This window comes from Trachypithecus francoisi, unplaced genomic scaffold (genome assembly GCF_009764315.1).
Source record: "Trachypithecus francoisi isolate TF-2019V2 unplaced genomic scaffold, Tfra_2.0 Lachesis_group6, whole genome shotgun sequence".
In the NCBI taxonomy this organism is placed as follows: Eukaryota; Metazoa; Chordata; class Mammalia; order Primates; family Cercopithecidae; genus Trachypithecus; species Trachypithecus francoisi.
This window is the reverse complement of record NW_022681471.1, coordinates 33,275,025-33,347,113: the sequence shown is the minus strand read 5'-3', so window position 1 is coordinate 33,347,113 and position 72,089 is coordinate 33,275,025. Positions and strand designations below refer to the sequence as shown.

Below are 72,089 nucleotides of genomic sequence, written 5' to 3'. Positions count from 1 at the left end.
GCAATCACAGAGTTGGGTTCATAACTAGCAACGGGGATGATGGGGCCTCTTCCATCCTGGAAGGGCCAGCAATTCATTCTCACAGGATGGACATTCATTCTGAATATGGTTTTGCCTTTCCTGCCCACAGAACCTCATCCAGCACCACCATACAGGGGTTAAGGAGTACCTGATCCACACCATGGAATCCAACACAGCACAGCATCCAAACAGGGAATTTATTTCATAGCAAAGGAAGTTTGGGAGTGTGCCTGTGACCATAGGATCCCCTAGGCATGTCACATTCCACACCATTCATAAGTAGCTGGCCTGACCGAGCAATGGAATGGCAAGGAGCAGCTGAAGCACCAGCTCAGAAGCAACATGCTGCAAAGATGTGGTAGCATCCTCCAGGATGCAGTGTAAGCACTAAATTAGAGACCGCTATATGGCACCATCTCACCAAGAGGAAAAATACATGGGTACAGGAACCAAGGGTTGAAAGCAGGAGTACCATCATTCTTTTTTTTTTTTTTTTTTTTTGAGACGGAGTCTTGCTCTGTCGCCCAGGCTGGAGTGCAGTGGCCGGATCTCAGCTCACTGCAAGCTCCGCCTCCGGGTTTAACGCCATTCTCCTGCCTCAGCCTCCGGAGTAGCTGGGACTACAGGCGCCCGCCACCTCGCCCGGCTAGTTTTTGTATTTTTAGTAGAGATGGGGTTTTACCGTGTTAGCCAGGATGGTCTCGATCTCCTGACCTTGTGATCCGCCCGCCTCGGCCTCCCAAAGTGCTGGGATTACAGGCTTGAGCCACCGCGCCCGGCCCAGGAGTACCATCATTCTCAATAACCTACTAGTAGCAAGACATTGTGCTTTCAGTCTCCACAATCTGGGGCTCTACAGTATAAGAGGCGGGCACACTCTTGCCAGGGGCATAGCAGGAGTCCCATTGAACTATACGCTACAGATGCCACCAGAGCATTTTGGAGGTCAGAGACATGGTAAGTAAGAATTAGAAATACTCTGTTATAAGGTGCCTGAACTACTCATGAAGCCTTATAGCGTTAGTTGAAGGCTGACTTACATTAGTTAAAAATGTATGTTATAGGCTGGGCATGGTAGCTCACGTCTGTAATCCTGACACTGGGAAGCTGAGGCAGGAGGATCGCTTGAGCTCAGGGGTTTGAGACCAGCCTGGCCAACATAGTGAAAACTTGTCTCTACAAAAAAACACAAAAATTAGCCAGGCACCATGGCACGCATCTGTAGTTCCAGCTACTTGGGGGGCTGAGGTAGGAGGATCACTTGAGTCCAGGAGGTCGAGGCTGCAGTGAGCCAAGATCGAGCCACTGCACTCCAGCCTGGGTGGCAAAGTGAGACCCGGTCTCAAAAATAAATTAATTAATTAAAATGTATATTATAAGCTATAGGGCAACCATTGCAACTGATACATTAGGAGAGGAGATAAAATGGAATCATACAAAAAGCTCAATTTAAACCAGGAAAGGCAGAAAAAGACGATGGGGAAAAAACAAAGAACAAGAGCAATAAATAGAAAACAGTTATAAAAATGGGCACAAATACACACTTAGAAGAAATAAGACCTGGTTTTCAATCATCAGCACAGTGACTAAAGTTAATGTGAATCAACTGTACATTCCAAAATACCTAGAAGAGGCTGGGTGCGGTGGCTCACGCCTGTAATCCCAGCACTTTGGGAGGCCGAGGCAGGTGGATCACCTGAGGTCAGGAGTTCAAGACCAGCCAGACCAATATGGTGAAACTCCATCTCTACTAAAAATACAAAAATTAGCCAGGTGTGGTGGCATATACCTGTAGTCCCAGCTACTCGGGAAGCTGAGACAGGAGAATTGCTTGAACCCGGGAGGCAGAGGTTGCAGTAAGCTGAGATTGCGCCACTGCACTCCAGCTAGGATGACAGAGCGACACTCCATCTCAAAAAGAGATGAAGAAAACCTAGACAATGCCATTCAGGACATAGACATGGGCAAGGACTTCATGTCTAAAACACTAAAAGCAATGGCAACAAAAGCCAAAACTGACAAATGGGATCTAATTAAACTAAAGAGCTTCTGCACAGCAAAAGAAACTACCATCAGAGTGAACAGGCAACCTACACAGTGGGAGAAAATTTTTGCAACCTACTCATCTGACAAAGGGCTGATATCCAGAACCTACAAAGAACTCAAACAAATTTACAAGAAAAAGCAAACAACCCCATCAAAAAGTGGGCGAAGGATATGAACAGACACTTCTCAAAAGAAGACATTTATGCAGCCAACAGACACATGAAAAAATGCTCATCATCACTCACCATCAGAGAAATGCAAACCAAAACCACAATGAGATACCATCTCACACCAGTTAGAATGGCAGTCATTAAAAAGTCAGGATACAACAGGCGCTGGAGAGGATGTGGAGAAATAGGAACATTTTTACACTGTTGGCGGGACTGTAAACTAGTTCAACCATTGTGGAAGACAGTGTGGAGATTCCTCAAGGATCTAGAACTAGAAATGCCATTTGACCCAGCCATCCCATTACTGGGTATATACCCAAAGATTATAAATCATGCTGCTATAAAGACACATGCACACGTATGTTTATTGTGGCACTATTCACAATAGCAAAGACTTGGAACCAACCCAAATGTCCATCAATGACAGACTGGATTAAGAAAATGTGGCACATATATACCATGGAGTACTATGCAGCCACAAAAAAGGATGAGTTCGTGTCCTGGAATCATCCAGCTGAGAATGCTGGAAACCATCATTCTCAGCAAACTATTGCAAGAACAGAAAACCAAATACTGCATGTTCTCACTCATAGGTGGGAATTGAACAATGAGATCACTTGGACACAGGAAGGGGAGCATCACACACCGGGTCCTATTGTGGGGAGTGGGGAGGGGGTAGGGATAGCATTAGGAGATATACCTAATGTAAATGATGAGTTAATGGGTGCAGCACACCAACATGGCACATGTATATATATGTAACAAACCTGCACATTGTGCACATGTACCCTAGAAATTAAAGTATTAAAAAAAAAAAAAAAAAAGGATCTGGAACTAGAAATGCCATTTGACCCAGCCATCCCATTACTGGGTATATACCCAAAGGATTATAAATCATGCTGCTATAAGACACATGCACACGTATATTATTGCAGCACTATTCACAATAGCAAAGACTTGGAAACAACCCAAATGTCCATCAATGACAGACTGGATTAAGAAAATGTGGCACATATACACCATGGAATACTATGCAGCCATAAAAAAGGATGAGTTCATGTCCTTTGTAGGGACATGGATGCAGCTGGAAACCATCATTCTCAGCAAACTATTGCAAGAACAGAAAACCAAACACCGCATGTTCTCACTCATAGGTGGGAACTGAACAATGAGAACACTTGGTCACAGGAAGGGGAACATCACACACTGGGGCCAGTTGTGGGGTGGGGGGAGGGGGAGGGATAGCATTAGGAGATATACCCAACGTAAATGATGAGTTAATGGGTGCCGCACACCAACACGGTCCATGTATACATATGTAACAAACCTGCACGTTGTACACTTGTACCCTAGAACTTAAAGTATAATAAAAATAATGACAATAAAAAAAGAAAATAGCTAGAGGAGAATAATTCAACAAAAAGATTTATGTTTAAGGTGATGGATATTCCAATTACCCTGATCCGATTATGTAAATGCATCAAATTATCACATGTATCCCAAAAATATGTACATCTAATATGTATCAATTTAAATAAATATACGAAAGAAAATAGTTATCAAAATGGTAGATATTAGTCTGAATATATCAAAGTCACTTTAAATGTGAATGGTTTAAATGCACCAATTAAAAGACAGAGATTGTCATAGTGGATAAGAAAATAAGACCCAATTACATACTGTTATAAGAAACCCACATTTAATATAAAGACAGAGACATATTAAAAGTCAAAGGTATGGTGGCTCACACCTGTAATCCCAGCTCTTTGAGAGCCTGAGGCGGGAGGACTGCTTGAGCCCATGAGTTTGAGACCAGCCTGGGCAACACAGTGAGACTCCATCTCTACAAAAAAATAAAAATAAAGTAAAAAGATAGCCACAGATATACAAAAAGAAAAAAAAAAAAAACACTAACCAAAAGAAAGTTGGGGTAGTTGTATTTCTATCAGATAAAGTAGGTTTCAGAACAAGGAATGTCATCAAGAATAAAATGGGGATCATGCTGCAACTGGCACTCCACAGGTCAGGTGGCTGCACAGTAGTGGCGGAGGTGACCATAGCCACATAATGTCCATGGTTCGTTCATCCATCCATGCCAAATGGATTGTGGGGAAGGTGACTTGGACAAAAATGCAAACGACTGCTAAAGTGAGAGTGACCAGGCTTGTTCTGGATCCCTATTTATTAAAGCATTGTAATAAGAGATAAACCTACTTTGCTCACAATGCCCTTCAGCAGTGCACAATTGGGGATATTGTGCTTCTCAAAGCTTTACCTGTTCCACGAACAAAGCATGTGAAACATGAACAGGCTGAGATAGTTTTCAACGTTGGAAAAGTCATAGATCCAGTGACAGGAAAACCCTGTGCAGGAACTACCTATCTGAAGAGTCCATTGAGTTCGGAAACCATCCAGCTAAGCAAAAATCTGGAAGAACTCAGTATCTCTTCAGCACAGGGAAGGAGGAATGGAAGAAGAAGCCAAAGGGAAAGACTTACATGCTTATTTTATGGAAAAAGAAATTTTTCTAAGTTTCATCATAAACTGTGTCCAATTTCTCTTGGTATTTATAAAATAGCTAAAAACAAATGAAGTAAAGGGCATATCATGGTTTTTCACAAAGGTTAATGGTCATGCTTCAAATTTTCTTTTCAGTGAATATACTTTCTTTTTTTTTTTTTTTTTTTTTTTGAGACGGTCTCGCTCTGTCGCCCAGGTTGGAGTGCAATGGCCGGATCTCAGCTCACTGCAAGCTCCGCCCCCCGGGTTTACGCCATTCTCCTGCCTCAGCCTCCAGAGTAGCTGGGACTACAGGCACCCGCCACCTCGCCCGGCTAGTTTTTTGTAATTTTTAGTAGAGACGGGGTTTCACCGTATTAGCCAGGATGGTCTCGATCTCCTGACCTCGTGCTCCGCCCGTCTCGGCCTCCCAAAGTGCTGGGATTACAGGCTTGAGCCACCGCGCCCGGCCTTCAGTGAATATACTTTCACGTTACCACTAAGTGTGTCTAGCAGTCTGTTGTATTTTGTAAGCTCACTGTTTTAGAAGGTTTTGTTTTTGTTTTTCGAGACAGGGTCTCACTTTGTCACCCAGGCTGGAGTGCAGTGGTGCAATCTGGCTTACTGCAGCCTCAACCTCCCTGGCTCCAGCAATCTTTCCACCCCAGCCTTCTGAGTAGCTGGGAGCACAGGAGCGTGCCACTACACCCGGCTAATTTTTTGTAAATTTTGTGGAGACAGGGTCTCCCTATGTTGCCCAGGCTGGTCTTGAACTCCTGGGAGTGAAACGCTCACATTGGCCTCCCAAAGTGCTGGGATTACAGGCCTCAGCCACTGTGCCTAGCTGGTTTTCTTTTTTTCATTCAAAGGAATCTTGAATTTATCTTAGAACCTTCATTTTGAGGGAAGAAAGCCTTTGAATATAAACAGATAAGGCCACATTAAGTGAATATTTTGGATGCCATATATTCAAAATAAATATTTTATTTTCTGACTTCACCAGTTCCAAAGGGAAATAATCACATGCTTATGGTCAGAATTTTTTCAATCAAGCTGTATTAATAAGAATGTTGACGTGTGGAAAATAAAATTTTACAATTCTGAAAAATAATAAAATAAAATGGGGCATTATGGGGGTCAAGTCTCAAGAAAACTACAATTTTAAAAAGTGTATGCACCTAACAACAAAGCATCAAAATAAATGAGACAAAAACTGATAGAACTGCAAGAAGAACTAGATACATCTACTATTATCATTGGAGATTTCAACACCCCTCTGTCAACAATGGATAGACTAAGCAGGCAGAACATCAGTACAAATATAGAATGGATTGTAGAGAAGGAAGAAAATGAAACCTAGTGGCAGCCCTGAGACCAACTGCAGCAAGATGAGCTGTAGTTCTTCCCACTAACCTCCTCTTCTAAGTCTTCCCTCAGGAAGACAGAGGTTCACAGGAATTCTGAACAGGAACTCTGAAGTTAATTCAGGCAACACCAAGGGTGGACTGTGGCAAGCATGGAGCTGCATAGCTCAGAGCTCCCATCAAGAAAGACTTTGCCATGAAACTATGAGGAGTGAAGTTAAGCTTACAGCCTCAGGTTGCAGGACCTTCCAAGACTGGCTGCAGTATTCTTGACAAAACCATGCTTTCCCTGGGCAGCCTCCAGTCAATAACTAAGAAAGGTGGCAGTTCTAGGGCCTGGCCACTTCTGCCCAATGTGAGACTCTTTTAAGAGGCAGTCTTTCCTCCAGAACTCCCCACTGGGTTGAGACCAAGACTTTGTCATATTTGCCTTAAAATCTAAGGCAACTCTGCCCAATTCTGTTTCCACCCTTTAACCTTTCACATGTGTCAGATAATGCATCGTAGTTTGAATGCCTTTCCTACCCAATCTTGCTCTCTGCCCTTTTATCTTTCACAGGTATTAGTCACAATCAACATCCTGCATTCCTAACTCCTTATTAGCATCTGCTTCCTAGAAGACCCAAATAGACACAATTAGTCACTCACCACTGCCATCCACGTTGGGGAAATTCTTTAGAATACACTTAATCAAGCATTTCAAGAGTCTCTTCATTATGATCAAAATGTTTTCAGCAAGTTCTTCAGTTTAATTCACAACCAGGAAAATCAGATAATGAAAACCATTTAATACCACAGCCTCACAATCTTCATCAAGGCATGTGTGCTGCCTGGCGCGGTGGCTCACGCCTGTAACCCCAGCACTTTGGGAGGATGAGGGGGGCGGATCACAAGGTCAGGAGATCGAGACCATCCTGGCTAACATGGTGAAACCCCGTCTCTACTAAAAATACAAAAAATTACCCAGGCATGGTGGTACGTGCCTGTAGTCCCAGCTACTCCGGAGGCTGAGGCAGGAGAATGGCGTGAACCCAGGAGGTGGAGGGTGCAGGGAGCCGAGATCGTGCCACTGTACTCCAGCCTGGGGGACAGAGCATGAGACTCCATCTCAAAAAAAAAAAAAAGGCATGTGTGCTGCAGCTACAGTTTTTGTAATCATTGCATTCAGTTTATCTGACAGGATAGAACACTGATGAAGCTTATCATAAGCATACATTTGGGCTGCGTAAAGTTAATCCTAATCATGCTTATGATCATTCAGATTAAGGGTTTTTGTTTCAGAAAGACACAAGATTTTTCTTGAAACTCAGTCAAGTGATGAATTTTCCTTAGGGAAGTCAGTGACTTCCTTGAGCAAAAGTAGTTATGTATGGTCATTACCCTAAGCTCATAACAAAGCTGGAAAAAAAAACTTTAACATAACTGTCAAGCATTAAGTGCTTCCCATAATCTTCATGTGTAGCTCAAGTAGAGGAGGCTTTCTTGTGGTCAACAGTGTGTAGATGTGTTAGTTAGTGCTACCATTTGGATGTTTGCTCCCCCAAAACTCATGTGGAAATTTGACCCCCAGTGTTGGAGATGGGGCCTATTAGGAGATCTTTGGGTAATGGGGCAAATCCCTCATGAATATATTAATGCCTAGGGAGGGAAGTGGTGAGTGAGTTCTCACTCTATTACTTCTCATGAAAGCTGGTTGTTATAAAGAGACTGATACCTCCCCCTTCTCTCCCTTGCTTCCTCTCTCTCCATGTGATCTCTGCACACACTGGCTCCCCTTTGCCTTCTGCCATGAGTGGAAGCAGCCTGAGGCTTTTACCAAGAGGCCCAACATTCCAGCCCGTGGAACCATGAGCCAAACAAACCTCTTTTCTTTATTAGCTCAGATATTTCTTTTTCTTTCTTTCCTTTCTCTTTTTTTTTTTTTTTTTTGTTTGTTTGTTTGACAGAGTCTCACTCTGTCACCCAGGCTGGAGTGCAGTGGCACAATCTCAACTCACTGCAATCAACCACTGCCTCCCAGACTCAAGCGATTCTTGTGCCTCAGTCTCCCGAGTAGCTGAGACTACAGGTGTGCACTACCACATCCAGCCAATTTTTTGTATTTTTAGTAGAGACGGGGTTTCGCCACGTTGGCCAGGCTGGTCTTTTTGTTTGTTTTTGTTTTTGTTTTTGAGACAGAGTCTGACTCTGTCACCCAGGCTGGAGTGCAGTGGCATGATCTTGGCTCACTGCAACCTCTGCCTCCTGGGCTCAGGTGATTCTTGTGCCTCAGACTCCCAAGTAGCTGGGACTACAGGCACACACCTGGCTAATTTTTTGTACTTTTAGTAGAGACAGGGTTTTACTATGTTGGCCAGGCTGGTCTCCAACTCTTGGCCTCAAGTGATCTGCCCGCCTTGGCCTCCCAAAGTTCTGGGATTACAGGCATGAGCTACTGCACCCAGTCAGATATTTCTGTATACCAACACAAACAGCGACAGTCAGGTAGACTAGAATCTGCTGCGGTAACAAAGAAACACTGAAATTTCATTGGCTTAACCAAAGGTTGATTTTCACTCACACAAAGTCTCATGAGATGGTTCCTGTATGAGCAACTGTCCAGGGTGGTTTTCCTCTGAGGGGAAACCCAAGGATACAGGTTCCTTGCATCGTGTTCCACCATTTCAGAGTCCTTTGCTTCCTGCTGTACAACAGCAAAGAGATTTATTAATAGCATGAAAAATCATGAAGGTATTACATGGGTCAGGCCTAGAAATGGCAGTTATCAATCCTACACATGTTCCCTCGCTAAAACAAAACCACATGGTTCCACTTAGGCAAAAAGAAAGCCTGGAAATGTAAGGGAGCATGTAGATATTGGTGGATAGTCTCTGGCATAATAGACTTTTCTTTTGATGTAACAGTTTGAAAACATGAAACAAGCTCTAAAGTTGGATTTACCTAAGCTTTTACTCTTTATAGTTTATCCTGACACATCACCTTCAGTCTAAGTTATTCACATAAAGTCATCAATAACCTTAAATTCCTTCTCTATCTCAATTAATTACATCACCATCCACCCATTTGCTCAAGTGCAAAACTTAAAAGTTATCTGTGTTTCTGCTACATAGAAACTGGATAAAAGAGCCAGGCGCGGTGGCTCACGCCTGTAATCCCATTACTTTGGGAGGCCGAGGCAGGCAGATCATCTGACGTCAGGAGTTCGAAACTAGTCTGACCAACATGGTAAAACCCTGTCTCTATGAAAAATACAAAAATTAGCTGGGCATGGTGGCGGGCGCCTGTAATCCCAGCTACTCGGGAGACTGAGACAGGAGAATCACTTGAACCCAGGAGGCAGAGGTTGCAGTGAGCCAAGATCCCACCAGCGCGCTCCAGCCTGGGCAACAAGAACAAAAACTCCATCTCAAAAAAAAAAAAAAAAAGAAACTGGATAAAAGAAAGCCAAAGAGCCCTGTGCAGGAGTGATCCCAGAGCAGCTTCTATGAATATTACAATTCTAATTGGAAGGAATATTCCTAAAGTGAAGATGGATTGGTAGAATTACCTGTGAAGATATGCTCACAATGTCAGGTCCATTTAAAAAAAGAAAATAAAATAGAACGACCTATGAAGAGTATTTTAATATTTCCCTTTGCTCTAAGGCTGTGTTTTATACTAACTTCTTATTGCAGTGTGATAGCCCCTTAAGACTTCCCTAAAGCGAAGAGGGTTCCCTGAATATCCTATGTGAGTATTCAGGTCTGCTTAACAGTTATAGTTCTCACTGTCAATTAATAAACAGACATTTTGGTTCATACATATCTGTATCTTATGAGTAAATCATTCATTCATTCATTCATTAATATATTTAATAAATATTTATTGAGTGCCTAGTAGGCTACAGTTTTAAATGCCAAAAATATGGAAGTATACCAGATAAAACCTCTGCCCTCATAGAGCTTACATCTTAGTAGGCTAAAGAGAGACAGATTTTGGCCCAGAGTGGTGGATCATGCCTGTAATCCCAGAACTTTGGGAGGGTGAGGTGGGCGGATGACTTGAGGTCAGGAGTTTGAGACCAGCCTGGACAATATGGTGAAACCCCATTTCTACTAAAAATACAAAAAATTAGCCAGATGTGGTTACAGGCGCATGCCTGTAATCCCAACTACTCAGGAGGCTGAGGCAAGAGAATCACTTGACCCCAGGAGGCAGAGGTTGCAGTGAGCCAAGATCGTGCCACTGCACTCCAGCCTGGGCAACAGAGCAAGACTCCATCTCAAAAAAAAAAAAAAAAGAGAGAGAAAGAGGTTTTTGAAGAAAAATATACAGTGTGTCAGATGGATAGTGGTAAATTCTATAGAGAACAAGAAAGCAGGGAAGGGGGACAGGATGTACCAAGGTGGGGGCTACAATTTTAAACAGAGTATTCAGGCCTCACTGAGAAGAAGACATTTGAGAAAATCTCTGAAGGGGGTGAAGAAAGTAGCCATTCAGATGGCTATGGAAAAACATTCCAGGCAGAAGAGACACCAAGTGCAGAGGCCTGAGGTAGGGAGTGCCTGGCTTGTTTATGGATCAGCAGAAAGGCCAGTGTGACTGAAGTGGAGTGAACGCAGGGGAGAGTAGTGGTGAGGGGTCAGAGAGATAATGTGGGGACAGTGGGAGAATGAGGAAAGATTGTGTAGGGCCTTGCAGAGCAATGTTAGGATTTTGGATTTTACTTTGAGATGCAGAGTCATCGGAGGGTTCCGAACAGTGAAGTGACACCATCTGACTTTCATGTTAAAAGGATCAGTTGGCCGTATGCGGTGGCTCACGCCTGTAATCCCAGCACTTTGGGCCGAAGTGGAAGGATCACGAGGTCAGGAGTGCGAGACCAGCCTGGCCAACATGGTGTAACCCCGTTTCTACTAAAAATACAAAAATTAGCTGGGCGTGGTGGTAGGTGCCTGTAATCCAGATACTCGGGAGGCTGAGGCAGGAGAATTGCTTTCAGGAGGTGGAGGTGGCAGTGAGCCAAGATCATGCCACTGCACTCCAGCCTGGGCCACAGAGTAAGACTCTGTCTTGATTAAAAAAAGAAAATTAAAAGGATCAATCATTCTAATTGCAGATTTGAGAATACAGTGTAAGAGGGCAATGGTGAAGCAGAAAGACCCATTAAGAGATAATCCCAATAGTGCAGGTGACGGATGATAGTTTTTAAAGAGAAAAAGGGGTGTCAACCATGACTACAAGAATGAAGCTTCCACCAGGTGCGGTGGCTCATGCCTGTAATTCCAGCAATTTGGGAGGCCGAGGTGGGTGGATCACCTGAGGTCAGGAGTTCGAGACCAGCCTGGTCAACATGGTGAAACCCTGTCTCTACTAATAATACAAAAATTTGTCAGGCATGGTGGCGCACACATGTAGTCCCAGCTACTCAGGAGGCTGAGGCACAAGAATTGCTTGTGCCCAGGAGGCAGAGTGTGCAGTGAGCCAAGATCGCACAACTGCACTCCAACCTGGGTGACAGAGTAAGACTGTGTCTCAAAAAAAAAAAAAAAAAAAAAAATGAGGTTTCCATTTGCCAAGATGGGGAAGGTTAGGGAGGTACAGATTGATGGGGAGATCAGGGGTCTCATTTGAGACACTTCATGATTGAGATGTGTATGAAATATAAAAGTGGAGCTATTAAGGGGGTATCCGGACATGGGAATCCAGAGTTTGGGAGAAGTCCAAACTGGAGATATAGTAGTCCTCTCTTATCTGCAGAACTATTCCAAGATCCCCAGTGGACGCCTGAAAACATGGATAGTATTGAACCCAACATATATACTGTTTTTCCACCTGATAACTGAGAGAGCTACTAAGAGACCAACAGGCAGGTATCATGGACAACTTGGGTACACTGAATAGAGGGATGATTCACATCCCAGGTGGGACAAAGCAAGATTTCATCACACAACTCAGAATGGTGCATAATTTAAAACTACGAATTGTTTATTTCTGGAATTTTCCATTTAATATTTGCAAACTGTAGTTCACCACAGGTAACTGAAACTGAGGAACATGAAACTTCAGATAAGGGAACACTACAGTATATATTTGGAGTCATCAGGACATAGATGACATTTAAACCCATGAGACTAGATGAGATCAGCATGGAAATCAGTTTAAATGGAGAAAAAGCTCAAGGAGTGAGCCTGGAGCACTTGAATATTTTAGAGGTCATGGAGATGAAGAAAAACCAACAAAGGAGAACAAGGAGTGACTGGTAGTTATTAAGAGTCAGCCTTCTGAGCCTGCTTGCTGCAGGGTACCCTGATAAAGCTGAATTTCTGGATCTGCAGAGCTAAGAAGTCAACAGCAGGGACTGCTGTCTGGTGAAGTCTAGCTAAGTAGTCAGTCAGCGTTTTCCTTTGACATCTTTTAAATGCAACAAAATCTCATGCAATTATATGCAAAAACAACAGGATGGCAATATTGTGGTAGATATGGCTAGTCTGTGGTTTAGGGACAGACATTAAACCCCAGAACCATGCATGCCACACTGGTAGGAGGAGCTCCACCCTGTGACCCTCCAACCAGGCCCTCGGGTCAACCTTGGAGAACACCCAGCAGAGACACTGAAAACCACTCCCAGTGAGGCAGAATAGGGACTGGAGTTATGGACCCTAAGGCCATTTCACGCTGACTTCCTAGAACTAAATTGAAAGGAAAACCCTAACTTTCCATGCCTAAGTAACAAAAGGACCAGAGGCTACTCCCTTTCCAATCCCCACCTTTTCTGGATGGCAGATGGGAAATTGAAAGTACCTCTCACTGGTTGCAAAAGGCAAAGGAGTGTAACTTTGTAACTTCACTTTAGCCTCTGATGGTTGCACCAATCAGATGTTTGCATAGGAGTATGACCTTTGTAACTTCACTTCAGCCTCTGATTGTGGGCCACCACTTCATTTACATGGGGCGAACACCAAGTGGCCAATGGGAACTCTCTAGGGGTTATTTGGACCCAAGAAGTTCTGTATCGGGGGTCTTGAGCCGCTGCTCTGCCGCTCCCACAGAGTGGAGTACACTTTCATTTTAAATAAATTCCTGCTTTCATTCTTTCGTTGCTTCATTCTTTCCTTGCTTTGCTGTGCATTTTGTCCAGTTACTTGTTCAAAACTTCAAGAATCTGGACAGCTTGCAGTCAAGACCCTCTACCGATAACACCAGTGCCCCAGTAGCAAAAGGCTAGTGACTCACTGCACCCCCTTTCATTGCTGCCACAAATACTAACTGACCTAGAAGTAAAAGAACACTTCACACTCCAACAGCTGGACCTTATCAGCAGGTTAGGTTGAGAGAGATTTTAGTTAAGGTTAGCACTCCAAGTCTATGATGGGTTAAATCCCAAAGCCTCAAATCTCTCAAGATATTCTTCCCCCATCCCTGCTGTAATTGAAACCTTGGCTGTCTGCTGACCCCTTTCAAGCCCAAGTTGTTTATTTTCTCATCCCCCCCGCAACAGCTAAATGCCTCAGGGAGTGCCAGGAGTTGGAGCTCCAGCTCTCCTCGCTCCCCAAGACCACTTTCTGATCTTCGTTCCTCCTCCCTCCTGAGAAATCTCTAGCTCTTCCTTGGCTCATGCTATCTACTTGTATCATCCTCTCTCATTCCTGGTGGCAGTCTTCTATCACCTTCCCAGTCACTACCCTCATTTGTGAAGAATTTAGTTCTGCACTCACAGTCTCTCTGTCCTCTTTGTTCCAACTTCCCTTGCCATTCTCAGTGATTTCAACATTCATGTGGCAATAACCCAGCATGCACACCTCATGTTTCCTGATCTGCCCATTGCAAATGACCACTGCCATTTGGGGACATACTTCACAACCCAGAGTAGCAAGATGGGGCCTTGTATCTTGAAGGTTCATATATTTCAATGCATTTTTTTCATTGGTACACCAGCACATGGTTTATAAAAGTTGACAACTCCTTAGTACAGGAAATAGGTAAAAGTGTGTATTATTTTTACTAGAACTTGGGCCTGTGCTTCATTCTTTCTGTTTTGTTTTCTGTTAAACTCACTGTGGGTCAGTGATTACAAATGGGATTTTATTTTATTTTTATTTTTACTTTTTAGAGATGAGGTCTTGCTCTGTCACTCAGGCTGGAGAGCATAGCTCACTAGGGCCTCAAACTCCTGGGATCAAGGGCGTCTCCCACCTCAGCCTGCACAATAGCGAGGGCTACAGGTGCACAACACCACACTCAGCTAATTTTTAAAATTCTTTGTAAAGACAACATCTCACTATGTTGCCCAGGCTGGTCTCAAACTCCTGGCCTCAAGTGATCCTCCTACCTTGGCCTCCCAAAGTGCTGGGATCATAGGCTGAGTCACCATGCCCAGCCTATAAATAGGATCCTATAAATAGGATAATAGTAGATGAAGATAAACCCCTAACAATCCAAAGATACATATGCACAAGGTCATTCATCACAACATTGCTTATAATTGCAAAATATTGGAAATAATATAAATGTCCATACATAGGTTTATAGTTGAATAAGCTATGGTACCTCCATACAATAGAATACTATGTGGCTGTAAAAAAAAAAAAAAAGTGAGAAAAGTCTCTACAAACTGAAGTGGAGTGACTTCTAAAATAAAGTTACAGTGAAAAAGCAAAGTGCCAAAGATATGTCTATAGAATGCTACTTTTTAGGTAGTAAATAAAAGGAAGCATTTTCATACAAACACCTGTACATGAATGTTCACAGCAGCATTATTCATAATAGCCAAAAACCAGAATCAGACCAAATGTCCATCAACAGATGAAGGGATGCTATCATTTGAATGTGTCCCCTCCAAAATAAAGGTGTTGCCAATGTGATGGCATCAAGAGGTGGTGCCTTTAACAGGTGATTAAGCCATTAGGGCTTCTCCTTCATTGAAGGGACTAAGGCCCTTCTAAAAGAGGCTTCAAGTTGCATTTGGTTAGTTTGCTATTCCACCTTTTGCCATGAGGTGGTGCAGCAAGAAGGACTCACCATACCAGATGCCAGCACCTTGGTTATGGACTTTCCAGCTTCCAGATCTGTAAGCAATACATTTTTGTTCTTTATAAGTTACCGAGTCACAGGTATTTTGTTGTAGCAGCACAAACTAAAACAATGGATAAACAAATTGTGGTACATCCATACTATGGAATACTACCCAGCAATCAAAAGGAAGAAACTATTGATGAACACAACATGGATAAATCTCAAAGGTATTATGCTGAGTAGAAAAAGCCAATCTCAAAAGGCTACATGCTATATGCTTCCATTTATATGACATTCTTAGAAGGCAACACGATAGGGATAGAGAACAAATCTGTGGTTGCCCAGGTGGGGGTTGGGGAGGGCTTGACTACAAAAGGACAGCACATGAGAAGTTGGGAACAGTTCTGGATCCTTATTGTGGTAGTGGTCACACCAGTCTATACATGTGCCCAAATTTCTAGGACTCTACAACAAAACATGGTGATTATGCTGTATATCAATTACACAAAGTATAGTGGTGGAATCTGTGTGGTAAAAATGTTACAACTTTAATTGTAGGTCTTCAGATAGTTATTAGAGATGTATCACTCCAACACTTGGACCATCTACTGGTGTAAAAAAAAAAAAAAATACTGGCCAGGCACGGTGGCTCATGCTTATAATCCCAGCACTTTGGGAGGCTGAGGTGGGCAGATCATCTGAGGTCAGGAGTTCGAGACTAGCCTGACCAACATGGAGAAATCCCATCTCTACTTAAAAAAAAAAAAAATTATCCAGGTGTGGTGGTGCATGCCTGTAATCCCAGCTACTCAGGAGGCTAAGGCAGGAGAATCGCTTGAACCCAGGAGGCAGAGGTTGCAGTGAGTCAAGATCACACCACTGCACTCCAGCCTGGGCAACAAGAGCAATACTCTGTCTCAAAAAAAAAAAAAAAAAAAACCAGGAGTGCCAGGCACAGTGGCTCATGCCTGAAATCCCAACATTTTGGGAGGCCAAGGCAGGAGGAGAATTGCTTGAGCCCAAGAGTTCAAGACCGGCCTGGGCAACACAGTGAGACCTCATCTCTACAAAAAAATTTTGAAAATTAGCTGGGCGTGGTGGCATATGCCTGTAGTCCTAGCTACTGCAGAGGCTGAGGTGGGAGTATCACTTAAACCCAGGAGTTGGAGGCTGCAGTGAGTTATGATCATGCCACTGCAGTCCGGCCTGGGTGACAGAGCGAGACCCTGTCTCTGAAAACAAAAATAAACAAACAAAACAGCAGCAAAGAAACCAAAAGTATCATGCAACTCCCATGAAAAATAACTGAAATTTGGATTACCATGGCCTGGTGTATTAGTTCATTTTCACACTGCTGATAAAGACATACCTGAGACTGCGCAACTTACAAAAGAAAGAGGTTTAATGGACTTACAATTCCACATGGCTGGGGAGGCCTCACGAGCGTGTTGGAAGGCAAGGAGGAGCAAGTCACATCTTACATGGATGGCAGCAGGCAAAGAGAGAGCTTGTGCAGGGAAACTCCCATTTTTAAAACCATCAGAACTTGTGAGACTTATCCACTATCACGAGAACAGCACAGGAAAGAGCCATCCCCATGATTCAATTACCTTCTAGTGGGTTCCTCCCACAACATGAGGGAATTTTTGGAGTTACAATTCAAGATGAGATTTGGGTGAGAACACAGCCAAACCATATCACCTGGTAATGAGAGAAAATTAAACTCCATTATGTGACATATGTATCACTTGCACAGTTCCTGATATAGAGTAAGTATTCAATAAACATTGCAGAATGAGTAAATGAATAAATGAGTGAATGAGAGAGTGAATAAATGAAAAGGCTCATATATTTTGATACAAAATCTTCCTGCTTCAAATATCATCAAAATTTTTGAAGCAGAATAGAAGGACATTTCATCATCACCTAAAGCTAAACACAACAGTCCAAAGGCCAAAGCTGTGGAAACCACATTTTATAAGGTTGTACTGAATTGCAAAGGTTAGACCTGCTGAATTCATTGTTCACACACTTACCAAAACTGCTGCCAAAGACAGAGTGAAAATGATGACTGGGAACAAAGCAAGTGTCTTTGTCAAATATCACAGTTCTTTTTAAAATTACAGATGTGGCTGGTAACTTAAAATAGCAAATATCCAACTTCTGAGGAGGTTGATATTATTTGCTGCAAATTGATGAGTCTATTGATCTTGTGAATTAAGCTAATATTTTGGTATTTATCATATTTAACTGAAACCATTTCATGAAGACATCATGTTCTGCCAATCTTTTGCAACTTGTACAACTGAAGAAGAGATTTCCTTCCCTCCCTCCCTCCCTCCCTCCCTTCCTTCCTTCCTTCCTTTCATCTAACTAATGATTGCTGGGCACTAATGTGCCAGCCACCATTCCAGGTAACAAGGACACTGCTGTGAACAAGAGACAAGATCCCTTCCCTCATGGATCTTACATTCTGGTAGGTGGAAACAGACAATAAAATGACGGGAAAGGAAAACAGCAGACAGGGATAAATGCTATACAGAGAATTGAAATGGGGCAATGTGGTAGACTGAATGAGGGCCCTGTAGATTGGGCAGTCAGGCAAAGCCCTCTGAGAGGAGGTAACATTTAAGTTGAGCTCTGAATGACAAAAAGAAATCAACTCTGCAAACTGGGAAAAGAACATTCCAATCAGAGGAAGCAGCTAGAGCAGTGGTTCTCAGCAAGAATAGCACCACCTCCTAGGAAGTATTTTGGAAATTTGCGGGGAAGAGTACCACAGTGATTGGGGTATTCTGCTGGCATTTACTGAAGAAAGGCCAGGGAAGCTGCACATCTGCAAGGCACAAGACAGTCCTGCATCCTTCATGGCTCTCAAAGATCCCATCAGACATTCATGCAGGTGGAAAACCTGTTTACAATTATCTGTGTCGAGAACTTAACTTTGCTTTACTCCTAAAGATAAAACATTTTTTGCACAGTATTTTTGTACATGGCATTTTCCAGGATCGCAAGTACCATGTAAATAGAAGGAAGGTTGTATCTTGCTTGTTTCTTCCGGAACTTCATCAAAAGTTGTTTGACATTTAAAAAAAAAAAAAAGGCCGGGCGCGGTGGCTCAAGCCTGTAATCCCAGCACTTTGGGAGGCCGAGACGGGCGGATCACGAGGTCAGGAGATCGAGACCATCCTGGCTAACACGGTGAAACCCCGTCTCTACTAAAAATACAAAAACTAGCTGGGCGAGGTGGCGGGCGCCTGTAGTCCCAGCTACTCGGGAGGCTGAGGCAGGAGAATGGCGTAAACCCGGGAGGCGGAGCTTGCAGTGAGCTGAGATCCGGCCACTGCACTCCAGTCCGGGAGACAGAGCGAGACTCCGCCTCAAAAAAAAAAAAAAAAAAAAAAAAAAAAAAAAAAAAAGTTGCCGGCCAGGCGCAGTGACTCACGCCTGTAATCCCAGCACTTTGGAAGGCCGAGGCAGGTGGATCACCTGAGATCAGGAGTTCAAGACCAGCCTGGCCTACATGATGAAAACCCATCTCTACTAAAAATACAAAAATTAGCCATTTGCCAGGTGTGGTGGCAGGCGCCTGTAACCCCAGCTACTCAGGAGGCTGAGGCAGGAGAATCGCTGGAACCCAGAAGGCGGAGGTTGCAATAAACCAAGATCGTGCCACTGCACTCCAGCCCACACAACAGAGTGAGACTCCATCTCAAAAAAAAAAAAAAAAATTGCCAAGGAAATAAGATGTGTCATTAAAAGGAAAAAAAAAAATCTCACCAATGGCAAGGCAATGTCACAGAAAACACTGCACCTTCAGAGAAAATTGATAGAGAAGAGAATTTTTAAAATTAATGATACATGGCCATGGCAAAAAAAAAAAAAAAAAAACAGGAGAAAAAGGCAAACAGTATAAAAAGGCACCCAGGCTTGGGTGCAGTGGCTCATGCCTATAATCCCGGTACCTTGGGAGGCTAAAGGGGGCAGATCACTTGAGGTCAGGAGTTTGAGACCACCTGGCCAACATGGTGAAATTCTGTCTCTACTAAAAATACAAAAATTAGATGGGTGAGGTGGTGGGTGCCTGTAGTCCCAGCTACTGGGGAGGCACGAGAATCGCTTGAACCTGGGAGACAGAGGTTGCAGTGAGCTGAGATAGTGCCACTGTACTCCAGCCTGGGTGACAGAGCGAGACTCTGTCTCAAAACTAACTAACTAAATAACTAAATAAATAAATAATAAAAGAAAATAAAAAGGCACACAGTCAAAATTCAATCTCCCTTCCACCTCTGTTCCCAAGTCTCCCAGTTTCCTTCCCCAAACATAACCTGATTATCAGTTTTTTGGCTATCCTTCCAGAGGAATTATTTCATTTCTGTTTCAAAGAAAGGAAAGAAGGAAGGTAAGAAGGAGGGAAGAGTGGAAAGGAGGAGAAAGCAACCCCATATAATATTTATTGGTCTGAGCATGAAAAAAATATGAGGAAGAACATTCACACACACACCAAGCTCTTAACTGTGGTTACCTCAGGGCATGGGCAGGGGAACTTAACTTTCTTTAATACACTTCTGGACTATTTGTCTTGTTACAACAGGTATATACTACTTTATAATTTACAAATTTCCAAAAAAGTAAAAAATAAAATTAGGAGAGTGGGAATCAATCAACATTAGTATAAATATAACAAGATAAATTATATTTTAAGAACCACTAGCAAGTTAAACTAAAGTAATGTACTGAGAGATTTCAGTTGGTGAGAAGACAAACTGAAAAATGAAAGCTGGAGAATTTAAAAACCTGCTAGCATCTCCCAAGCCCTGACTGGGGTAACAGGAGGCTGCCTATGGCTTAACTCTCAGCTGGCCACCTTTCTCCTTACATTACAATATCATTTCTAAGATTTTTTTTTTTTTTTTTTTTTTTACTCACTGCCTCTTCCCTTTTTTTCAGTTATCACACATTGATTTTTTAGCATAGCACCTCAATTTCACATCATGTACATTTTCCAAAGTTGGAGATTGTTAACCTACTATGCTCTCCACAGACTTTTCAACAAGTGTGAAGAAGAGGCAGCAAGGTTGGCCTGAGTCTACAAGTCACAATCCAAAATAGGATATCCTCAGAGATTTATTTATGTTTAGGATCAATATACATAAGGTGCCCAATGCTAAGCAGATGAATGAGACTCTGGCTGAATAAAATATGAACACCTGGTTAGCACATGATCATGAAAAGACAGAAGGCATCCAATATATAGTTTGGTGTTATTCATTTTACGGTTCAGTGTACCTGTAGTGAAAAATACACATTTTACTTTCAAGGTTAAAATAGGCCAGGCACGGTGGCTCATGCCTGTAATTCCAGCACTTTGAGAGGCCAAGGCAGGTGGATCATCTGAGGTCAGGAGTTCGAGACCAGCCTGGCCAACATGGCGAACCCTGTCTCTACTAAAAATACAAAAAAAATTAGCCGGGCAAGGTGGCACGCGCATGTAGTCCCAGCTACGCTACTTAGGAGGGTGAGGCAAGAGAATCACTTAAATCTGGGAGGCAGAGGTTACAGTGAGCCGAGACCACGTCTCTGCACTCCACCCTGGGCGACAGAGCAAGACTCTGTCTCAAAAAAAACATAACTTGGCTGACCCAATCTCCATACAATGGGGTTATCGCATGAAATGTTCCAGACCCAGGAACTTCCTGAAGGAGCTTTATAATCTTGTCCTGTTGTCCAACAAAGTGCTTCAGGAAGTACCAGTACCCGAAGGTTTCCTTATTGTAATCCCCAAATTCCAATTCAAGCCCTTTTAAAGTCAGGGTCCTTGGGTCTTCAGAGTCATACATCTTTCTCAAGCTTCCCCCAGCCATGAAATTAGCTTACAGCAAGAGAGGAGAATTCACAAAATATGAAAATAAGCGTTCCCCAATTGTTGAGAGCAGGGCAAGGCTTCTGCAAGTAGAACAAGTTCTCACAGTCAAAACCTTGTAATCTCAAGTGAGACTAACAGTGAAAAATAAAACAGGAGAAACCCTGCAATGCCTTTTAGAAAAGGTTCCTACAGCATTGTGTGTTAGTAAATGTAAACAACTATACAAGCCTAAAAGCAACTATGTATACGGAACATCTTGCTCACACCAACAGACTGCTGACTGTTCCTTTCCTTGTAATTATTAGTGACATGGCTTTTTTAGAAAAAAAGAGACAGAAATTCTGAAATTCTGAAATTTTGAACTGATTAAAGAATGCTTGGATTCTGGCCAAGCCTCTCTTAGCCATTCTTTGCCTCTATTCTCTTAGCTTACAGAACCACTGAACATGTCCCTACTGGAGTTAACTCTGCAGTCCTAGTAGATGCACAGTGTAGCCGTTAATGGAAATCGACATAAACCGACCTAGATTTCAAACCAGTCTCTGCTTTGTAGGTAGCTGTGTGAGCCTGAGCAAGTCCTCTCTGTGTCTTGGTTTCCTCTCCTGTAAAAGAATACCTAATCAGAACTAACACATATAAACTGCTTACTCGTACCAGTCATTGTTCATTAACCCTTACAACAACCCCTAGGAGAAAAAAATTATAATCTCTATTTTATAAAGCAACTGACGCACAGAGAGGTTGAGTGACTTCCCCAAGGTCCCACAGCTGGTAAGCTGCAGAGCCAAGAATCTTACGCAGCTTCAAGAGTCCAGATTCAAATCCCCACACCCATATAGCCTCTGTCAATGAGGACATACGTACTTAGGGCCGTTTGGAGGATTACATGAGAACGTCTATAAAGCCCAGTACTTGACAAGTGCCTGAGAGATAGCTGTGGTTGTTAGAATTTTTTACCTTCTGCACTGGGAAACCATCAGGGCTTTTTGGTCAGGCAGGAAAAAAAAAAAAGAGGTTGGAAGGAAGAGGAGGAGGAGGAGGGAAGAGCCAGGGGAGGAAGACAGAGAAGTGGGATGTGACAGGGAGAAAAGGGGCAAACCAGAGGAGAGGCAGAGAGGGGCGGCGGGGACGCACTGAACATTCAGAAAGCAAGATGTCTAGCAGGCCGGGCCTTGAAAAAACAGTGACTGTTTCGCAACTGAAAGTCGCTACTCGAGCCTTGCCAACTGGGGAGACTATGCCCATGATATCCGCGGCCTCGGAGCCCAGACCATCCGGGCCCTCGCGCCCCAACCCCCACCAGCCTCGGGCCGGGCTAGGGCGTGGATGGGGCTTCCCGTCCCTCACGCGGGTCCGCCCCATGCCGGGCGGGGCCTGGGGCCCGCCCCCTCCGCCCCCTCCGCCCGTGGCTGGGGAGCCCCAGGCCCGAGCCACGCGGTCTCCCGGGTCCGGGCCGGGGCTCGATGGCGACGTGGAGGCGGGACGGCCGACTGACAGGCGGCCAAAGGCTGCTGTGTGCTGGGCTGGCGGGGGCGCTCAGCCTTAGCCTCACCGCGCCCCTGGAGCTCGCCACCGTGCTGGCCCAGGTTGGCGTCGTGCGAGGCCACGCCCGGGGGCCGTGGGCCACGGGGCACCGCGTGTGGCGGGCAGAGGGGCCCCGGGCCTTGTGGAAGGGGAACGCGGTGGCGTGCCTGCGCCTGTTCCCCTGCAGCGTCGTGCAGCTCGCCGCCTACCGCAAGTAAGAGCGGGCGGGGCCTGGGAACCGGGAGGCCGGACGGGGGGGGGGCGGGGAGCCGCGGCCCGACGCCGCCCTGCTGCCTGGACTCGGGGCCCTGGAATAGGGACGGCCCCCTTGTCGATCACATGTGGGCCCCTCGGGCCAGTGAGCCACCTCTATGGTCCCCAGCGTGCAGTCCCAATGTTTTTCACGTTCTCTTGGGGTTACCGCCCTGCAAGATGCAGTTTTGTGGTCCGCAGCCCTGGTCCGAGAGGCTTTCCGGATTGGACCAGGCGAGGAGGTGGAATGCAGCAAAGGGTTTGGAGGAAAGGAATAAAAAGCTCTCTAGAGAGATGAGCCCTAACCATTTCCACCGTCCTCCAATGTGGAAACTTCTGCTTTGGCTGGCGTAGGAGGAGAGAGACCCTTTTAAAGGTGTTTTTGTCTGTGTGGCCCAAGCCCCGAGAAGAAAGTGCTTGGTGTGAGGAAAGGACCCAATCCATCGATACGAAAAGACCGCAGATTTCTGCCCACACATCTCCCCAACTTAAATGAAGCTTGACTTCAGGCTCCAACAGAGGCTGCAGCTTCCCCGCCCCAAGCAGAGAACGGCCCCCTCAGCCTACTGCTTCACCCCACTGGCCTCATTCTTTGGGCCTTTTCCGCCTTTTGCCACATCAACAGCTGCTCCTTAGGAAAGATCTTAAGATGTAAATGCAGCCTTAAAGCTTCCACCGAGCTCAGAGGTACCTGCATTTGAACTGGAAACCAAGCCTAAAAGAATCAATTGGTAGTGATGGCATTTCAGGAAGCAGAGATGTTTCTGTATTGGGGGCATGGTCCCTGTGTTCCTCATTCAGTGGGCACAGTGGCATCTTTGACATCGCCTTGGCTCTGAATTAGACAAACAGCCCACAATTGGGAGAGTCGGTCTTGACCACATAGTTTAGCCTTGGCGGCTAACAGTCAAAGAATTTTGCATTGACACTGTCACTCACTTGGGAGGCCAGAGCTGGAAGGCTCACCTGGCAGGTGACAAGCCGAATGGAATCATCCTTATCACCTAGGCCTCTAGGCCAGCACTCATTTTGCCTCTGCCTGGAAATAGAGTTCCCTTCTCTTCCTCTGCAGAGGGACTCGTGGGTAGGATCATGACATTTAGTTAAGGCCCTTTTTCCTCCCCACCCGTGCTTGCCCTCATCAACATCTGGCCTGCAGTCTATAAACAGTTCTCCTCTAAGTCTTAATGACTCAGTTTCTCCCCCATTTTACCCTCTTCTCTACAAAGTAGTGTGGAAATCTTCCTTTGGATGGGATAAAATATGTCCAGAGCGGTGAGGGCCAGAACTTCAAAGGCTGGTTTAAGTATTGTGGCTCTTCTGCTAACCACCTAGTATATGCACATCATTAGACTTTTACAGCTGATGCCTCCTGCCCTGTAAGGTCCATAGGACAGGAAGCATTGTGCCTGTTTTACAGATGCAGAATTTGGGCTCAGAATGATCACACCTCTTATCAGTGACAGAGCTGAGCTCCACTACCTGGCCTTCTGACTCCAAATCTCATAGTCTTTCTGTTATATCTTGCTGCCTCCCTGCATCCATTTGACACTAATTTAGTTAGGCTACATTAAGTCCCCACTGTGTGCACGATGCTGAGAACAATACCAGGATGGAAGGGGCATGGTCCCTGTGCCCCAGGAGCTTACAGAGTAATAAAAGAGTAAGACTAATATGTCCATGACCATAACACACAAGGTAGCATGTGATTGTCATGAATAATGTGCTCTAGAAATGTACCCTTCTGATAAGCGATGAGGAGGAGAAAATGTGAAGACTTCATAGAGGAGAAAAAAAATTCAGTTTGGCATTGGGAGAATGAGTAGGAGTCTGCTGGGCAGAGATGGGGAGAAAGATACTGCAGTTGATGTCAGCAAAGACACAGAGGTGGGAAGGCAAGCAGCACAACAGGAAATCCAACCAGAAAAGCAGGTTGGAATGAGATATTTAGAGGGTTGGATTAAGGAATTTGGACTTGACTTGGTATCCAAGGGTAGCCATGGGAGGTTTTTGTGGGGGGGTGGGGCGAGGCGTGTTGTGATTAAAGCAATTCAATGGAAATGATCGTCACGTCGTGGCAAAGATGACTAGAGAGGAGGAAGAGTGGAGACAGCAGGGCCAGTTAGGAACCTGTTGCACTAGTCCACATAGCAGCTGAGGGCACCGGCAACAGGTGACCATGGGAGCAGAGAGGAGATGTGTGGGAGAACGAGAACAGAGACTTACATGGGCTAGGTTTGCTAGGAATTTTTTTTTCCCCTACAGGATTATTTTCTTTCTGAAAACTAAAAGGAAGCATTTTGTTGAATGGCAAGACATAGCTGGAAAGCAAAGTGGTTGATTAATCACAATGCCGTCCTTCCTACATCTACATGATACTCTTGATTCATCATTATACTGATTCATTTCTACTCTTTTCTGACCATGAATTTGCAAAACAGTTGGCTGGGGGCCCGTGATCATGGGTTTGAACAAAACATAAACATCCAGAATGTTCAGGAAATGGGGTGGTTAAGTGACTTGTCACAAACACGATTAATGGAAGAGCTGGAACTTGAAGCCAAGTCTTCTGGCTCCTTAGTTCAGGTCTCTGTCTACCATCGCACAGCAGAATATCTGCTTAGTTGGATTTACGATCAAGAGTCCACTCAGTAGTCTATTGGGAGCTAGGTTATTGTAATGGGTGGCTTTCAGATGTATCGAATAGAAGACCCCCCTCTTCCCCCGTAACTTCACAACCGCTTGTCTATCTTGTCTAATAAACATTAGTTTGGGTCCCTGCAACTCTGAAATTGTTCATAACCAACACTATTTCTTTATTGAATAAGCATTTCATGAGCTTATATTTGGCTGCATTGGCTGCTAACCTGTTAGGTTGAAGTATATCCAGGGTGTGTGTTGTATCTGTGCTGGCTGAAAGGAAGGGGTTGCTGCAGTTCACCAGTGTATCCAGTCTCACTGGAAAAAGCTTCTGTGCATGTATGTGTAGGGGTGGGAGGAAGAACAGAAAAGGGAACAGTGCCGCCCTACCTAGCCAATCAAGAGTTTAAGATGCATGGACCAGGATGACGTCACTGGCGGATTATCAGGGTTGCCTGCCCTGACTCTGAGATTCTAGGGGGAACAATTGGTAGGCCTTATCTCTGTATCAAATGGGAGAAGTCTGAGAAAAAAAGGACTTCCTATGGTTCTTCTTTTTAATTGTGTATATTTGATATTGAGACTGTATAAAAGAAACTGATATAAAATACGGCTCCTCTTCCTAGTTTATCAAGTCGTTCAGTGAATTAAGGGCCTGTTTCCTCTCCACTTGCCCCTACCAGTCATTTCCTTATCAGAAGTGTTGAACTCCCTTAGGCTGTATGCTGAGGACTAACACAGGGTCTGATACATTGTAGATCTTCAATAAAGGAGTAGTGAATTAACTATGCCCTAGAAGTGACCAAGTGGGATGGGGAATAAGAGTGGGACAAGGAGAATGAATGGTGTTTCTTTGGGCATTTCAAACTCCACCTTCTAGGTGGTTCCAGCTTGCTGCAGACTGCCCCTCCAGTCAAAAATTTCCTTTTCTTTGTTGGAAGAAGTATCGCTCTGTCACCCAAGTTGGAGTGCAGTGGAGCAATCTTGGCTCACTGCAACCTCTGCCTCCCAGGTTCAAGCGATTCTCCTGCCTCAGCCTCCCGAGTAGCTGAGATTACAGGTGCGCACCACCATGCCTGGCTAATGTTCGTATTTTTAGTAGAGATGGGATTTCACTATTTTGGCCAGGCTGGTCTCGAACTCCTGACCTCGTGATCCACCTGCCTTGGCCTCCCAAAATGCTGGAATTACAGGCGTGAGCCACCGTGCCCAGCCCCAGTCAAAAATTTCTACTTCCTGAGGTCCCCCTCCAACTTGACCGGTATAGAAGAGGGAGGAACGAGGAAGTGGGCAGGCAGGCAGTACAACTGAGGCAGATGGTCTATTGGTGAATGCCACCTGTTTGAGAAAACCCTCTGTCAAACTGGGTTTTTCCTCTGCTCTCATACCACAACAACAACCCTCAACACAGAAGAAGACTTCTGTGACCAAATGTGTGTAGGGTTTTCCCCACACTCTGATAAATGGACACCAACTAGGTGTCCTCTGATTCAGTTCTGACACTGTCTACCCAGACATAATGTCGGATACCACAGATTAAGGGCTTGGTCCCCAAGAATGGCCCCCAACCAGACACTAGTCACAAGTCCAGCCTCCAGAACTTTTTTTTTTTTTAAGACTGAGTCTCACTCCGTGACCCGGACTGGAGTGCAGTGCATGATCTCGGCTCACTGCAACCTCTGCCTCCGGGATTCAAATTATTTTCCTGCCTCAGCCTCCTGAGTAGCTGGGATTATAGGTGCCCGCCACCATCCCTGGCTAATTTTTGTAATTTTTTTAGTAGAGGTGGGGTTTTGCCATGTTGGCCAGGCTTGTCTCGAACCCCTGACCTCAAGTGATCTGCCCGCCTCGGCCTCCCAAAGTGCTGGGATTACTGGCGTGAGCTGCCTTGCCAAGCCAGGCCTCCAGAACTTCTGACCAACCAGCTTCAAGTTGGGGTTCCCACGACCCCCTCTTTGGATTCGATTAATTTGCTAGTGTGGCTCACAGAACTCAGGGAAATAGTTAATGTTTATCAGTTAACTATAGAGGATATCACAAAGGATACAGAGAAGAGATGCGCAGGGTGAGGTAAGGGGCAAGGGGCATGGAGCTTCCATGCCCTCCCTGGGCACACCACCCTTCAGGAACCTCCACATGTTCAGCCATCCAGAAGCTTCCCAACCCTGTCTTCTCGGGTTTTATGGAAGCTTTGTTACAGAGGCATGATTGACAACCATGTAGAAATGTGATTGGATGAAAAGCACATGACCTAAACCCAGCAAGGCCTCTCTGTTCAGACGTTTCTTGGCCTCTGTGCAGCATTCCTTTCTCTAGGGCAGAGGTGTCCAATCTTTTGGTTTCCCTGGGTCACACTGGAAGAAGAATTGTCTTGGGCCACACATGAAATACACTAACGATAGCTGATGAGCTAAAACAAAAACAAAAAAAGTCGCAAAAAAATCTCATAATGTTTTAAGAAAGTTTACAAATTGGTATTGGGCCACATTCAAAGCCATCCTGGGCCACGTGCAGCCTGTGGGCTGTGGGTTGGAAAAGTTTGCTCTAGGGTATGGGGCAGGACCCTCTCTGGAATGAGGATCTTTTAACCCACAATCAGATTAGAGTCCTACCTTGGGCAGGTAAAAGGAGGGCAGGAGAAGGTCAAAGAGAGAAAGATTCTGTTTCCTGAGACGTAAAGTGCCCCAACATTATAACAAGGACTAGGGAAGTTAGGAGCCAGGAACCATGGGTGAAAACCAATGTATGTATCATAGCACCACATCACCTTTACTTCCCTGTATGTTTAAAAGCAACTGATTAACTCAAATGACTATTTCAGTTAATGCGGCTAAGATGGGTTGACAAAATGAAGTCAAGACTTGTACAGCTTGAAGGAGATGTTTTTAATCAGTGAGTGTTTACTTGAAAGCAAAAGAGCTGGCCTAGAACCACTTAAATGGTTTCACCTGAATGCCCACTCGTATTTCTCATGCAGCAGCCTCTGGCCTACGGGCAACTGAAAGAACAGGAAATGTACCTCTTCCCTGGGGGTTTGAAGGCTAAGTAACTGGGGATGCTCTCATTTTAAAAAGATAGGCCAGGCACAGTGGCTCACACCTGTAATCCCGGCGCTTTGAGAGGCTGAGGCAGGCAGATCACTTGAGCCAGAGTTTGAGACCAGGCTAGCCAATATGGCAAAACCCTATCTCTCAAAAAAAAAAAAAAAAAAAAAAATTCGCCAGGCATGGTGGCACACATCTGTAGTTCCAGCTACTCAGGAGGCTGAGGTGGGAGGATCTCTTGAGCCTGGGAGGTGGACATTGCAGTGAGCCCAGATCGTGCCACTGTACTCCTGCCTGGGCAACAGAGTGAGACCCTGTCTCAAAAAAAAAATTTTTTTTTTTCTACCAGAGAGTGGGGCTAGGGAGGGAGGGAGAAGGATAGGGAGAGTTTGGAATCAAAGGTAAGTGAACAGAGCTTGGCTAGAATAAAAGTATTTTATCTCTTTTTTTTTTTTTTTTCAAACGAGTCTTGCTCTGTTGCCCAGACTGGAGTGCAGTGGCGCAATCTCGGCTCACTGCAACCTCCACCTCCCTGGTTCAAGCAATTCCCCTGCCTCAGCCTCCCAAGTAGCTGGGATTACAGGCACATGCCATCATGCCTGGCTAATTTTTTTTTGTATTTTTTAGTAGAGATGGGGTTTCGCCATGTCGGCCAGACTGGTCTCGAACTCCTGACCTCAGGCGATCCACCTGCCTTGGCCTCCCAAAGTGCCCAGTTCTGGGCTGGGTACGGTGGCTCATGCCTGTAATCCAGCACTTTGGGAGGCCGAGCAGGGGTGGATCCCTGAGGTCAGGAGTTCGAGACCAGTCTGGCCAACATGGTGACACTCCATCTCTACTAAAACTACAAAAATTAGCTGGGCGTGGTGATGTGTGCCTGTTGTCCCAGCTACTTGTGAGGCTGAGGCATGAGAATTGGTTGAACCTGGGGAGCAGAAGTTGCAGTGAGCTGAGATCGTGCCACTGCACTCCAGCCTGGGCGACAAAGTGAGACTCTGCCTCAAAAAAAAAAAAGAGAGAAAGAAAAGAAAGAAAGAAAAAACAATGCAATTACTGAGATGCTCAAAGTTATCATTTCAAGAAATTTTGTTCCTTTTAAGTTTCAGCAGAACTAAAAGACTGCATTCCAGTTGGTATTTACCAGGTACTTCTGTGCATTTACACCCCACAGGCAAGCCAGGGTCGATAATTATGTAGCTAAAAGTAGAAAATGCTTTAAGTGGGAAGGACTTGGGATAGATGTAAATAAGAAAGTTGGGCATCTCTTACAGCCAACTAGCGTCATATAAATATAGAAAAATGTAAATGTGTTATTCATGAATGCTTATGTAGTACTATAGTAACTTTTCACTTTGTAAAGTTCTTTGAAATGCTGGAAAATATTTCAAGAACTAGTGGAGAGAACTCTAGCACAATCCATAGCTGATTCCTCTGGCCTTTCCCCCTATTTTCTCCCAGGTTTGTTGTGATGTTCACAGATGACCTGGGCCACATTTCCCAGTGGAGCTCCATCATGGCTGGGAGTCTCGCAGGCATGGTTTCCACCATCGTAACATATCCTACAGACCTCATCAAAACCCGTTGATCGTGCAGAACATGCTGGAACCATCGTACAGGGGGCTCCTCCATGCTTTTTCTACTATTTACCAACAGGAAGGGTTCCTTGCCCTTTATCGAGGGGTTTCCCTCACTGTTGTAGGTAAGATGGACCTTTTCACCTTGTCCAAGAAAAGGCTATGTCCTCTGAAATTACAAATGTATTGTATACCTTTGTGAGCCACTAAATCAGTTTTACTGAGGTCAAGGTTATATGGGTTCAACCTATATAGAGCCAATTAGCTTCATTCTATTCCATAGCCATACACTTCACTCCTAAACTTTGGCCAGTTACATCCCCGGGAGGGGAGTAGAACAGAAAGTGGAGGTGACTCAGCAAACCGGTAAGAATGCAATTCTAACCACTCTCCATCTGACTGCAGAAGGAGTCTTCAGTGTACATACACATTGATATGCCATGAGGGCAACTAGGGTAGCAACTGTGTCTTCCGGGGTCTTTGTAACCTTTGCCAGAGCTACACATTTATGGCCCAATTGCAAAATCCAGCAGACTTTTGCCCTTTATCTGAATTTGATAAGGTTGACCACCCCTTCTTCTGGAAACCTGGCTTCGAGGACTCATCCAAGTCCTGGGTGTCTTCCCATCTCTCTGGCAGCTCTTTCTTATCTGACTTATCCGGCCCATCTGGGTCATCTGATACTGCCAGCCCCTACATGTTGCTCTTCTCCTGGGCTCCTTCCTTAGCTTTCATTTTAGCCTCCCCTTTAGCTTGCTTCTCATCCTCCAACCCTCCCTAGGTGGCCTCATTTGTGCTAGTGGCTTAAACAAGCGTCAGTGTACTCTGTGACCCTCATTCTTTACCTCTTTAGTAACAATGACAACTTTGGGGGGAAGTGCTTACCACATGCTGGGTACTGTGCCAAATGCATTGCATGCACTTTCTCATGAGGCCTTATTTTACAGATGAGGAGATAGATGCTTCAGGAAGCTAAGTGACTTGCCCAAGTCCACATAGATAGAAAGCGGGAAAAACTAGCCATAGAACTCCAGAGCCCTCTGTTAGCCCCTGACTGATACCAATTCCCAATGGTAATATGAGTCCCTGCTGTTGGACACCTTCACCCCATGCTCCCTAGGCACATCAAATTCAAGATTAACCCTGATGTCCTCATTGGTCTCAAACTAGCTCTTCCTCCTCTGTTCCCTTACACCCCATGGCCCAAGCCAGAAAAAAACCTAGGGATCACTTCAACTTCTTCTCTCACTCCACCCCCACTTGAATCACCAAGCTCTGTCGATTTGACTCATCCTCTTTCCCACAGATCCTTACGACTCACACTCTCAGGGTCTCCCACAGACTCCGTCTCCTACCTGCTTCTACTCTTGGTCTCTCCTGCCCTAGTCTTCCCCGTGCACCGCTGCCCGGCTGAGGTGATCTCTCCACATGCAATTTCATTGTTTCATGGCCCTCATTTCACTGCTGTCCTTAAAAGTGTTCAGCGACTCCTGACTACAGGAGAAAGCCCAAATTCCTTAGGACATTCCAGATCCTTCAGACCTGGCCCCTGCCAGTCTGTCCTACCTCATCTCCTGCCACACCTCCACCTGCATTCATCCTCCAGCCAGTCAGAAAAACTTGGATTTCCTGGAAATATGACTCCCTTTATACATGCTGTTCCCTTTGCCTTTCCACTCTGTCAAAGTCTGATGAACTGCTACTCATTCCTCAAGATCCAGTTGAAAAGTTCTCTCTTCCATCAAGTCCCTCCTGAACCCCCAGGCAAAATTAATCCCTTTGATCCTTGTGTACCTAATGCATTTCATATAGCCCCCCTGTTGTGGCACACATCAGGGGCGTTATACTTACTTTTCCCTGACTGTCTCTTCTCCTCGATGATGAGCATCTCCAGAAATTAGCCTGTTGCTCTTTAGATTCCCAGCACCTGGCACAGGGCCCGGCACATAACCTAAGCTTTCCAGATGTTTTCTGAATGAAGGTAAATGGAAGGTTGGTGAGCCAATTAAATAAACATTACATTTTTCTAAAGATAAGCATCTCACGTGTATTATCCCCTATTTTAAATTTCATTTTGAGGAGAAATTTAGTCCCTCTGTAAACTAAAGATGGCTCCTAAAGTTTCTGGAAGTTTGTGAAAGTGCCACCTACTATATTACTTACCATCTCAGTTCTTAGAAAGTGAGGAAGCCACACAGTGTAGGGTGCCCACTGGGCCATGATATGACCACGTAATTCCCAAAGGTGAGGTCAGGTGACTTCCCTCACCACCGAGAGTCTCTCACTTTCCAGTTTTCACAGAATGTTTCCTTCTCAGCTAGAGAGTAGTCCCTCCTGTCCTCCAAAACATAATGAGGTGCTGCCCATTGACTTTTTTTACTTGAGTGATTTTTCCCCAAACATTAAAAAAAAGCTTCAAACATCTAGAAAAATTAAAAGAAATATAGAGTACACATCCATGGACCATCTAGATGCTACAATTAATATTTTGCTACTCATCCCTGTCACCCGGGCTGGAGTGCAGTGGTGCAATCTCGGCTCACTGCAACCTCTGCCTCCCAGCTTTAAGCGATTCTCATGCCTCAGCCTCCCAAGTAGCTGAGATTACAGGCACACACCACCACACCCAGTTACTTTCTGTATTTTTAGTAGAGACCGAGTTTCCATTTTAGTAGAGATGGAGTTTAGTAGAGACGAGGTCAGGCTGGTCTCGAACTCCAGACTTCAAGTGATCTGCCCACCTCGGCCTCCCAAAGTGCTGGGATTATAGGCATGAGCTACTGTGTTCAGCCAGTCCACTTTTTTTTTTTTAATGATTTCAGTATAACTTGCAAATATCAGTATACTTCACCCCTAAACCCTTCAACATGTGTGTCATTAACTAGAGTTCAGTATTTGTGTATGGTTCTTTTTTTTGAGATGGAATTTCTGTCGCCCATGCTAGAGTGCAGTGGAGCGATCTCAGGCTCACTGCAACCTCCACCTCCCGGGTTCAAGTGATTCTCCTATCTCAGTCTCACAAGTAGTTGGGATTACAGGCACCCACCACCACACCCAGTTACTTTTTGTATTTTTAGTAGAGATGGGGTTTCACCATGTTGGCCAGGGTAGTCTCGATCTCCTGACCTCGTGATCCGCCCACCTCGGCCTCCCAAAGTGCTGGGATTACAGGCGTGAGCCACCACGCCCAGCCGTATGGTTCTTTTTTAAAGTACAATTTACATCCAGTAAAGTGGACAAACTTTTAGTGAACCATTTGATGCATTTTGACAAATGACACAACCCCTACCAAAATATAGCACATTATCGTCACTCAAGAAAGTTCCCCCATGCTCCTTGAGTTGGAGGGATTTTAGCAACCCCAGAGCCCCTTCTGTTTTCTTTCCCCGGAATCCCCCCAGGAATTTATGTTCTCAAGCCAGTGTTTTCCCAACACAGCAGCAACCTCTCCCTGACCTTGTTTCACAGGTGCTCTCCCGTTCTCTGCTGGCTCCCTTCTTGTTCACATGAACCTGGAGAAAATCTGGAATGGACCCCGAGATCAGTTTTCTCTCCCACAGAACTTTGCTAATGTCTGTCTGGCTGCTGCAGTGACCCAGACCCTCTCCTTTCCCTTTGAGACCGTGAAGAGAAAGATGCAGGTGAGGAGTTATCCGAGCGGGATGGGGGGTGGAATGCTTTACAGTGTTTGTGGGTGGGTAACAACAGCAAAAAACACTGACCCCAAGTGATGCCAGGTTTCCAAGGAGCTTCCAACTGCTCACACAAATACTGTGCAAACCCCCACGCTGTGGCATTTCTGCTGCTAACCTCAGAGCTGTTGGCTTGAGCCCAGGCTGCCTCCTCATTCCCATCCTCTGTTTTTTGGTCTTTTAAGAAGCCTCCAGGCCAGGTGCAGTGATTCACGCCTGTAATCCCAGCACTTTGGGAGGGCTGAGGAGGGTGGATCACTTGAGGTCAGGAGTCCAAGACCAGCTTGGTCAATGGTGAAACCCCACCTCTACTAAAAATATAAAAACTAGCTGGGAGTGGTGGCAGGCACCTGTAATCCCAGCTACTCAGAAGGCTGAGGCAGGAGGATCACTTGAACTTGGGAGGCAGAGGTTTTAGTGAGCTGAGATCACACCACTGCACTCCAGCCTGGGTGACACAGAAAGACTCTGTCAAAAAAAAAAAAAGAAAAAAGCCTCCAGATGAAGCTTCCCTTTTCTTTCCTGACTTCTTGATTATATCACTTGTGGCTCTCCTTCCTCCAAGACCAGCAGAGAGTAGAATGTTAAATGCAGCCTGCTAATAATGCTCCCTGTCCTTCCTGCCTCCACAGCAAGGATGCCACTCTTGCTTTCCACACTGTGCCTTACCTCAGTGAAGCAGACTGGATAGGACCAACATAAGCTAGGAACTATAGCTAACAAGGATCCAGCATCCCTGACTCCCTCGCTGAGGGAGGAACTGCATTTAAAATGGGGCAGTATCGGGCCGGGCGCGGTAGCTTATGCCTGTAATCCCAGCACTTTGGGAGGCCCAGGAGGGTGGATCACCTGAGGTCGGGAGTTTGAGACCAGCCTGACCAACATGGAGAAACCCTGTCTCTACTAAAAATACAAAATTATCTGGGTGTGGTGGCACTTGCCTGTAAACCCAGCTACTCGGGAGGTTGAGGCAGGAGAATCGCTTGAACCCGGGAGGCAGAGATTGCAGTGAGCAATTGCACCATAGCACTCCAGCCTAGACAACAAGAGTGAAACTCCGTCTCAAAAAAAAAAAAAAAAAAAAAGGGTGGCAGCTTAGTGAGACCACTGAGGCAAAATATTAGAATCAGAGGTTCCAAAGTGAGTAATTGACTTAGCCTAGAATAAGCCAATTTTGATCAAAGAAAAATCAGACTAGTTCAAATAAGGTTGGATGGGTAACAGTTATATCTGTACAGTGGCGGCAGGCCCAGAATCCTAGCAGGGCTGAGGTGCTGTATCTTCTCTTAGCCCTGCTCAGGCCCTTAAATTCAAAAATAGCTAATGCATGCTGGACTTAATACCCAGGTGATGGGTTGATAGGTGCGGCAAACCACCATGGCACGTGTTCACCTATGTAACAAACTTGCACATCCTGAACATGTACCACAGAACTAAAAATTAAAATTAAAATTAAAAAAAAATTCCACTTCCATGGGCTAGCCTGTCTCCATGGCCTCTTCTGGGCAAACCCTGATTTATACAAGCAATATATTCCTGAAGAACTCTGTAGAAATTAATTTGGGGTCAGCTGAATCCAAGTTTAAATGATCAGTCCCAACCAAGTTAGGTTTTCCCCCGTGACTCTAACTTGTCCTCGCTTGCTCAATGCCCCTCCCCGCTCCGCTTTCCCTCTGTAGTATTCCCGGCTGCCCTGGGCCATCGCTTACCTCAGCACTAAACAGCCTGAAGGTGCTTATCAAAACTGCCTTCAGACAAATACACACTATGATTACACTCAATACTGCCACTCCACTCCCTGAAACTTTATCTGTCTGGGTTGCATTCCTTTCCTGTCCTTGTCCAAACAGATAATTGTCACATCATTGTAACGGTAGTATAGGTGCAAAGTTTTTCTATTCGTTGTAAGAAGTCTTTATATATTAAAGATATTAACCCTTTGTCATACATCTCACACATTTTTCCCAGTTTGACATTTGGCTTCACTTTTTTTTTTTTTTTTTTTTTTTTTTTGAGAGACAGAGTCTTACTCTGACACCCAGGCTGGAGTGCAGTGGCACAATCTCAGCTCACTGCAACCTCCTCCTCCTGGGTTCAAGCGATTCTCCTGCCTCAGCTTCCCAAGACCTAGCACTACAGGCATGTGCCACTACACCCAACTAATTTTTGTATCTTTGGTAGAGACGGGATTTCACTATATGTTGACCAGGCTGGTCTCGAACTCCTGAGCTCAAGAGATCCACCTGCCTCAGCCTCCCAAAGTGCTGGGATTACAGGCATGAACCTCCGTGCCCAGCTGACATTTGGCTTCTAGTGCTGTTTATGTGTTGGTGGAGGTGGTGTTTTGTTGTATATATTTGTAGAATTTTGTCTAATTATATCTATTACTTTTTTTTGTTTCTGACTTTGCTTTTCTGCTTAAATGTAAAGTCTGCTTAGTGCATGCTTATCTTTTTTTCTTTTTTTTTTTTTTTTTTTTAGTATTCTAATTTTAAAAATAATGCACATTTGGAAGGCCAAGATGGGAGGATCACTTGAGCCCAGTAGTTTGAGACCAGCCTTAGCAACATAGCGAGACCTTGTCTCTACTAAAAATAAAAAATTACCTGGGCATGGTGGTGTGTACCTGTGGTCCCAGCTACTTGGGAGACTGAGGCAGGAGGATTACTTGGGCCCAAGAGGTCGAGGTCACAGTGAGCTATAATCCTGCCACCGCATTCCAGCCTGGGTGACAGAGAGAGACCCTGTCTCAAAGAAAAAAAAATAATAATAATGCACATATACTTTAAAATGGTTAAAAATGGTTCATTTTATGTATATTTGACTACAGTGAAAAAAAAAGTAATACATATAAGTCGTAGAAAATTGGGAGATACAGAAAATGCAAAAAGGAAAATAAATTACCCATAACCCAACACCCATGGATTATAATGATTAATAGTTTTCCTTCTATGGATCTTCATACATATACATATACACACACACACACATAAAAATATATGTAAGGTTATTTCTTTTACAAAATTGTGTTCACACTGTATATAAAAAGTAGTATCCTTAGGCAGGGCGCGGTGGCTCATGGCTATAATCCCAGCACTTTGGGAGGCCGAGGCAGGTGGATCACCTGAGGGCAGGAGTTCCAGACCAGCCTGGCCAACATGGCGAAACCCCGTCTCTACTAAAAAATACAAAAATTAGCTGGGCATGGTGGCACGTCCCTGTAATCCCAGCTACTTGGGAGGCTGAAGTAAGATAATCCCCTGAACCTGGGAGATGGAGGTTGCAGTGAGCCGAGATTGCACTACTGCACTCCAGCCTGGGCAACAGAGCGAGACTCCATCTCAAAAAAAAAAAAAAATTGGCATCCTTTTTTCACTTATTATATAATGGGTATTTCCCTGGGCCATTAAGTATTTAATTATCAAATAATATTGCACCATATGGATGTGCCAAAAATATGTAACAATTTCTCATTTTTTAGTATTTAGGCTTTTTCTAATTCTTGAGTTATGATAACATTGTAATGAAAACCTTTGTATTCTTTTAATATCTGTGATGATATCCTTAGGCTATATTCCTAGAAATTGACTTACAGGTCACAAAATATGAACAATTCTAAGACTGTTCATGAAATATGCACTCCAGAAAGGTTGTAAGTTTGTAATTTCATCAGCACTAAAGGAGTGGTTCAACTTCTAAACTCTAAATATTAATTGATATTAATTATCAATATTGTCACTTTTTAAATAATTGTGAACCTAATAGCTGAAAAGTAGTATCTCATCATTTTAATTTTAACTTGATTGATTATAAGCAGGGTTGCATTGGCCCTTTGTATTTCTTTGTAAATTTTGTATTTATATAGTCCTGCCCTATTTTTCTAGAATATTCAACTTTTTCTATTCATTGGTAAGAAGTCTTTATATATTAAAGATATTAACCCTTTGTCATACATTTCATGTATTTTTCTCAGTTTGACATTTGGCTTCTAATGCCATTTATGTGGTGGTGGTGGTGGTGGGTTTTGTTGTTTTGTTTTGTTTTGTTTAGACAGGGTCTCGCTATGTCGCCCAGGCTGGAGTGCAGTAGCAGTTCAAGCGATTCTCCTGCCTCAACCTGCCAAGTAGCTGGGATTACAGGCACCCACCACCATGCCTGGCTAATTTTTGTATTTTTGATAGAGACGGTTTCACCATGTTGGCCAGGCTGGAGTGGTGATGTTATATTGTACCTATTTTTAGAAATTTATCTAATTATTAGTATTATTTTTTATTTCTGATTTTGCTTTTTTGCTTAAAAGGCCTATTCTATCCCATAATCCTATGACTGTTCACTTATATGTTCTTTAAATACTTTTTTTACACTTGGCTTTTTTTTTTTTTTTTGAGACAGGATCTCACTACTGCCCAGGCTGGAGTGCAGTGGTGCGATCTCGGCTCACTGCAGCCTCAACTTCCTAGGCTCAGGTGATTCTCCCACCTCAGCCTCCCGAGTAGCTGGGACTACAGGCATGCACCACCGTACCCAGTCAATTTTTTTTTTTTTTTTTTTTTTTTTTTTTTGAGACAGAGTCAGGCTCTGTTGCCAGGCTAAGGAGTAGTTGCGCCATCTCGGCTCACTGCAACCTCCGCCTCCCTGGTTCAAGCAATTCTCTTGCCTGAGCCTCCTGAGTAGCTGGGACTACAGGCACGCGCCACTATGCCCAGCTAATTTATTTTATTTTATTTATTTATTTATTTATTTAGTTTGTATTTTTAGCAGAGACGGGGTTTCACCATGTTGGCCAGGGTGGTCTCGACCTCTTGACCTCGTGATCCACCCACCTCAGTCTCCCAAAGTGCTGGGATTACAGGCGTGAGCCGCCATGCCTGGCCATCATACTCAGCTAATTTTTCTGCTTTTTGTAGAGACAGAGTCTTGCCATGTTGCCCAGGCTGGTATCAAACTCCTGGACTCAAGCAATCCTACTCATCTCAAACTCCCAAAGTGCTGGGATTACAGGCGTGAGCCACTGTGCCCAGCCTTATACTTAACATTTTAATACATTTAGAATTTACCTGGTGTGGCAGGGTGCAGTGGCTTGTGCCTGTTATCCCAGCACTTTGGGAGGCCGAGGTGGGTGAATTACCTGAGGTCAGGAGTTCGAGACCAGCCCGGCCAACATGGTGAAACCCTGTCTCTACTAAAAATACAAAAAGTAGCCGGGTGTGGTGACGTGTGCCTGTAGTCCCAGCTACTCAGGAGGCTGAGGCAGGAGAATCATTGAATTCAGGAGGCAGAGGTTGCAGTGAGCTGAGATCGTCCCACTGCATTCCAGCCTGGGCGACAGAGCAAGACTCAGTCTCAAAAAAAAAAAAAAAAAAAAAAATTTACTGGTGCACAGTGCTGTGGCTCCTGCCTGTAATCACAACACTTTGGGAGTTTGAGATAGGTAGAATCACTTGAAGCTAGGAGTTCGAGACCAGCTGGCCAACATAGCGAGACCTGTCTCCATAAAAAAAATACAAAAATTAACTGGGCACACCTGTAGCTGGTGCACACCTGTAGTCCTAGCTACTTGGGAGACTGAGGAGGGAGGATCACTTGAGCCCTGGAGGTAGGGGTTGCAGTGAGCCATATTTGTGCCACCACACTCCAGCCTGGGTGACAGAGCAAGATTCTATCTCAAAAAAAAAAAAAAAAGAATTTTCTGGTGCATGATGTGAAGCAGTCATCTAAGTTTTTTTTTTTTTTTAATAGTTTACCAATTGTTTAAGCACCATTTTTTAAATAATTATTCTTTTCTCCACTACTTTATGCTGCAACTTTCGCCACATACTAGGGTCTCTGTCTATCTTAATGACCATAACTTTAGAAAAATGCCGTTTTTTGTTGTTGTTGTTTTTGAGATGGAGTGTTGCTCTGCTGCCCATGCTGGAGTGCAGTGGCGAGATCTCAGCTCACTATAACCTCCACCTCCTGGGTTAAAACGATTCTCCTGCCTCAGCCTCCCGAGTAGCTAGGACTGCAGGCATGTGCCACCACTATGCCTGGCTCATTTTTTGTATTTTTAGTAGAGATGAGGTTTCACCATGTTACCCAGGCTGGTCTCAAACTCCTGACCTCGTGATCTGCCCGCCTTGGCCTCCCAAAGTGCTGGGATTACAGGCATGAGCCCCCACCCCTGGCCGAAAAACACCTTTTAATGTCTAGTGGAATATAGCCTTCCTCATTGTTTTTCTTTTCAACATTTCCTTGATTTTTTCAGGCATTTGTTCTTCCTGATAACTTTAGAATTACCTTGTGATTATGATTGCAATTATGTAAAAACCATACACTTGGAGTAATTTATGTAAAATATTTCATCTTTTATTCAGAGACACAGTATGTCTCTCCTTTACTTTCAGTCTTCTTTCTTTAGCTTGAACCAGATGAAATTACCAATATTCAACTTTGTTGACATCATTCAAACAGCAATTTCATCTAGTTCAAACCTTAGAAAAGTTGTTTTCTTCACAGGGTAATTATGCTCTCTCCAAACAAACAAACAAAAAAATAGTTTCTCTTTAAAAATCTGGGGAGAAGTAGGGTGGGAAAGAAGTATGATATACTTTAAGTGTTTATTCATTTTTTTTTAAATCCTGGTCCTAAGAATTTCTCACTGCCAGTGGCATCTCTCCAGCACTTTCTGCCACTTCATGCATAGTTCAAGGCTTCTCGAGCTTAGCTTCCTCCCCATAGTGGGCCAGTCCAAAACCAAGGCGTTGAGCCTCAAGGGGTAGGGCTAGTCAGTGAAAAAGGGTTTCAGGCCAAATACAGTAGCTCACATCTGTAATCCCAGCACTTTGGGAGGCCGAGGCAGGTGGATCACCTGAGGTCAGGAGTTCAAAACCAGCCTGACCAACATAACGAAACCCCATCTCTACTAAAAATACAAAAAAAAAAAAAAAATTACCCAGGTGTGTTGGCACATGCCTGTAGTCCCAGCTACTTGGGAGGCTGAGACAGAAGAATCGCTTAAACCTCAGAGGCGGAGGTTGCAGTGAGCTGAGATCACGCCACCGCACTCCAGCCTGGGTGACAGAGTGAAACTCTGTCTCAAAAAAAAAAAAAAGAAAGAAAAACGGTTTCAGATGAAGTCCAATGACATCTAAATGGGAGGGGGGAAGGGTCCCAGTCTTCCCCATAAACCTTAGTTTTGCTTTCTCTTCCTGGAAGCTAGAACAGTGACCTCATCTGGGAGAATCCAGCCAACACTGCTTTCTACACCATCTGCATGCTATACCCCTAGCACAACAACCCACTATAAACTGGGGTAAGATACACTAGAAGTGGGTATTTGGGGGTAATCCTGATCATCTTTTCCTTGTATGGGAGCCTTCCAGATAATGCATATATAGAGCATAAGAAGAAGTTTTTAAATAGATGCAAAGTCATGATGATTGTAAAAAAAAAAAAAAAAAATCTGAAGAGGTAATGCACCGTTTTCACAAAATAGGATCAGCATGTAATTATGAATAACAATATAAATGTCATCCAAAGATATAGGAAGTGAACTTTTAGGGTTTCAGTGAAAATGTCATTTTGCAGGGGTTAATAAACATACTAATACTTTGTCCACCCTATATTAAAAAAAATATATCACCCCCAAGACAGAACTGCACGCTGCTTTTAAATGCAAACATGGCATTGGGTTTTTCTGGCCATTAGATGTCACTGCAGTAAATAGAGAGTAGCTGAGCACCACCTGATTGGAGCCTGAAGTTCAGTGATCTCTGTCAAGTTAAAAACTTCATAATCCCTGCTTGAAATCCATCTTCGGTTTGCAGACTAAGAGGCCTAGAAACCACAGGCTAATGCTAAACTTGTTGGTTTTGTTATTGTTATTTGTCTTACAAAGCACACACTCCAAATTTACTGAGAAGAGAGGGCTTTAAAAACAGTCTGTCCCCGCTGGAGCAGGCAGGGTTTGCCAGCAGAATAAGTAACGAGGGACCTTTGCAGGGCCACTGGGCTGCTCTAACCTGAGCACACTTAATGGCAACATTTGCATTCCATTGGCTTTCCTCACTGCACGGCCTGTCATGAAGCAAATCAATGGCAGGTGTCTGTTGGATAATGAGCTACACAGGGAATTTTTCTCAATCCCTGCACTGACTGGCCCCTTTGTCTGGATGTCTCTTTCTCTTAATATGCTTTTCTCTAGACACACACAGCCCATTTAATGGCACATCAGGTTGGAACTCCTTTGAACATAATGACAGTAATCAGAAGTCTTGTTTAACCAGCTGAGCCCTTCCTTCATCATGCTTACACTCATTTTATCCCTTTTTCCTTTTCTTGCCTTGGCTCCTGGCTGGCATGCTAGAGAATGGAGAGGTAAATAAATATGCATGGCATGTCTTGATAGAATGACTTCTGGTGGGAAGGGGGGTGGGGCAGGCCTGTGCAGACATGGAATGAGGTGCCCCCAACTTGGTGTGCTTTCACGAACCCCAACAACCACCTGCCTGAAATCCCCTTCTCCAGGCTTCAGTGCATCTTAGCTCAAGCCCTTCCAGGTATAGCCTGGCCTTTTCGTCTGTTTCCACACCTAGCCCCGGGCCTGGGCCAGAAGAGATGGCAGAACTTAGTGTATTCAGAGAACAGGTAGGAGGGGTAAAATATTGACAGAGATGAATTCATCTGATTAATCTGTGCACCCCGAAAAAGAACCAGGGAGTCCTGAGAAATGGCTCTCTGCACAGGTGCATATGGAAAAGAGAGGATAGGCTGGGGAATACTGCCCTGAAAATCCAGGGAGCAGCTGAGAATGTAGGAGCCTTGGAATCTGGCAGGCCTTCTGAAAGGATCAGGAGGGGGCACCAGACACATGCTTGGTTCCCCCAAACTCTGCCCGACGCCCTCCCTTATTGCCCATATTAGGTGTCTCCATTTCATCAAATATAAAACCAAGTATGAGCCTGTTGCTTTATACCCCAGTGGACTTTGACCCCATCACAGCTCACAAGGTAAGCAGGATTGGGCCAGGTCAGCATTTGAACTGAAAGCACATAAGATGAAGGACAAAGGTGGTATCCGAGTGGTACAGCTGACTGAGCAGAATACACATGGTCAGTGAATAAACAGAGGCTCCAGCCTACTCAAATAGAGATACTCGACACCTCGGGTTACCTTTGCTGAATTGGACACAGTCACTTCATTCATTCCCTCTCAGGGCGCTCATCCCCTCTTGTAGTTTTTCATTTTCATATCTACATCTTCAACTCTGACCTCCCTTCTGAGCCATGGTCCCACATTTCCCACAGCCTGCTCGACATCACTATTTGGCTATTGTATCCCCACTGTCACCTCTAACTTAATATGCATCAAGCTGACTTCTTCTTTTCCTAACACTGTCATCCCAGAGTTTTCCATTTCAATTCCATCATTGCCCTAATGACTCAGGCTGGAAATCCACAACTTGTGTTTGACTCTTCCCCTTCCCCTCACCCAGTCAACCTTGAGCCCAGTTGCTTCTTCATTCCTAATATTCCCATGCTGGTCTTTCTTTCTGTCACTGCCTCTTGCCCTAATCTTGGACCTTATCAGCTCATATCTAGGCTATGACAGTAATCTCCTCATTGGTCTCCAGGATTAATTCTAAAAATGACCTTAAGCATTGAATATTAATATGTACCAGGCACTGTGCTAAGTGCTTTATGTTCATTATCTCTTTAATCCTTACAACAGCCCTACAAGGTGGGCAATGTTATTAAGTCCATTTTACAAATGAGAAAACTGAGGCACCGAAATGTTCTATAGCCTGCAAGTTCACCCAGCCAGTAATTGAGCTGGGATATAAGCCCAGGGAACTTGTCCCCAGAGTCAGTGCTCATTTCAGTCCTCTCCAGCCCAGCCCATATGGGATTCTGTCAGATGAGTCTTTCTCAGATCTGTCTGTATTATAGCCTCTTTTTTTTTTTTTTTTTTTTTTTTTTTTGTGAGACAGGGTCTTGTGTCTCTCCCAGGCTGGAGTGCAGTGGCACAATCACAGCTCATTGCAGCCCCAACCTCCCGGGCTAACCTCAGCCTCCCAAGTGGCTGGGACCACAGGCATGCGCCACCTATGCCTGACTAATTTTTTAAATGTTTTGTAGAGATCAGGTCTCCTGATCTCCTTATGTTGACCAGGCTGGTCTCAAACTCCTGGGCTCAAGCCATCCTCCCGCTTTGACTTCCAGAGTGGTGGGATTGCAGGCATGAGCCACTGTACTTAGCCTATTGTGTCTTTCTTGATGTCCCCAGAGAAAAAAGGCTGAGCCCCTTGGCTTGGCATGTTTCCCTTACCAACTTTGCGATCCTCGTTGCACAGAGGCTCTTTATATAAGAAGTTACAAAAACAAATGCCTGCAGAAACTTGGAAGTAACATGAAAAACAGAATGTAGGGAATCCCAGATACCATATACTCACCCTGTAAAGAATAAGCCTTCAGGCTGGGCCTGGTGGTCCACGTCTGTAGTCCCACCACTTTGGGAAGCCAAAGTGGGTGGATCACTTGAGGTCAGGAGTTCAAGACCAGCCTAGCCAACATAATGAAACCCCATCTCTACTAAAACACACACACACAAAATTAGCTGGGCATCGTGGCAGGTGCCTGTAGTCCCAGCTACTCAGGAGGCTGAGGTGGGAGGATCAGTTGAACCTAGGAGGTGGAGGTTGCAGTGAGTTGAGATTGTGCCACTGCACTCCAGCCTCGGTGACAGAGCGAGACTTCATCTCAAAAAAAAAAAAAAAGCCTTCAGATGCATTCGGAGCCATCATGGCTTTCAAAAGCATTCTGAAGAGCTAAACTTCACTGTGCTCACAAAATGTGATTGCATCTAAATATGGATAGCAGAAAGGAATAAAGAGAGCCAGTAGAGGCTGTGGCCAGTTCCTCTCCTCCAAAGGACGGATGCCATTTAGAAATGTAGGCCAGTTTTCAAAGGAGTCTAAAATCCAGATTTTTATGTAAAATCTCCCAGTTTTTCACTGCCAGCAAATGAAAATTGTTAGGTACTGGCTGGGCTAAACAAAACACACATTTTTTTGACCTCTGCTCTATTCAAGCCTCCAAGTTCATCAAACTAATCTTCTTAGCCCCTTCCTCCAAGCCCTGAAGACTAAGTGCATTTCACATTCCAGTCACCAGGCCTTTGTTCATGAGGTTACCTCTGTCTTGGAACATCTGTCCCAATTTTCTTAAAGGCTCAGCTGAGGCTTGTCTCAGTGATGGCTGTCTTTTCTCACCTACTATAGCACATACCTGTTGTTTAAGAAATGAGTTGGCTTTTCCAACCCCCAAAACAGCTGTCCTATCTGATGGATCAAGGTAGATGTTTTGCCTTTGTAGAACCACAATGGAGATGCTTCAGCCCACTTCGGAGGGATTCTGGGGCAAGAGAAGCTGAGTTAACTAACAGTCTACTCAGTTAATAACTACAGATGCTGTATTTTCACTGTCCCCACCAACCCCCAAGGGCATATATTTGTTCTAAGAGCTTGTGGGTGAATACCACCCCCCCACCTTTTTTTTTTTTTTTTTTTAAAACAGAGTCTCGCTTTGTTGCCCAGGCTGGAGTGCAGTGGTGCCATCTTGGCTCACTGCAACCTCCGCCTCCTGGCTTCAAGTGATTCTCCTGCCTCAGCCTCCCGAGTAGCTGGGACTACAGGCATGCGCCACCACGCCCAGCTAATTTTGTATTTTTAGTAGAGACGGGGTTTCACCATGTTGGCCAGGCTGGTCTTGAACTCCTGACCTCAGGGATCCACCCACCTCAGCCTCCAATGTACTGGGATTACAGGCATGAGCCACCATGCCCGACCAATAACCCTTTTAAATGATGCTTTTAGCCTATATGTGCCCTCTGATCCAGCCAGTTTCTTTTCCATGGCATTTCTCTCCATGCCCTACCTCTTCCCATCTTAACACTATTGCCCTGCTGTCCCATCACTATAAAAGCCGCCTCCTGAAGTCTTCTCCCATCTCCCCAAGCAGTAGCCTCCGCTCCTGAATAGCTCACTCTTGCTAGAGCTGTCTTATGACCCATGCTACATGCTTCCTTTTGTTATGATCTTTTGTGTCCCTTATTTCCTCTAGATTGCAAACTCTTTGCCTGTGGGAAGTATGTCTTACACATTTGTATATCCTCACAACATACAGCCTCATGTAGCAGACACCTAATACTTGTTTTAAAATGAATGAAGTTTAGGGACAGCTTAGGAGATCTCACTGTCTGCTGGTGAGTCCCAAGTCCGTGTGGTTGTACCTACCAAGATGAAAGTAAGAACACCCAAGCCTGCCTCCTGCTCAACTTGCTGCCCTAAGAAAACCTCTGCATGTCCCTGTCTAAAAACTGTCTATGCACTTCACACTCTGAGAATGCATTGTCTTCCATCTCCTACCCTAGCAATCAGTTCTATGCATCTCAGTGCAAACAGCCGTTAACGTTTCAGGATAGACAAATATGCTAAAAGGACAGAAGGAAAAATTCTTGACACCATCTTGATTTATACTTCCTCTTCATTCCAGCCTCCTGGCGCTTTGTATGGTGGCTGGAAGTGCTTGACAAATCATAGCACCATCAAATTATACAGTCGTCCCTAGGTATCTGCAGGCCATTGGTTGCAGAACCCCTTTCTGATACCAAAATCCACTCATTTCTCAGCCATGAAGTCGGCCCTGTGAAACCCGTAGACACAAAAAGTTGGCCCTCCTTATACAAAAGTCCCACATCCCAAATTTGGTTGTGGATGCAGAACCCGCAGAAACAGAGGGCCGACTGTATTTATTGAAAAAAATCCACATGTAAGTGAACCAGGACAACTCAAATCCATGTTGTTCAAAGGTCAACTGTAGGCCAGGCACGGTGGCTCCTGTCTGTAATTCCAATACTTTGGGAGGCTGAGGCAGGCCAATCACCAGAGGTCAGGAGTTCGAGACCAGCCTGGCCAACATGGTGAAACCCCCATCTCTACGAAAAATACAAAATTATCCCAGCATGGTGGCCCATGCCTGTAATCCCAGCTACTCAGGAGGCTGAGACAAGAGAATAACTTGAACCCAGAAGGTGGAGGTTGCAGTGGGCTGAGATTGCACCACTGAACTCCAGCCTGGGCAACAGAGCAAGACTCCGTCTCAAAAAAAAAAAAAAAGAAAAGAAAGAAAAACAAAGGTCCACTGTATTTTGTTAGTTGATTGCTTTCTGTAAATGTGACCAGATCTGAATGAATGCATGTAAATCTATGCTGTACTTTCTTGGGGAGGTTTTTGTCAGGGATAAGGATGGGGACAAACTATGTTAAGGGAAGTGATGACAAGAAAGCCTTCCCTGCGATTAAGAAATTATAATAATATATACTTACCTAGCAGGCGAGATACCATGATCATGAAGGTGGTTTTCCCAGGGCTAGGCTTATCCATTGCACTGCAGATGTGCTGACCCCTGCGATTTCCCCAAATGTGGGAAACTCGACTGCATAATTTGTGGTAGTGGAGGACTGCGTTCATGCTTTCCCCTGAGGGAAAAAAAAAGAAATTAAAATAATATAATAATAACTACCACTTATTGGTCATTTAATGTGTACAAGGCCGTTTATTCCATTTAACTGTCTTTATTGACCCTATGAAATAAGTACTCTTAGTACTCCTGTTTTATAGATGAGGAACAAAGCACAAGGTGTAAGTCACTTACCCAACCATCACATAGCTAGTAAGTGGCGGAGCTGGGACTTGAACCTATGTCTCTCCTTCCTCGGGCCCTTCCTTATTCACCAAGAGTACAGGAGCCTAATCCTGTAGGCGAGGTAATCGGATCATTTCGACTTCAGTTCCCTTGCCCCAGGTACTGGACTAGAGGATGAGGGAGCAGGAAAGCAAACCTTGATATTGGGAGTCCACAGCCTCAGTGCAAGACTCCGGAGTTGAGAAAATCAATACTTTGCAAGCTCAGAAACTGACAGGCCAGAGTCTTGTCTTATTCCGTTCAGGCTGCAATAACAAAATATCATAAACTAGATGGCTTATAAACAACCAAAATGTATTTCTCACCGTTCTGGAGACAGAAGTCCAAGGTCAAGGCAGATTTGATACCTGGCGAAGGCCAGCTTCCTGGAGCCTTCTTGCTTTGCCCTCACATGGTGGAAGGGGGAGCTAGCTTTCTTGCATCTCTTTTAAAAGGACCCTAATCCCATTCAATGAGGGCTTTGCCTTCATGGCCTAATCACCTCCCAAAGGCCCTGCCTCCTAAAACCATCACCCTGGGAGTGAGGATTTCAGCAGATGAATTTTGGGAGGACACAAACACTCAGAGCATAATGAGCCTGGCTTTGGCCAGGGAATGGTTAACTCGAGTTAGAGAGAGAAAAAAAATCTTTGGAAAACTGGGCTGTCCTGGGGCCTGCTTTAGTCCCTGGCACTCTGGCAATGGAAAGCCCTACTTGTGGTTTTGACTTGAGAAGCCATAATGAGCAGTGAGCCACAGGCATAGACCATTCAGTAGCCACAGGCCTTTGGCCAGCCTTGAACGACAACTGCTCAGAGGGACTGGGAAGAAAGCCCGCCTACCACAGGGGGCAGGGCAGGGAGCAGAAGCCAAGCCCCAGAATGGGAGAGTAAATTGTTGTAACTATCCCTGGGAGGAGATGCTAACAAAGTTCCAGGTTTTCTGCCTACTTCAATATTTCCCGGTTGGTATAGCATCTACTCTCAGTAGGAACAGAGTTCTATTTTCCTAACAGAGTCAAATTACCTGTCCAGAGGTACAAACACTGCTAGGTTCTGAGCCTTCAGGGTAGTGGGAGAGGAGGGCAGCCTTACCTTTAGTTTGTTGTATTTTCAACTCTCCCTGCTGTCATCTTACTTTTAGGTCTGGCCCCTTTGTGAACCAAATTCTTCTAACTGAGTAGCATTGTGTTAGGAGTCAGAAAAAAAAAAAGATGCTTTTCAAATACAGGTAGATATCTAGGCAAGGTGGCTCTGTATGAGCATCACTATTAAAGTGAAAGGAAAGGAAAAGTCTCCTCCCACTCTTTTTTTTTTTTTTCAGAAGATATAGAGTGCCCGAAATACTTTAGGGATGGCAGCTGTAGAGCATAGAAACAAGACTAGTCCCTGGAGGGAAGGCAAGGAAGGCATGGGGAAGAGCTTTCCTAACTCCACTGAGTGTAAAATCACTCTGTCCTCTTCACCTGACCTGAGCTGGCTTATTCCTCGGAACAGATAAAGATCTGGGAGTCAAAAGGAACCACCACCCTGGCTCTGTTGGCTTCTCCAGCTAAACAGTAACAGCACCTAAGATAGGATCTTCCCACCCTCACTCCCCACCTCAAAGTGGAGGTGGAGAGGGAGGTAAGGGAAAGGGAGAGAAAGGTCCCAGGAAGGGTCTGCTGTCAACAGGGAGGACCCGCAGCTGGCTGGGAGCATTCACAGGAAGCACCAATTTTCACCTCCTTTTTTCTGCAGAGCTGTCGCTTATTTGCCTATAATGGCTGTGTTCCTCTTGAGGCTGTAATGGTTAGACTAGCTCAGTGGGTAACAGTGTGGACTTTGGATCCCATTCTTGCCCCTTACTCGCGCTTGAACTTGTGTCCCACATAACCCTTCTGAGCCTCATCTTCCTCATCTGTTTTGAGGGTAAGAATGGTGCCTACCTCATCTACTTGCAGAAAAGACTAAATTCGTTTAGTGCAAATGCAGAGCCAGGTCCGTAATAAGTACTTCAATAATGCTAAGATGCCATGTTTATTGTTCTTGAAGCATCACTTCAAAATCTGTGCACAGCATGGAAGGCCTGATTAGAACCATAAAAGCCAGTCCAAGGCCAGGCGCGGCGGCTCATGCCTGTAATCCCAGCACTTTGGGAGGCCGAGGTGAGCGGATCACTTGAGGCCAGGAGTTCCAGACCAGCCTGGCCAACATGGCGAAACCCCGTCTCTAATAAAAATTTAAAAATTAGCTGGGCGGCCGGGCGCGGTGGCTCAAGCCTGTAATCCCAGCACTTTGGGAGGCCGAGACGGGCGGATCACGAGGTCAGGAGATCGAGACCATCCTGGCTAACACAGTGAAACCCCGTCTCTACTAAAAATACAAAAACTAGCCGGGCGAGGTGGCGGGCGCCTGTAGTCCCAGCTACTCGGGAGGCTGAGGCAGGAGAATGGCGTAAACCCGGGAGGCGGAGCTTGCAGTGAGCTGAGATCCGGCCACTGCACTCCAGTCCGGGCGACAGAGCGAGACTCTGCCTCAACAAAAAAAAAAAAAAAAAATTAGCTGGGCATGGTGGCATGTGCCTGTAGTCCCAGCTACTCAGTAGGCTGTGGCATGATAATCACTTGAACCACGGAGGTAGAGGTTACAGTGAGCCAAGATCGCGCCACTGTACTCCAGCCTGGGCGACAGAGTGAAACTCCATCTCAAAAAAAAAAAAAAAAAAATCCAGTCCAGATGCGTTTCCATGCTTCCTATGATTACTGTAAAACAGAAATGAGCTGGGGTCACAGAACCTCAATAGACCCTCAATATGTATAGCTAATGATGAGCAGCAACAGGAATCGAGAGTTAGTACAGAATTTTTTGGTTTGGTTAGTGTAACAACAGGCTTTACAGAGAGGCTCCATGCGCAAGCACTGCACACATCTGTATGTTCCCAGCCTTCTGAGAACTGTCACTGCCAAATCTTTTCCTTCACCCTCCCCACCCTATCTCACCCCCAGGCAAGGTGACACTCTCAAAGTTGGCACAGCAGGCAGCACATGCCAGGTCTGTGACCTGGGCCTCAGCAGCTCTGCTCACTTGCATGGCAATTGCTTTCTGCAGTCGGGCCCAACTGCACTTTGGGTTTCCCCACCCCCACCCCCAATCACCACACAGGAACTGGCTGTTTCTCTTCTCTCTGTCCAAGCTGAATACTAACCTACTGTGGTTTGCTTGCTTCCCCCATCGTGATCGCAGGCTTTCTGAGCAGCTAGTCAGCCCTCTAGCCTGCCACTGAATCGGGAGGCATTCACGCTATAGGGGATCGAGGGGAGCTTATAGGCTTGCCTTGCTGGTGGGCAGCTGCCTACGACCACTCATACCCATGTCCCCGCTGCAGAGCCCAGGTGCTTCCCAGATGTACAAGGACAACTATTTGGGTCCCGGCTATGCCAAGAGAAACATGGGTCATGCGGTTCACAGGACAGAAAGGCTCATTTACTCCAATATGATTGGCATGGGTTTTTTTTGTTTGATTATTGGAGATTTGCCAAAAGACTGGAGCCTTCTGCCACAACTGCCTCCCCCATATATATGTCCTCAGATGGTTTGTGAATTGGGCAGCTTAGTCATCAGATCGTGTCCTCCACATCCACAGAAGATACAAGTTGTTTCCAGATAACATGCAGAAGGTTCTGAGCTCCTTCCTGTGTGCTCCAGCTCGAAGACTCTTTCCTTTCCCTATGAATTTTGTTCCTTTTCTTTCTCTGGTCTTTCCTTTTTAATGCCCTTTTAAAATTAAGTATTCTGTCTTTTGAGTGGGTAACACATACACATGATACAAAATCCAAAAGGTGCAACGAGTATATGCTGAAAAGTCACCTCTCTAACCTTTCTCCTTAGCCACCCAGCTCTCCTGTGAGTCAATATTGTTGTTAGCAGTTTCTTACCTGTATCTTCCCAAAGATGGTCTATACAAAGATCCACATAAACTTGTATATTTATGTTCTGTTTTTAGGTCAGCAGCAGCACACTACATACACTCTTCTGTGCCCTGTTTTTTTCCACCTGAAAATGTATCTTGGCTGGGCACAGTGGCTCACACCTACAATCCCAGCACTTTGGGAGGCTGAGGCAGGTGGATCACTTGAGGTCAGGAGTTCAAGACCAGCCTGGCCAACATGGTGAAACCCCGTCTCTACTAAAAATACAAAAATTAGCTGAGCACGGTGGCAGGCACCTGTAATTCTAGCTACTCGGGAGGCTGAGGCGGGGGAATCACTTGAACCTGGGAGGCAGAGGTTGCAGCGAGCCGAGATCACACCATTGCACTCCAGCCTGGGTGATAAGATTGAAACTCAGTCTCAAAAAAAAAAAAAATCTTGGAAATGATATCACATCGAACCAGATAGAGCTGCCACATATTTTTCATTTATGACATAGTATTCCACAGTATGATACACTGTTTCTTTAAGTAGTCCCGGATTGATGGACATATGGATTATTTCCACTCTTCTGCTATTACTAACAATGCTGTAACAAATCTCCTTGTTACATACATTTTTCACGCACATGCAAATAGATCTGTAAGATAAACAGGGGTCCCCAACCCCTGGTCCGTGGCCTGTTAGGAACCGGGCTGGCCCACACAGCGTGAAGTAAGCGGCCAGCAAGTAAGCATTACGGCCTGAGCCCTGCCTCCTGTCAGATCAGTGGTGACATTAGATTCTCATAGGAGTGCAAACCCTATTGTGAGCTGTGTGTGCAAGGGACCTGGGTTGCATACTCCTTATGAGAATCTAATGCCTGATGATCTGAGATGGAACAGTTTCATCCCAAAACCATTCCCCCCAACCCCTTGTCCGTGGAAAAATGGTCCTCCGTGAAACCAGTCCCTGGTGCCAAAAAGGTTAGGGACTGTTGGGCTAAATTCCTAGAATTTTTGCTTTGGTCAAAGGGCATATGTGTCTTGCATGTTTTTTTAATTTTTATTTTTTTGAGACAGAGTCGCCAGGCTGGAGTGCAGTGACACAATCTCAGCTCACTGCAACCTCCACCTCCTGGGTTCGAGCAATTCTCCTGCCTCAGCCTCCCGAGTAGCTGGGACTACAGGCACATGCCACCATGCCCAGCTAATTTTTGTATTTTCAATAGAGACGGGGTTTCCCCATGATGGCCAGGATGGTCTCTATCTCCTGACCTCATGATCTGCCCGCCTCGGCCTCCCAAAGTGTTGGGATTACAGGCATGAGCCGCCGTGCCCAGCTGTGTTTTACATCTTTATGAATATTGTTCAGTTATTTCAGTACTCGTGGAAAGGTTGAACAACAAAAATGCTGCCTCTGTTGGAAGACCTCTGAGGAATTTATCACAGGAATAATCAAGTGTCTTTGTTCTTTATTTGTATCTACTGCATGTTTGTTCTTTCTTTCCTTCAATATGTATTAAATACCTCTACTGTGCACCAGGTAAGCTTTGAAGCCAAAACCATAAACAACAAATGTGGTTGCTGCCCCCACGGTATTTACAGTTCTATGAGATGGAGCAGTTGGGGGCAGGAGTACACATGAACGAAATAATTATACACTGAGTCATTACAAACTGTGTTAAGTGTCATGAGGGAGAAGCACAGGGTGACTGAAAGTGTTCAGTAGGCTCCTGACTTCGTGTGGAGGTCTCAGAAGACTTCCCTGGGGAAATGATGTTTATTCTGATCAATAAGACAGACTTAGCAAGGCTGAGGAAATGGCAGGTTTGAAGTCCTAGAGGAAGGAAGGAGCACGGATTCTGGCTAGCAGCATGGATTACAGGATCTGGAAAGGGTCTTCAAGGTCATTGTGTTTCAGTCTCCTCATTTGACATGTGAGAAAACTAAAGTTCAGGGAGCTAAATGACTTGACCAGGGTTATACAGATAGTAACAAAGTCAGGCCGGGCTACTCTGATTGTTTCAGATGATGCCAGGTTGCAGAATCCAGTGTGCTCATCCTGGGAGCTGTGGGTCTGAACTAGACAGCTATGGAATAGTTGCCTGGGTCTGTGTAGGAGGACTTAAGTTCAGGTTCTTGTGACAAGCTGCCGGACATGTTTCATTTCTCTTTACTAGTAAGATACAGTTTGGATGAATGGCCATTCCAATCTAGCGGGTTGGTTTGGTCTTCAGCATACTTGTCTTTCTTACAAGTTTGAATAATAATAACAACAATGGTGGTTAATTCTTTAGCGCTTGCTCTATGTCAAATACACTTCTAAGCAATTTACATGTATTAAATCATTTGACAGCAGTTCTGTAAGGTAGATGTTATTATTATTACCCCACTTTACGGATGAGGAAATTGAAGCTCCAGAAGCTAATTTGCCGACCATCACAGAGCTAGTGAGTGGCAAAGCGGGGGGACTCAGTCCAAACAGTCTGGCTTCAGGACCCATGTGCTTTGTCTCCCAGGCACTCTCAGTGTCAGCAGCAGGTTGATGAACTCGGGTTTGAGCCCAGAGATGCCTTGTGCCATGGAAGGTCCACATCAGTGGCTCTCAATGCTGGCTGCACATCAGAATCAGCTGGGGAACTCGTAAAAAGTGCTAGTGTCCAGGCCCTCATCCCCGTTCAGTTAAATTGCGATCTCTAGGGGTGGATCCCAGTCACTGAGGGTTTTTAAAAGCTTCCGCGGTCAGCCTAATGCAGCTAAGGGTTGAGATGTACTGGGATCTAGCCTTGCCATTCCTTTGCCCTTTGGGAGCAACCAGCAGCCCATACTTGCCTTTGTATTTTGGACACCCAATTAGTAGGACACTTGTAGAGGCACTTACTCATACCACAGCACAGGCTCCTGTCTCGGCATAAAGAACTCATTCAGTGTACATGCTGTGGCAGCCACATCCACCAATGATGTGTGGCAACAAGTCTGTAAAGGGCTGAGAGAGTATTTTCAGTCCTGAGCATCAGGAGACAGTGGAGCTTAGTGAAGTGGAGCTTGGCTCTGAGTCAAACAGACCCAGATTCAAGTTGATGCTTTGTGTCATGGTCTGTGATTTTAGAGACTGGTGTTTATCCTCTCACCAACTCCATTTTGTCATCTATATAATCAAGCTAATATGATAATACTACCTCTTTCATGAGGCTTTTGTGAGGATTAAATGAGATAGTATATAGAAAGCAATCAGTGGGCCAGGCGCAGTGGCTCAAGCCTGTAATCCCAGCACTTTGGGAGGCCGAGGTAGGCGGATCACCCGTGGTCAGGAGTCCGAGACCAGCCTGGCCAACATGGTGAAACCCCGTCTCTACTAAAAAATAGAAAAATTAGCCAGGCTTGGTGGCAGTCACTTTTAATCCCAGCTACTCAAGAGGCTGAGGCAAGAGAATCGCTTGAACCTGGGAGGCGGAGGTTGCAGTGAGCCAAGATTGCGCCACTGCACTTCAGCCCAGAAGACAATGAGACTCTGTCTCAAACAAAAAAAAAAAAAAAAGAAAGAAAGAGAAAAGAAAAATAAAGAAAGCACTCAGTGCTAGGCCATTTCTTTATTTCATGACTATCCATATAACTTATGTGAGTAAACAGCTGTGTTTGGGAAAAGGTACTAGTGACACTGATATTGACAGAAATTTGACTTGACATTTAATGAGTGCCTGGTATGTACAATGGAGAGTGAAAGATCCTGAAGAGCTAGGATGACTAGGAAGGCCCCGTGCCTGCTGATTGGCTTGCTGGCTGGGAGGGAGCATAAAGACTTACACCTAGATAACTCATATAAGGTAGAGTGTGCCACAGCAGAGGTCTAAATGAGAAGCTAAGGGAGGCCAGGTGTGGTGGCTCATGCTTGTAATCCCAGCGCTTTGGGAGGCTGAGGCAGGTGGATCACTTGAGGTTAGGAGTTCGAGACCAGCCTGACCAGCATAGTGAAATCCCGTCTCTACTAAAAATACAAAACAGCTGGACATGGTGGCGGGCACCTATAGTCCCAGCTACTTGGGAGGCTGAGGCAGGAGAATCACTTGAACCTGGGAAATGGGGAGGTTGTAGTGAGCCGAGATCGCTCCATTGCACTCCAGCCTGAGTGACAAGAGTGAGACTCCATCTCAAAAAAAAAAAAAAAAAAAAAAAGCTAAAGGAGCACAGGATATGGAGAGAGAGAGCCCCAATTCAAACAGAAGCTGGAAAACAATTATAAAATAACCAAGGAAATATGAATACTAACTGAACTCAATATATGATGATATTAAGGAATTATAAATTTTTAGGTGTGATAGCAGTATTATTATATATATTTTTTAAGGAGCAATTATAGTTTAGATAAACATAATTCCAATTAATAATATGCAAGTCAGATGAATTGAAATGATGTGTCATGGGGGTAGAGATGAAAGAAGATTGGCCACGTATAGCTAATTGTTGAAGTTGGGTGATAGAACTTTGTGTTCATTTTACTGGCCTCTCTACTTTTATATATGGTTGAGATTTTTCATAATAAAAAGTTTTAAAAAGAGGGCCGGCACAGTGGCTCATGACTATAATGCCAGCACTTTGGGAGGCCAAGGCAGGCATATCACTTGAGGCCAGGATTTCGAGACCAGCCTGGCCAACATGGTGAAACCCTGTCTCTACTAAAAATACAAAAATTAGCTGGGCGTGGTGGCACACACCTGCAATCCCAGCTACTTGGAAGGCTGGGGCAGGAGAATCACTTGAACCTGGGAGGCAGAGGTTGCAGTGAGCCAAGATCGTGCCACTGCACTCCAGCCTCAGTGACAGAGTGAGACTCCGTCAAAAAAAAAAAAAAAAAAGTTTTAAAAAGAGGTAAAGTTGCGGCCAGGTGCAGTGGCTCACGCCTGTAATCCCAGCACTTCAGGAGGCCGAGGCAGGTGGATCACGAGGTCAGGAGTTCAAAACCAGCCTGGCCAAGACGGTGAATTCCCATCTCTACTAAAAATACAAAAAAAATTAGCCGGGTGTCTGTGATCCCAGCTACTCCGGAGGCTGAGGCAGAGAACTGCTTGAACCCGGGAGGCAGAGGTTGCAGTGAGCCGAGATCGTGCCATTGCACTCCAGCCTGGGCAACACAGTGAGACCCCGTCTCAAAAAATAAAAAATAAATAAAAGAGAGAGAGAGGTAAAGTTGAAGAAAAGGAAGGAAACAAGCAGTACACAATTGTGGAATCAGGAAAAATTTCAGGATGAGGTAGCATCAGACTTGGGCATGGGTGACTAGGGTGAGTTGATGTTGCAGTTTAAATCTGAAGGTAGTCTGCTGGCAGAATCTCCTCTTCCTTGACAGGCTTCAGTCTTTTTTCTTTTAAGGCCCTCACTGATTGGATGAGGGCCACTCACATTATGGACAGGAATTTGTTTTACTTAAAGTCTACTGATTTAAATGTCAAACTCATCTTAAAAATGCCTTTACAGCAACATCTAGACTAGTGTTTTCCCAAATAGCTGGGTACTGTGGCCTAACCAAGTTGACATATGAAATTAATCATCACAGGGTGGCAGTGGGAAATGATACTAGGAAAACCGGTAGGGGCCAAATTGTAAAGGGTTTTGAATTCTGTTAAAATTGTCTTTAGTAAACTTCTTTGGAAAAGTTGTCTTCTCAAAATGTTTTCTTTAGAAAATTGAGAATTATTGAAGGCTTCTGAGCAAAGCAATGGTAGCATCTGATGAGTTTGGAAGGGTACTTGGCTGCAGTGTGGAGGATGAGTTGGAGAGGGCAGAGACTGAAGATCAAATGATGGGTAAGGAAACTGACCCTCAAGAGAGACGATGTGAGGTACTAGGAGTAGACTTGAAAAGTATCCAAAGCACAGATCGTAATGCAGGTAGCAGCAAGAGATCAGACTGAGCAGTAGGCAGAGGCCAGGTCATGGAGCACCTGGTAAGCCAGATTAAAGAGCCTGGAGTTTATCCTGATGATAATGGGGGACCCACTGAAGAGTTGAAGTCAAGGAGTAAAATGATTAAATCACTCTGACTGCTAGATGGGGGATAAGGGCAGGTAGACCAGCTAGTAACAGTTGTAGTAGTATGGGCAAAAGATGATGGTAGCTTGGACTAGGGTGAGAGTGGAACGGAAGAAAAGTAAACAAATTTGGAGTCACGGGAACTTGGCTAGTGATGGAGAAAGGTGAGAGACAGAGAAAACTTAAAGGTAACTCAGGTTTGGGCCTGAGCAAGTAGGTTGATGACAGTGCCATTTGCTGACATGAGGAAAACTAGAGGACAGTCAAGATTGGAGTGGAGCAAAATCAAGAGTTCTGATTAGGACATATAAAGTTTCAGATGTTCAGTAGACTTCTGAGTGGCAATGTCAAGTAGGTAGTTGACAACATGATCCTGTGGCTCAGAGGAGAGATACAGATAGAAATTTGGAAATCATCAAGCAGAGGAGAACAGAAAGAAGGCCAGCACAGTTGAAGGGTTTTGTGACCCTTGGGTAACAAAAGAGTGACCCAAGATAAAGTTGAAAAGGTGGGAGGGTCGGGCATGGTGGTGTATGCCTGTGGTCCCAGCTACTAGGAAGGCTGAGGCAGGAGGATCACTTGAGCCCAAGAGTTCTGGACTGTAGAGCACTCAGCTAATCAGATGTCCACATTAAGTTCAGCATCACTATGGTGACCTCTTGGGAGTGGGGGACCACCAGGTTGCCAAAGGAGGGGTGAACCAGCCCAGGTTGGAAACAGCAGATCAAAACTCCTGTGCTGATCAGTAGGTGGGATTGCACCTGTGAGTAGCCTGCGTTGCCCACTCCAGCCTGGCCAACATAGTGACACCACATCTCTGCTAAAAAAAAAAAATTTTTTTTTGAGACAGAGTCTGCTGCGATGTCCAGGCTGGAGTGCAATGGTGTGATCTTGCCTCACTACAACCTCTGCTTCCTGGGTTCAAGCCATTCTCGTGCCTCAGCCTCCCGAGTAGCTGGGACTACAGGCATGCACCACCACACCCGGCTAATTTTTGTGTTTTCAGTAGAGGTGGTGTTTCACCTTATTGGCCAGGCTGGTCTCAAACTCCCAACCTCAAGTGATCCGCCCACCTTGGCTTCCCAAAGTGTTGGGATTACAGGTGTGAGCCACCGCACCCAACCTAAAAAATATTTGAAAAGAAAAAAAAAAAAGGTGGGCAGAGCAGATCATATAGGACCTTGTAGCCTACAAGCATGCTGGAACCACTTCCTACTGGCTCAGGAAAACTGACTGTTAAATTTCAGGAAATTTGGGAGCTGGTTGACTTCACATTTGGCAGCCTGAAATCAGCCATAGTAGGAGTACTGATGCTGTTGAAATTGGTAAATGCTACAATTCAGCCCTTTTTCTTTATTTTCCCCCAGAGAACCAGTTGTTAAACTTTACCACCATATTAGTACTATGGCTTGTAGGCTCCAGTAAGAAATTTAGATTTTATTCTAAGAGTGATGTAAAGTCATTAAAATGTTTTAAGCAGGTGAGTAAAAGGATCTGATTTTTAAAAATCACTGTACGTGGCCAGGCGCAGTGCCTCACGCCTGTAATCCCAGCACTTTGGGAGGCCGAGGCAGGTGGATCACATGAAGTCAGGAGTTCAAGACCAGCTGGGCAACATGGTGAAACCCCGTCTCTACTAAAATACAGAAAAATTAGCCGGGCGTGGTGGTGCATGCCTGTAATCCCAGCGACTCAGGAGGCTGAGGCAGGAGAATCGCTTGAACCCGGGAGACAGAGGTTGCAATGAGCTGAGATTGCGCCACTGCACTCCCGCCTGGGTGACAAAGCAAGACTCCATCTCAAAAAAAAAATAATAATAATAATTAATCACTGTACAAGAATGAACTCTCAGCGGGAGAAGGCAAGATCGCTAAGAAAACTGCTGCAACAATCCACATACACACTGGTGCCTTGGCAGTGCAGGTAGAGTTCAGTCAAGAAATTTGGAAGATTGTTAAGGTCCTAAGACTGGATATAGATGGGTCTTGATTTATCACAAGTGATTATAATTGACCTGTTATGTAATTCGTGTTACTTAGTGTCTTTTTGTTTTAGCTGTGGGGAGCACTAGATTACAGAATGATTCCCTTGACTCATGACTCGGGGCTTTTTACAGTTCTTACCAGAAACAGGCAGATGATAAATCAATCATCTCATTTGGTAGCAAAATAAGGAGGTTACTTTCCTGCATGAACATAATTTCCTCTTTTCAATATTTCAGTCTTACATTAGCAGGAGGAACTTGAAGGCTTGTGATTAGGCAGATTCTTTGTAAGGGAAAAGGAGGCTTAGTATCCCTTTGGTAACAGTTCTTTACTGAGAGGGTAATAAGGAAAGGAGCTTGAGTCTGAACAATGCTAAAGGAAACACTTTAAAGTAAGACATCCAGCCATTTTGAAGACCCCTAGCCATTTTGCCTACTGTAAAACAGAACCATCTACAGTGTCTTACGAAGAGAGAAATGAAATGAATTTTGATATTTGTCTTCTACAAAGATTCTACATTACATTGTATAAGTCTTGATCCTCCATTTTTATAACTCATGCATAAAATTATGTGAAAATGCTTTAAAAATTCCAGCCTACTTTTATACTGAGCATTTTATGTACTCATTCAGCAAGCCATTCATTGAGCACCGGTCATGTGTCAGCTGCTGGTTAAGGCACTAGAGATATGGAAATTAAAAAGACCCAGTCCTCACAGAGTTCATAGAACACTAGGAAAAACAGACATGTAAATTGGACATGATTACAGTACAACTGTGAAAGAGAACTCTTTGAAAGAGTTGTCTGTATTTATGTACCATCTCCACTCTTTCTCTTCCCATTCTCTCTCTCTCTCTTTTTTTTTGAGACGGAGTCTCACTCTGTCACCCAGGCTGGAATGCAGTGGCACAATCTCAGCTTACTGCAACCTCTGCCTCCCGGGTTCAAGCAATTCTCCTGCCTCAGCCTCCCAAGTAGCTGGGATTACAACCAGGCTGGGAGATTCAGCTTGTCCATTTCATATTCTGTTTCTCACGATCATCTGTGTTTGCTTGTCACTGCACCTTAAAGAGAAGGCATAACTCAAGTTTCACCCTTCACCTTGATAGAGAAATCTTTTTTTTTTTTTTTTTTTGAGATAGGGTCTTGCTCTGTTGCCCAGGCTGGAGTGCCATGGTACAGTCTTGGCTCACTGCAGCCTCAACCTCCTGGGCTCAGTCTATCCTCCTTCCTCAGGAGCTACGCCCTCCTGAGTAGCTGGGACTATAGGTACATGCCACCATGCTGGCTAATTTTTTTTTCTTTTGTAGAGATGAGGTTTCATCATGTTGCCCAAGCTGGTCTTGAACTCTTGAGATCAAGCAATCTGCCAGCCTCAGCCTCCCAAAGTGCTGGAATTATAGGCATGAGCCACCACACCCAGGCATTCTATATTTTTAAAACATAGAATATTGATCCTTTGAGCTGGATTAATGAGGAAAGATATAACAATCATTAAAATAAAATAAAGAATTGTGAAATTGCATTAATTTGCATGCCACCAACCTAAAATTCTAATAACCCAGGGCTTAGTAAGCAAATTAGTCATATAAACAGCATAATTATAGGGATATTTAAACTGTTTACCAAAAGAAGCTGCTTTTAAAGCCTGCTGAAGTACCTATTTATTACTAATAATGGCTAACATTATTGACATTTATAATGTTGCTGGCACTCTTCATTGTCTTATTTAATGTTTACAGCAACTCTAAGAGCTAGGTATTATCACTCCCATTTTTGAAATAAGGAAATTGAAGCTCAGAGAAGTTAAGGAACTCACTGGGTGTGGTGGCTCACGCCCGTAATCCCAGCACCTTGGGAGGCCGAGTGGGTGGATCACTTGAGTTCAAGAGTTTGAGACCAGCTTGGCCAACATGGCAAAACCCTGTCTCTACTAAAAATACAAAAATTAGCCAGGTGTGGTGGCATGTGCCTGCAATCCCAGGTACTCAGGAGGCTGAGGCAGGAGAATCGCTTGAACCCAGGAGGTAGAGGTTGCAGTGAGCCAAGATCATGCCACTGCACTACAGCCTGGGTGACAGAGTAAGACCCTGTCTCCAAAAAAAAAAAGAAAAGTTAAGGAACTTGCTTAAGATCAAATAGCTAGTGAGTAGAGAGACAAGGGTTCCAATCCAGGTGTGTGTGATGCTAAAACCCACATGCAGAACATTCGTGCTCTACCTAGGCTTCCACAGATCAGTCAACCATGCATGAAAGTAAGGCCTGAAAAGTGTCTCTACTAGGTTGCCCTTCATTAATCTAGTTCCAGTCATACATAATAAAATGGAGTGTCTTTCCAAAATTTCATAATTTAGATTTCACTCATTTAGGCCGACTCCCCGCCTATACATACCTACTAGTTGGAATCAGTGGCCTTTTACTATGTGCTGTATTGAATGTCCTTATAGTTGAGGATCATGAGAGAAGCTGAAGTCTAACTTGGACAAGATGATGACTGGCATCGCAGGGTTGTGCAGCAGCAGTAGTGGGGTGGGGTGTCCTGCAAGGGCATGAGTTAGGTGACTATCAGGTGTGGCATAAGTTGTAGTACAAAGCCTTGGAGCCTAGAGGCCAAGGTCACAGAGTCACCAGGAGGCAGGATCCTGGAGTGCAGATTGCAGTGGCCCAGTAGGCAGAGCATCTGACCTCTAGGCCTGCCTCTGCTACGCACCAGCTGGGGGCTTTGGTTAAGTTGCTCTGCTTCTCCAGGTCGTAGGTTTTCGTTTGTGAAACGAATAATTGGAAGGGAAGATCTTAGGGTCCCTTTCAGATTTGGATCTCTGGTTTAGGGATCTGCGTTATCAGAGCCTAAAGTAATCAAGGCCTTGGGGATCTAGTAATCAGAAGGAGAGCAAGAAAGAGCCAGCTTTCATGGTCAGGGGCAACAAAGAGGTGGCTCATGCCTGTAATCCCAGCAATTTGGGAGGCCGAGACAGGAAGATCACCTGAGGTCAGGAGTTTGAGGCCAGCCTGGCCAACATAGCGAAACCCCACCTCTACTAAAAGTACAAAAATTAGCTGGGTGTGGTGGCATGCACCTGCAGTCCCAGCTACTCGAGAGGCCAAGGCAGGAGAATTGCTTGAATCTGGGAGGCAGAGGTTGCAGTGAGCTGAGATCATATCACTGCTCTCTAGCCTGAGTGACAGAGTGGGACTGCATCTCAAAAAAAAAAAAAAAAAGTCCAGAAAGCCTGGTTTGAATCAGTAAAATCGAGTTTTCACACAGCTTCTCTGATTGTAATTCATTCTTCTACAGATTTTTAAGGAGGGTGAAAGAGAGAAAAGCTAAGTAAAATGTGGTCCTAGCCATCACAGGTCTCACAGTATCCTGAGGAAAAGAGACAGGAAACAACTAACAATGAAATGTGTTTATTACCTGCTGTATGACCTTGGTGAAATCACTTAACCTGTCCCTAAGCCTCAGTTTCCTCAACTGCAACAGACACATAAGCAGTCAATAAATGTCAGCAGCTATGTATCAGTAGTGGCAATAGTAATATGGACTACATGTGTGATATTCTGTACTATGCCATTACATCTTAGTAAAATAGAACCATCTGTCTTGTGAAGATAGAAATGAAATGAATTTTGATATTTGTTTTCTGCAAATATCAACTGCTGGTTAAGGCACTAGAGACACGGAAATTAAAAAGACCCAGTCCTCATAGAGTTCACAGAACACTATGACAAACAGACATGTAAATTGGACATGATTACAGTACAATTGTGAAAGAGGCCTCTTTGAAAGAGTTGTCTATATTCACCATCTCCAATCTTTCTCTTCCCATTCTTTTTTTTTTTTTTTTTTTCTTTGAGACAGAGTCTCATTCGATCGCCCAGGCTGGAGTGCAGTGGCGTGATCTCGGCTCACTGCAACCTCCACCTCCCAGGTTCAAGCAATCGTCATGACTCAGCCTCCTGAGTAGCTGGGATTACAGGTGCCCACCACCATGCCTGACTAATTTTTGTATTTTTAGCAGAGACAGCGTTTCGCCATATTGGCCAGGTTGGTCTTGAATTCCTCACCTCAGGTGATCCACTTGCCTTGGCCTCCCAAAGTGCTAGAATTACAGGCGTGAGCCACCGTGCCCAGCCCCATTCTCTCTTGAATCCATTCCAGTCAGACTTTTGCTCCACCACCCAATAAACTTCTCTTTTATTTTTTGAGACAGGGACTTACTCTATCGCCCAGGCTGGAGTACAGTGGCACAATCATGGCTCACTGCAGCCTCAACCTAACGGGCTCAAGCAACCCTCCCACCTCAGCCCCCCAAGTAACTGGGACTATAGGTGTGCACCACCACACCCAGCTAATTTTTATATTTTGTGCAGAGATGGGGTCCCACTATGTTGCCCAGGCTGGTCTTGACCTCCTGGGCTCAAGCAGTCCTCCCACCACGGCCTCCCAAAGTGCTGGGATTGCACATGTGGGCCACTGCACTCAGCCAGAACTTCTCTATTTATGATAACCAGTGTCCTCCATGTGTTTAGATCCAATGGTCACTTCTCAGTCTTCATCTTACTGGGCCCTCAGCAGCTCACCACTCCCTCCTACTTGACATACCACTTTCATTCGGCTTCCTGGACACCACACTTTCCTTTTTCCTTCTTCACTGACTGCTCCTTCTCAGTCTTCTTTTCTGGGCCTACTATTCCCTTGACCTCTAAATGTGGAAGTACCCCCAGGCTCAAACGCTAACTGATCTCATCTGGTCTCCTTGCTTTAAATACCATCCGTGTACTGATGACTCCCTAATTATGTCTCCAGCCCTGACCTCTCCCCTGAACTCCAGACTCCCCATCTCCATTTGAATGGCCAACTCCCCATCTCCATTTGAATGGCTAACAGGCATTGCACAGTTGAACTCCTGATGTTTTCACCCACCCTCAAAAAACAAACAAAAACAAAAAGCCAACCTGCTTCTCCCATAGCATCCTCCATCTCAGTTCATGGCACTTCCATCTATCCCGTCACTCAGGCCAGAAACTTTAGAGCCATCCTTGACTCTCCTCTCACACCCTCATCCAGTCCATCAGCCAATCCTGTTGACTCCACCTTCAGAATATATGGAGTCTGACCACTGCTCACCACTCCACCACTAGCATCCCAGTCCAAGCTACCATCATCTCTGCCTAAATTACTCTAGTAATCTCCTAACTAGTCTCCATCCTACTTTTCCCTCCATCCTTGAGTCTTTTTCAACACAGCAGCCAAAGTGATCATGTGAAAATATAAATTAGGTCATGCCATTCTTCTATTCATAACCGCCCCCCAGTGACCCATCTTCTCAGTAAAAGCCAAAATGCTTATTGTGTGTGTGCCCTACCAGCCTTATACGACCTAGCCACCATTTACTTTTCTGAAGTCATATCCCATTACTCCCTATTTTGTTCATTCCATTACCACCACATTGGCCTCCTCACTGCCTCTGTAACACCCCAAACATGCTCCTGTCCCAGGGCCTTTGAAGATATCTGTACAACTTGCTTCCTCACTTCCTTCAGATCTCAAAAAGCCATCTTCTTGGCGAGGTTCTTCTCTGATTACCCTAATAAAAACTTTAGCATCCTCCAGACACTCCCTATGTTCCCCCTGCTTTTATTTTATCCAGAGCACTCACCTCCTCTTAGTATTTGGCATAATTTGCTTTTTTATTTTCTTTCTTTGTCTACTCTTCCCCTGCAATTAGAATTTCAGCTTTATAGGAACAGGGACTTTTGTCTGTTTGGTTCACTAATGTATCCTGAGTGTCTGGCATATAGTAAGTTTCAATAAATATGCAAATAAATAAATAGTTTTTAGAGGGGATAATGGGAGTATAAAAAAGAGCTAAGGAGTGCAGTCAGTATGATTGGGGTGAGTGATGCTTTTCATGCTGGAAAAGTCATGAAGGGCCTTACATGTCATTCTAAGGAGCTTAGATTTTATCCTATAGGCAGTAAAAAGTCAGTAAAGGAGTCAGTGGTCTGAATTGGAATCTTAGAAATGCGTTCTGGCTGTAGTATAAAGAATGAGGCCGGGCATGGTGGCTCACACCTGTAATCCCAGCACTTTGGGAGGCTAAGGCAGGTGGATCGCCTGAAGTCAGGAGTTCAAGACCAGCCTGCCCAACACAGGGAAACCCCGTCTCTACTAAAAATACAAGAATTAGGCAGGTGTGATGGCATGCACCTGTAATCCCAGCTACTCAGGAGGCTGAGGCAGGAGAATCGCTTGAACCCAGGAGGCAGAGGTTGCAGTGAGCTGAGATCATGTGACTGCACTCCAGTCTGAACAACAGAGTGAGACTCTGTCTCAAAAAAAAAAAAAAAGGAAGAAGAATGAATTGGAGGCTGTGTGTGGTGGCTTACACCTGTAATCCTAGCACTTTGGGAGGCCAAGGTGGGAGGATCACGTGAGCCCAGGAATTCGAGACCAGCCTGGGCAACATAGGGAAACCCTGTCTCTACAAAAAATACAAAAAGTAGCAGGGCGTGGTGGCGCATGCCAGTAGTCCCAGCTACCAGGGAGGCTAAGGTGGGAGGATCACCTGAGCCCAGGAGGTTGAGGCTGCAGTAAGCCGTGATTGCACCATTGCACTCCAACCTGGGAAACAGAGCAAGACTCTGTCTCAAAAAAAAAAAAAAAGGAAAGAAAAGAAAAGAAAAGAAAAAATAATTGAACAGGACAAGAGTGGGTCCAAGAGGCCAGTAACAGACTGCTGCAGTAATGCCCACATGAGATGGTGGTAGCCTGAATTATGGGAGTGCCAGTGGGGATGGAGAGGAGGAGCTGCATTTGAGAAATGCTCTATTTAGAAGACAAGATTGATAGGACTTGATGATTGCTTGGATAGGGCAGTAAGGGTGGGCAAAATGAAGGAATCTCAGGTTTCTGGTTTGGGGTAGCTTGTTAAAGAGTTGGGCCATTCATCACTGAGATAAGAAATACAGAAGAAAGAATAAATCTGACACCGTCAAGGAGAAAGGCAACAATGGGTTCTAGTTGTGTCGAGTTTTGAGTACTTGTGTACTATCCAGGTAGAGCTGTCCAGTAGGCAGTTGGGTGCTTGGTTTTGGAGGTCAGTGGGAAGTCAGAGCCAAAGATAAAGATTTGGGAGCCATCTGCCTATAGGAGGTGTTTAAAGCAAAAGCTATGGTAGAATTTCTAGAAAAGGTATATAAATTGAGGAGGACCAAAAGAGTTGCTGGATATCAGTGCCAAATATTGCCCCCTAAAAAATCCAGTATTAATATAGCCAAAAAGAGCCACTGGATTTGGCAACCTGGAGGTCGACAATGGAATACATTCATTTATTCAAATGTTTTTTAAATATCTTCTGTGTGTTAAGGATACTAAGGATACAGAAGTCAATAAAACAGACCAAAAAATCCCTCCTTACATGTAGCTGAAATTCTAGTTGCAGGGAAGGAGCAGATAAATAAAGGAAATAAATAAGTAAATTATTCCAAGTATTAAAAGGCAGTGAATGCTCTGAAGGTTAGATAAGCTGCCTAGGATCACAGGGCCAAGTAAGTGAAGAAACTAGGACTCGAAATGAACCTGCTCAACTCCAGAGTTGTGCTCTTCTTACTGTTGTACCACACCTCCTCTCCCACATTGATAGTCTTGCTTCCATTGCCACAGAATGCCATATAGCCCCAAGTAAATGTTTCAGAAACAAACCAAAGTACATGCATAGTTTAATCTAAACTCAACACCATTTCTGAAAGCCAGGTATGAGGGGACACCCCTTCATAGTGGACAGGTAGTACCAGTTTTATACGTAGATGGCATATTGAAAAGTCATTTCATCTGATCGTAAAATTATTTTTCTAAGAGGATGGCTGGATGCAGTGGCTTATGCCTGTAATCCTAGCATTTTGGGGGGCTGAGGCAGGCGGATCACTTGAGGCCGGGAGTTTCAGACCAGCCTGGTCAACATCGTGAAACTCCGTCTGTACTAAAAATATAAAAATTAGTCAGGTGTGGTGTTGTGCACCTGTAGTCCCAGATACTCGGGAGGCTGTGACAGGAGAATCACTTGAACCTGGGAGGTGGAGGCTGCGACAGGAGAATCACTTGAACCTGGGAGGTGGAGGCTGCAGTGAGCTGAGATTGTGCCACTGCACACCAGCCTGGGCAACAGAGTGAGATTCTGTCTCAAAAAAATAATATTATTAAAGGATAAAATGTTCCTTTCAGAGATGGAGCATTTTGGTAATAATAGGGTTCGGTCAGGATGGCTCTGAAGGTGGTGATGATATCCAAGGGGTGGCCAAAATGGTATAAAGGTGAGGATCACTGAAGCCAAAGGCCAGAAACTGGTCATGGGCTGGGTCATCTTTATAGATGCCAAAGTTACCTAAGATGATGGCAAGGCTAGGAGAAGGTGAGCAACCAGGTGTCACAGTCTTCAATGAATGTGGGAGAGTGGCCAGATTGGTAGATCATAGTAGGCCAAGGAGTACGGTTCAGTGACATCAGCCCCAGCTAAGTGCTTCCGTCATGAGAGTGAAGGAGGAAGGGTTTGGGAACAGCAACAGAGAGCGAGAAGAATGCCACCATCGCTCTGCTCCCCACCTTGTCACATCTATGAGGTGGAGAAATGAACAGCCTCCACTTGGGAGCTCCACAGGGGAAGGACCAGTAAAGACAAGGAAACAGAAGAAGACTTTAAAAAGGCTAAGGGCATGGATTATGTTTATCATGTCCAGAAGGCATAGGTTGGGAGGGAATGTAAGTATGAAATTGAATCTGTCCCAAATGTCTGCTTCCATCCAGGCAAAATAAACCACAAATATATGGACAGGGTATCATGATTGTATTGCATGTTAATATCCATTCTAAGCCCATAGAACAAGAAGAACCCCACAGCAGCCATTCTTTGCCATCATCTTGGCCAGGAGCCCAGCATCCAGAGTGTAGACTTGAGACCCTGGCTCCTTCTGCTAGGACATTTATTTCCTAGTGTTTCACTCACCTCATCCCAGCTTCTGTTCCCTTCCAGGCTCAGAGCCCCTACCTCCCACACAGTGGAGGAGTAGATGTCCATTTCTCAGGAGCAGTGGACTGCTTCCGGCAGATAGTGAAGGCCCAGGGGATCCTGGGGCTCTGGAATGGATTGACAGCCAATTTACTGAAGGTGAGAAGAGCCACCAGTCTCCGCTGCTCCTCTGCCTCTTCCAATTCTACCCTCTTCTTTTGTCAACCCCAACCCCCACCACAGTTTGCTTGGAAAACCCCCTCTAGCACTAATGGGTAGCACAAGGCCCATGAATGCACACTGTCTGTTAGCCCTGTAGAGAAGGAACCTGTGCAGTGGTGGAGTATCTTATACCCCATTCCAGAGGAGCTGAGCATTTAGTGCAGAGATACCTAATATGGAGGTTCATAGGCCCCTAAGGGGAACCTAACCCCTCATCCTAAAATTCTATGCAAAAATATATGTGTATATGTATATGTGCATCATATTCCCAAAGAACTCCATGACCAAAAAAAAAAGTTAAGCACTCTGGACTAACCTTGCACTAGCTGGCATGTAAATGATTCCAGTCAAGGTCAGCATATAGTGACAGGCAGTATCAGATAGTCTGCGTGCATATGACCCAGATCCAGCGCCTCCCAGGCAGGTCATGCCCTTCAATCACTGTCATTCCTCTCCCAACCCACACTGAACCAGCTTTCCTTTTGCCATCTTCCTGATTCCAAAAAGAGTTACCATTTGTGTTGCCACCACCATTATCTCACTTTACAAGATAATTTACTCTGATCCAGTTGACTGCAGACACATTGATGTTTTCTTTTTAAGAATTTAACTTGATTTTCATTTTCGGTTTTAACAGATAGCTCCATATTTTGGAATTATGTTTAGCACCTTTGAGTTCTGCAAGAGAATCTGTCTTTATCAAAATGGTTACATTCTGTCTCCACTGAGCTATAAATTGACCCCAGGAGTCGATCAGAGTTTGCAGCCACAGGAATTACGAGAATTAAAGAAGTTCTTCAAAACGAGAAAACTGAAGTCTAAAAAACCAACTCTATAAAATGGAATGGAACTAGAAGTGCACTGACTGACAGCGTGTTGCAATCACAGATAGATGTAGCCTCATAACTGTACACCTGAGGAGGGATGAGAAGCTACTGTTATCTGCTGCTCTGGGAAACGAGACGGTTTGGCCATGCACCACCTCAAATCTCCAAACTGATGTCCCTGTGGACACCTGCACCATGAGAAGGTTTCCCAACAAGAGTGTATCATGATGGCATTCCACGAGATTTTATAACCAGAGTCTAGCACTGATAAAATGTACAATTTACGCTCTGAATAGAAACATGACACCAAAGAAAGGGCATTGCCATGACATCTCAAAGCAACAGGTAATTGAAGTGGCTGAGTGAGGTCAGCCACTGGGTCACTTGTAGTCAATGCAAAGCTTGCACAAACCAACATCAGCCTAGTTTCACTCAGTTTGACCAGAGACTTCCCAATACAGTCTGTTGTTGTTTTGTTTTTAGAGATAGGGTCTTGCTTTGTCACCCAGGCTGGAGTACAATGACACAATCATAGCTCACTGCAGCCTCGAACTCCCGGGCTCAAGACGTTCTCCTGCTTCAGCCTCCTGAGAGTTGGGACCATAGGTGCACACCACCACACATAGCTAATTTTTTGTGTGTGGGGGGGGCGGGGGGACGGGCTCTTGCTATGTTGCCCAGACTGGTCTTGAACTCCTGGGCTCATGCAGTCCTCCTGCCTTGGCCTCCCAAAGCCCTAGGATTACAGGTGTGAGCCACTGCACCCTGCCCCAGTACAATCTTTCTTGAACTCAAATTTTTGCTGACTTCTGAGTACACACACCACAGTGTAAATTATGCCTTATCAGAAACTAAATGAAAATAACGAACATTTAAAAGCTATCACCATTTGTAGTAGAGTCATCCTTATTTTTTGAAATTTGAAGCATCCCAGGCTTATAATCTTGTGTTTCACAAGACAGTTTATACCATGACTGCTTAATTATCCCCCCGAAGAACTTCTGATTGAAGTCATGTACAGTTCAGTGGCCTAAATTCTCTGCCTTTTTAACTTGCTTTGCAAGCCTACCCTGAAAATAAATTATTTAGTCAAGTTATTCTCAAAGATGTCCCAGTTGCCTAGAAAGGATCAATGGAACATTTGACACACATACCCAAAAGAATGTAACTGACTATAAACACTTTAACCTAATCATCTGTATCAAACTTTCTAAAAATCAAATTTCAGGACTGTTCCACCTTAGAGATTCTATGTAAAGTTTAAATAACTATATTTTTCAAATAGCACCTATCTATGTACTTAAAAATGCATTAATATCCAACATTAAATTGTTAATTTATACACACACACACACTCCTACACAGAGATTTTCAGTATGTTGCCAAGTATTTTTTCTGATTAAATGTATTTTCCAAAGAAAAAACGATGTGTTGGTCATTTATTGCTAGTCTGAGTTATAAAACTATGGTCGAATACATACTGGCCAAATCTGTAAACTCTCAGAGCCTTATCCTATTAAGTATACCAAAATAATCCACTTTTCCAACTGCTGCGGCATTCTGTTTTATGGAGAATGGCAGTTAACACACACACATGGAAATCTCATCTGTAGCTCAATCTGTTAGAGTTTGGAGGTGGCAGATTCTTTACCCAGAGTGAACAGTTCATGTTTATTACTCTTTATTTTCCTTGAAACAGACAACTTTTCAAACAGTATGAAAGCTGCAAAAATATGTTTTCCTTTTTTTAACTAACTCTAAAATCCTAACCTCACATTATTTCATGATAATATCTTGTGTATTCTTCCACAAGTATTTTTTTTTTTTTTTTTTTTTTTTTTTTTTTGAGACGGAGTCTCGCTCTGTCGCCCAGCTGGAGTGCAGTGGCGCGATCTCGGCTCACTGCAAGCTCCGCCTCCCGGGTTGCCGCCATTCTCTCGCCTCAGCCTCCGAGTAGCTGGGACTACAGGCGCCCGCCACCCCGCGCCCGGCTAGCTTTTTGTATTTTTAGTAGAGACGGGGTTTCACCGTGTTAGCCAGGAGGGTCTCAATCTCCTGACCTCGTGATCCACCCGCCTCGGCCTCCCAAAGTGCTGGGATTACAGGCTTGAGCCACCGCGCCCGGCCTCTTTTTTTTTTTTTTAATTGTCACCCAGGCTGGAGTCCAATGGCATGATCTCAGCTCACTGCAACTTCCTCCCGGGTTCGAGAAATTCTCCAGCTTCAGCCTCCCGAGTAGCTGGGATTACAGGCAACCGCCACCATGCCTGACTAAATTTTGTATTTTTAGTAGAAAGGGTTTCACCATGTGGCCAGGCTGGTCGCGAACTCCTTACCTTAGGTGATCTGCCCACGTTGGCCTCCCAAAGTGCTGGGATTACAGGTGTGAGCCACCGCACCCCGCCCTTCCACAAGTATTATTAAATAGATAGCTAAGCTCTTGCAGTTGTCATGCACAGAAATGTTTTCTGAGCTGCAGTTTTGATTTTTTCTTCATTAAATTAAGTGGAGAAAAATAATATGCCTGATTTTTCTATTTCAGAAGAACTCTAAAACTTTTGTTCTGTTTCTAAAATAAACTTCCAGCTAATTTCATTTTCTTGGGAGTATGAAAAGAGAGTTCTGCCTTTCTGCTTTATGGCTGACAGTGAGCACCACACTGAACTAAGTACTTGAGAAGGATTATAACGATGTGTGATGTAATATTGACTCAGGAGGAATT

General features: G+C 44.7%; 1 protein-coding gene, 1 non-coding gene and 1 pseudogene across 2 annotated transcripts; all 3 read left to right on the top strand.

The window, feature by feature from the left end:
- The first annotated feature begins 4,286 nt into the window (after positions 1-4,286).
- Positions 4,287-4,829, top strand: LOC117077675 (annotated as a pseudogene).
- A 17,455-nt stretch (positions 4,830-22,284) lies between these two features.
- On the top strand, positions 22,285-70,779 carry SLC25A43 (solute carrier family 25 member 43). The gene is given in 6 exon segments (XM_033201269.1): positions 22,285-22,698; positions 29,879-30,000; positions 30,003-30,119; positions 33,463-33,635; positions 68,343-68,477; positions 69,178-70,779. Coding segments are annotated over 6 exon segments (1,023 nt in total). The 5' UTR covers positions 22,285-22,423; the 3' UTR covers positions 69,379-70,779.
- Positions 47,045-47,208, top strand: LOC117078697. The gene has a single exon (XR_004435125.1). It is a non-coding gene; the product is annotated as a U1 spliceosomal RNA (small nuclear RNA).
- Positions 70,780-72,089: the final 1,310 nt, after the last annotated feature.